At 38.1% G+C, this 72,089-nt stretch overlaps 2 protein-coding genes across 2 annotated transcripts; both read left to right on the top strand.

Annotated features, from left to right (window-relative positions):
• The first annotated feature begins 23,091 nt into the window (after positions 1–23,091).
• Positions 23,092–40,000, top strand: LOC132296860 (ubiquitin-like). The gene is made up of 3 exons (XM_059794874.1): positions 23,092–23,185; positions 35,600–35,761; positions 38,845–40,000. The coding sequence occupies exons 2-3, from the start codon at positions 35,609–35,611 to the stop codon at positions 39,085–39,087; spliced, it is 396 nt and encodes a 131-aa protein (XP_059650857.1). The 5' UTR covers positions 23,092–23,185; positions 35,600–35,608; the 3' UTR covers positions 39,088–40,000.
• On the top strand, positions 39,293–40,072 carry LOC132272227 (polyubiquitin 12-like). Its single transcript, XM_059773517.1, has 4 exons — positions 39,293–39,344; positions 39,416–39,634; positions 39,736–39,834; positions 39,984–40,072. Exons 1-4 carry the CDS (start codon positions 39,293–39,295, stop codon positions 40,070–40,072), a joined length of 459 nt encoding a protein of 152 aa, XP_059629500.1.
• Positions 40,073–72,089: the final 32,017 nt, after the last annotated feature.

Below are 72,089 nucleotides of genomic sequence, written 5' to 3' on the forward strand. Positions count from 1 at the left end.
GACTATCCTTTTAAAATTAGAGGTATTACAAAAAGCACTTTGAACCCTACCCAACAAATTGTTCCCTAAAGAGGTTGTTGGATTTGATTCAAAGGAGATTGGTGGTCCTTTGTCAATGCAACTCTTGGGCTTCCATGCCCTTTCAACATTTGGTTTGGAAACATTTTTCTTCAAAGTCATTTTAGAAAGCAAACCATAGGAATGTTCAACATCAATCAAAGACTCAAATTTTTCACATTCATTTTCAATGTATTTTTCAACAACACAAACTTTTTCATGTTTGTCCAAAGAATTGGGGGTTGGATTGAATATGTTCAACTTCACCTTCATATACCAAAATGAAATTTTCATTATCCCCGTCCTACAGTTTATGTTGGCATTAGAGGTTGCTAAGAAGGGATGGCCAAGGATAACCGGAATTTGGCTCCTTGGATTTGCCACCGGTTCTGTGTCTATGACTACGAAATTGATCGGGAAGAAGAATTTATCAATTTTGATCAACACATCCTCAATTATACCCCGGGGCTTTTTGATGGATCGGTCGGCTAGTTGCAAAACCACCGACGTAGGTTTTAAATCTCCTAAGCCCAATTGAACATGCACCGAATATGAAAGAAGGTTCACACTTGTTCCTAAATCAAGAAGAGCCCGGTTAATGACATGGTCACCAATAATGCAAGAAGTAATAGGTGAGCCGGGATCCTTAGATTTTAGAAGAGTGTTGTATTGCAAAATGGAGCTTACTTGCTCGATCAAGATAACTTTCTTTGGTGCTTGACTTTTGTTCTTCCTCTTTTGGGTGCAAAGATCTTTCAAAAATTTGGCGTACGCCGGAATTTATCTAATTGCATCCAAGAGAGGAAGATTAATCTTCACTTGCCTAAACATTTCAATGATTTCATTCACTTTGCCTTATTGTTTTTCAAGAAAATTGGATCCTTTTAAGGCATCCAGAAATAGAGCCTTTGGCTCATAAACCTTTTTAAAATCCTTTTTGGAATTACTTTCAACACAAGAATTTTTCAAATCAGTTTTCAAAACTTTGTCTACAAAAGGATTATGCACATGCAATGAAGGAGGAATAGAATGTGAGACGGGACGGGTGTCAACTTTCAGTTGCACCGGTTTACTCTCTTCATTTTGAATACCAACTTGATTGTTAACAATTTTTCCACTTCTCAAGGTCGTTACTGCGTTGACATGCTCAATTGTGTGACCTTCCGATGAGGAATTGGTCTCCATAACAAATTGTTGCTTGGAAGGTGGATTCAAAGACATCTTCCCTTTTTCCCCAGCATTTAAAGTACCAGCTATCTGCCCAACTTAGGTTTCTAGCTTCGCAATGAATTGAGAGTGGGAATGAAGTAATTAGGTGTTTGCCTCCAACGTACCCAAAGCAGTCAACACTTTTCCTCAAAAGCGGGACTCCTAGAATTTCCTTGAGAATAAGATGGTTGATTATGAAAATGAGAGTTAGAAAATTGGTTTCCATGTGATGATCGAAAAGATGATCTATAACCTTGGGAACTTTGGCTTTGTTTTGGGAGTGGAACATACTTGCCTTGAAAACCACCTTGGGGAGGGTTTGCGCTTTCCCCTTGGCTTTTCCAAGAGAAGTTTGGATTGTTCCTTCACCCGGGATTGTAATGTGTGCCATAGGGATTATTCCCTTGGTTGACAAATGTGGTGTTCACTTGTTCATGGTTTTCACTTTGTACATGTCTATGGGGACAATTGGAAGTAGAATGTAAGACACTAGAACAAGTCATGCAAGATTCATTGGAATTGTGATGATGATGATTAGGGGAGGAAGACACTTGATTCACCGAATTTTGGTTGATCAAAAATTGATCAAACTTTTGAGATAAAGACTTGATTTCGGCGGCTATGTCATTGGAATTGTCAACTTGATGTAAGCCGACGTTCTTCCTTCCACCTAGATTTCTACCATTTTTGGAAGATAAGGATCGATGCATTGAATGCTCACTCATGCTTTCAAAGAGACGCCATACATCATCCTCATACCTATCAAGATATGAACCACCCATGGAAGCATCACCATTCCTTTAAAATTATCTGACAAACTTTCAAAGAAAAATTGCACTAATTGCCATTTAGGAATGTCATGATGTGGACATTTCCTAAGCAAGTCATTGAGGAGCTCCCATGTATCGTAAAACAATTCCCTGTCCCTTTGAGAAAATTCTTGAATTGAGGTTCTCATTGCATTTGTCTTTGAAACCGGATAGTATTTTTTCAAGAACTCTTATTGCATTTTTGCCCAAGAAGCTACCGAAAAAGGTTTAAGATTATTGAACCAATTCCTTATCTTTCAGGTTGAAAGGGAAGAGTTTGAGTCTTAAAACCTCTTCCGGCATGTCCGTGTATTTCACGGTGGAACACACTTCAAGAAACTCATCCAAATGCTTGTAAGGTTTTTCACTTGGAAGTCCATGATAGTTGCGAAGCATTTGAATAGTTTGCGGTTTAATTTCATAATGATGTGCTCTAAATGAGGGCAATTGAATGCATTTAAGTGCATTATATTTATTTGGCACATAATGATCAAGCAAAGCAAGAGAAGGATTCACAATCGGTGGTGCTACATAAGTACCTTGACTACCTTGAATAATGGGAGGTTATGGAGCAAAAATTGGCCGAGGCATTCCCAATAGAACTTAGCCTTGTTGTTGTGGTGGAATGAAAGGTCTTGGTATGCCTAATGGTACTTGAATGTTGTTATGATGCACATTAGGGTGAAGGATACCTTGTTGGTCTATGTGACCAAGGTCCTCCACATGGTCCTCATTAATAATTTCCATTAATGAAATGGAATGACTAGAATTATCCCTGCCTTTAGAACTACGAACAATGGATTCAAGATTCAAATTAAGTGGGACAAGAGTATGATTTAATGATCTACGACCATGCATGCACAAACAAAACAATTAGAAACAAGCAATTAGCAAACACTTCACCTCCGCAACAAATCAACATTCAACAATCCTCCACATACGATGATCCCATACTCCCATGCTTTGAACAATATGCAAGAAAAATTAAATGGCCTCCACGCAGGCTCACGATCTATCTAAGAAAATAAAGACTTGCCTCCACGTGAGCTCACGATTTCACTAGAAAAAGAGTTTAGAAAAGCTTACAAAGGGTCCTTAAGCAACTTCAAATTAATTTCAATTTTTGCCTTGCTTTGCTTTACAATTTTTTTTTAGATTTTAGCTTTTTATGCTTAGCTTAGCTTGGTTCTTTGTTTTTGCAATTCCCCTTTGCTTCATTTCCCTTGGCTCAATTCACCTCGCCAATCAAGAACAAACACAATAAGTAACCAAAGTAGAATAAAAATAAAGACACGATCAAAAGAGTACTAATTCCTAATTGATTTCCAAAATACGTCGGTGCCAAGTCCCTGGCAACGGCACCAAAACTTGGTGTGTGCCGTACCAATGCACCAAATTGCATGCAAAAGTGGAGTGTAGTGTGGCCAAGTTTAAATTCAGAGGTTGCCACTACCACTTCTAACTATAAATATAGCTAGGGTGAGTAGGGATCATCCCAAGGGAAATAGAGTATTATGTTTGAAAATCAAGGTCAGATTAGTAGGTCGAGTGATCAAAGATGTTTTGATTGGTTAAGTAAACTACAATGTCAACTAAATGGATGCGAGGTAAAGCAATTGAAATAGAGTAAAATGTAGAGAATATGAGAAAGGGATCTTGGGACTTAGAGGTCACCACTAAACATCACCTTCCTAGACACTCAATGTGTAATGAATAAGGGGGATTATATATTGCAATATTAGTGAGTGTCATTGATTGAATCAACAAGCATGGGTGACTAATTAAGTATACATTATTTAGACAAACTAGTGAATAACACAACATATTAAATTAAGCTATTATTCCTTCCTTTAAGTCCATAATCAATACACATCATCAAATTAGAGAAATATACTACTTACATTCATAAGCATGAAATATCAAACAACAAGCATGGATTGTCCTCCTATTTAAGAAAGTAAGGGAACTACACTACAACTAAGCTAGGGACATGAAAATTAAACTAAGGAAGAGGTATAATCCATCAAGAAATTAGTATGAACCATCAAACCAACCACAAGAGTATTCCATTAAAGCACCATGCCTTGACCATCACTAGATTCATAACATTAGCACACATAGATATGCATCAATATCACAAAACCTAGAGATAAACACATGAACATCAATTCTAGCATACATAGACATATGAATAGAATGAAATGATCAATTGGAAGTATTAAACCACAAAAATCATTATAGAAATAATATTCATATATAAATCAAATGTCAAGACAAGAATTACAACACAAATCCCCTCAAAATACAAAACATCAAAGTCTAGGAGGCATGCTTAGGGCTATCTCTAGTCCCAAGAGAATGGTTTAGGCACTAATTGATGTAGTCTTCCAACCCTTAAGGCCATCTCCATGGTAGGAATGATCTTCTTCTCCTTGATGGAAACCCTAGATAAGTGGAAGAACTCCCAAATAGTGTGTGTCTCTCTAATATCTAGACTCCTCCAACCTCTCTTGTGTGTATGGTTCCTTTCTCTAAAATTATATATGTGTAAAATGGCTCAAAATCCTTATATAGGTAGCTCAAGTGTCACACCCAATGGTCAGACCTCGTGCACTATGACCTCCAAATGATTACACCACGAGCACATCTTTTAATTGACTAGAACTCTATTTTTCTCGCACTTGAGGAGGTTCGATCGATCACAAGGGTGGTCAGATCGATTAAACCATGGTGGACCCTTTTTGAAATAAAGACAAATCTAAGATATTTTTGGGATATTTTGGGAAAAGGACAAAAGTGGTAGGTGGAGATAAGATTAAAGAAGTCCGATCGATCGAAGTAATGTTGGATCAATCGAAGATGGGAATTTCCTGAGGATAACGACAAGAGGCTCAATCCATCTTAGCATGGTTGGAACGATCACTGTGAGATCGATCTGAGCTTAGTTTGATCGATCGAAGATTCCTGTTTTCCACCGCTTTGCTTCCACTTTGCTCCTTTCTTCTATTAAGCTTGAGATTACATCTTTTATGCTCTAATTCAGCTGGATTGACTTATTTTTGGGATAAGCGCTTGAAAAGGGAAATAATATGAAATTAGACTTAAACAGGAAAATAAGATAGGGTAAGGTCCTAGAATACCCAAGCTTAAAGGATTTAAATGCGTACTTTTCAGTGTTTATCACATATAGATGAATTTGTGGCCGTTATTCCAGTCGAGCACTCTCTGTTTGTTCTTTGTCCAATTCCGTCTTACCAACCCGAAAGTGGTTGTGAGGCTGGCCCCGGTACGAAGAATGAATCTATATCTGTGCACAGAAGTAGCTGTATCTATGCACCGAAGTAGCTGGCCAGCAGCCGCTTAACTGTTCGAGCGCAATGTAGTAGTGGTTGGTTCCGATTCGACAAAGGTATAATGCTTGGTAGAAGGTCCAGTACAGTAGGTAGCAGGCATGTTTTGGCTCTCGAGCGAGAACGAGAAAAAATGGGCGATGCACCATCCTTGCTGCTACGTACGTTGACCTTGACTTGATAGATTCATTCAATTAAACCCACACTTAAAGGAGGACCGTAAGCTCGGGGCTCGACGAAACAAACAGAAAGTATCAACATTAAGAAAATGGGGTTAGCAGTGAAAGAAAGAGCTTGACATTCATTTCTTAATGAATATTCATAACAGAGTACTCTACTAAAAGAAGGGCCAGCCTCATTATGGTGATTAGAGGACAACTCACCTCTGATCGTTCATCTCTAATGTGACACGTTCCCTCCCAGTTATATGATTAACGGGATCAGCTGGCTAGAGTACGGGGCGTGTCTGTTTTGTCCCTTGTACTGACCGAACCTTCAGTTCGGAGGTCTTCGGCGGGTCACCATTACTTATCTTAGAAAGGCGAAAATCTGGGCAAGGGAAAGCGCAGTGCGCCAGAAACGGCTTTCTTTTTTCATGATATACCAATCAGAATGGAGGGTCCTACTTACGTACATGATTGATAAAATCACTACGTATGGGAGGTCGGTCGGTTAACTTGATGCGGGAGAGGCATGAGTGCAGTTCGATCTTGTGGCGTATTCATTTATGGTGAATAAGGCCTCTTTCTCGTTAATTAGTTTGACCCCGCTCTGTTGAATGAAATGTCTCCATTCCTACTGCGGTTTTGTCAACAAATGCGTCTCGGGCCGGATTGACTAACCTAACCCTCAAGGAGGACTTGCCGTAGTTGGATGCTTTGCTTAGTGTGATTGACGAAGGCTAGGCTGGGTTTGGTAATGAGAACTAATCATCTATTTAATTTAATTCTTTTGTAATTGTTAAATTTGGTTAAGTAAAATGAAAATTTCAAATAATTTGGAGAATTAATTAGTTCATTTAAAAAGTAAGTAGTGAAGGTAAATACTGTTACTTCTAAATTTTATCAGTGGAGGACCAAAATTTTGTTTTGGTCACGTAATTAAACAACTGTGATGGAAAATTAAGGCACTTGTTACTTGGTCACAAGGTTAGATCTTTAGCTACTGTATATGTTAAAACTAAGTTAGTCTAACATGAATTAGGTGATTAAACTAATCACTAGACTTTAAAAAAAAAGAAAAAAAAAAAAAAAGAAAAAAAAAAGGAAGACTTTTCTCATATATATGAAGAATATCTTTGAAATTATATAATGGAGAAGACAGCCAAGTTCATTTATGTTTTGAATTGATAAAGCACTCCGATGATCCACAGTTACTCACTAGTAGGTGAAAAAAACCTAGTTAGTTTCAGTCACTTGTAGTTTGGTTCTTTTCTTCCCGAACCCAAACACACACACACACACACACACACACACACACACACACACACACACAAAAACACAAATCAATACCTTCGCTTTGAACTTGAATACGACTAAAATATTTGTCATCACCTGGAACGTTATCAACCAATCTGTAGTTGAAGATGCAAGAGATTCTTCCTTCTTTCTCTCTCTAGAATTCTTACACTTCAATAGAATCAAAAATCCTTCCTCTTATCCACCTGTAATGGTCTATTTATAGACATTACAAATATTATCGCTAACTGATTACATTGGGCCTATATTCAAGGGTTTTCTTCCTTTTGGGCCTAATTTTCCAATGGGCTTGATCTACCTCAGTGGATCCTCCAAGTTTGGCCCATTTCGTGGTGCTTTTGCATTGGCCATACTTTAATTGTTCGACCCGATCCCATTCCAGCGAGCTATATCCGGCCCATGCCACTTACTGCATCCTCAACTGCCCCCATAATTACTCCTTATTGATTAGGGGGTAATTATTAGAGGCTGCTAATCATGACCTGACGGCTCGAGAAGATCGCGTGGGAGAATGGACGGTTAGATTTGGGGGTCGGCGTTTCGAGATTCAAAAAACTCATCGTTTTCCTGACTTTTCGGCCCTTGGGCTCACCTTGTCTTCATAAGCCTCATCGATGTTCCATCGATCCTCTTTACCATCTCCATCTCACTTTCTATTGTTCGAATCTTCTCCGGCGATTTCTTGCAAAAGATCCTCTTTCTAGCGACCTTGCAGTACTTTTTGCCGCTCTCACTTTCTGAGGTTAGTTTTATTTGCATTTTTCTTTTAGAAGACCTCTCTCTCTTCCTTAAAATCTTCATTCATTCTCACCATGACTGTAGATCTAGACGTTCTTCGCATGAAACTTCACCTCCCTGACGATGTAGAAATTAGAAATTGCCCCCGAGAGGTGAATATTAGAACCGGTGCTGGCCTTCTTCCCGGCGAGTTTCTGTTTTCACTCCTTCATCTTAATCTCCTTAGGTTCCCTTTGCATCCCTTCTTTTGCTATGTTTTAAACAAGCTAAAACTTTCCCATTTGCAAGTAAACCCAAATTTCCTTAGGATTTTGTCTGTTGTGCTACTTCTGATCCGTGACAGAGGTCTGGATCTGGACCTCATAGATCTTCTCCTCTGTTAGAAGGTTAGCAAGATCATAACTAATGAACCATTTTACCACTTTTTCCCCATTGAGAAGAGGTCCATCTGCACGGATAAAATCAAATCCGAGAAGGGTTGGAGGAAAAATATAATTGGGGTTAGGGGAGCCTGGTTCCCTCCAGCTGCGGAGGATTTCCCTATCCCGAGCACTTTTGGAGAGTGTTCTGTCTCTTCTTACAAGAAATATAAAAACCATAAGAGTGACTATCCTTGTGAGATTTGCATTCCTCGTTTTTGTACATTCTTGTGCCATTCCTTGTGATGATTTGAGCTACAGTGTGTCCAGGGATAGGGATAACTACCTGAAGCAGTACGTTCTGACTAACGTTCCCTCCTGCTCGGACCTCCTCACCTCAGACAACCTCCTCGTTCTTTCAGCCCTCGGCAAGACAATAAGCCAACTCCAGATCCTTTCATTCGGCAGGAAGAAAACTGCCCCCAGGCCTGTTATCACCCCTGCATCGAATTCTTCACCAACTTCAGCATCTTCCTCTGCTACCCTTTCTGATACCACTCCTTCCACCGATCTGTCCGTGATGGCTACTGACCCGGTCGCCAACACAGTGACCGCCAGTCTGAACGTTACCCATCTGTTAGCAATCCTCCTGGCTCTACCATTGCTTCCGCCCGGGAAAAGGCAAGAGGAAAAAGGCACTAGTCTGATAGTGCCCTCAGCGTCGATGATGTTCCTTCGTCTCAGAGGGTCAGGCCCTCTGGGCCGAATGTGATATCTCTAGCAAGACCTCCTCAGATTAGGCCCCCTACCCCTTCTGGGCATGCCTCTGCTTCAGGAACGACACCATGGAACCCTCGCTTCATTCGAACAGACGGATCATTTGTTAAACTGACCGAGACCATGTTCAAGGATGGTCAGACCGCAATGACTTACTACAGGAGCTTGTGGACTCCCAAGGACATTGAGGTAGCCAAAGGTCTGTCTCAGAAGGAAGTGTTCAGCTGATTTTCCTTATCTGCCATGGAGGTGACTTCTGCCTCTTAGTCAATTAGTCTTTACACAGTCTTTACACTTATTTTCTTCTAACCATCTGCTCGGTTTAACCAGTTGTCCTGTATATCTCTACAGACCCTGTACAGGATGATGGCTATGCAGAAACAAGTTGAGCTTATGAACGCCAAGGTCCGTGCACTTTCTGACAGCCTTAATGCAGCGAACAAGGAGAACGGTGTTTTGGCTACTCAGAAGACCGGGTTGATGGTTCAGCTTGGTAAGATTAAAAATGAGAGGGATTCGCTGAGGAAGGAGACTGACTCTCTTCAGGATGAGAGGAATGCTTTGCAGCTCGAAAAGAGCGTCTGGCATACCGAGCGGGAATCCCTTAAGGCTGAAAAGGAAGAACTGCTATGCCTTCTGAATGATGAGCAATTCGTTCGGATGGCCTTTGAGAAAAGGGCCCTGGACGAGCGCAATGCTTTACTCGATACCATCAGTAGGGTAAATGGTGGTATGCTGGCTCTACATGCTCAGTTTTCTAGAGTTGGGGCCCTCAGATATGCTCAGGGGTTCCGAGAGGGTTATGCAGATCGTGTTCTGGATGAGGGTCAGACTGGTTCTATCCCTGATGATGTTGACAAGGAATTGGAGATTGACCCTCTTGGGGTTTATACCGATCCAGACTCCACCGCTGCTGAGGGCATATTTGATGAGTGCCAAGAGATTGCCTCTTCTCGGATCACTCTTACTCCTTCTGTTGCTCTGACTTTGGACATTCTTCCTCTGTCCACCATGACTCCATTTGTTACTACTGCTGAAGATAACCCTCAGCGGAATGATTCTTCCAACGCTATTGAGGGTAGGATTCAACAGAACGATTCTGTCATTCACCTCGACTCTCCTCTTCGTGAGGATGGTGATACCACAATAATGAGGAGACAGTCCAGCACCATCAAGAGGCTGACGAGGCTAACGCTTCTTAGTTAGAACTTTTTTGATGTATTGATTTTTGTATATTTGCCATCTGTATACCTCATCGTTTTTGTAACTCTTTGAACTTTATTATTAATGAGATGGCCGACTTCTGATCAAACTCTTTATGTAAACTCTTTGTTTCAATGATCTGATCTAGTTCTTCCCTATATGTCAGTGGTTGGCATTCAGCTAATTTTTTGGCGTTCGGCTCATAGTGCCAGCTGCCACTTGCTTTGCTGAGTGGTTGGCGCTCGGGTAGAACGCCACTTGCCACTTTCATTCTTTTACTTCTTTTGGCAAGTTTTTGGCGTTCGGCTAATAGTGCCAGTTGCCTCTTACTTTGTTTAGGCGCCTCGCGCTTGGCTAGAATGCCACTTGCCACTTGGCCTTTTATTTTTTAGCAAGTGTTTGGCGTTCGGCTCATAGTGCCAGCTTCCACTTACTTTGCTTAGGCGCCTGGGGCTCGGCTAGAATGCCACTTGCCACTTGGCCTTTTATTTTTTAGCAAGTGTTTGGCGTTCGGCTCATAGTGCCAGCTGCCACTTACTTTGCTTAGGTGCCTGGTGCTCGGCTAGAATGCCACTTGCCACTTGGCCTTTTATTTTTTAGCAAGTGTTTGGCATTCGGCTCATAGTGCCAGCTACCACTTACTTTGCTTAGGTGCCTGGCGCTCGGTTAGAATGCCACTTGCCACTTGGCCTTTTATTTCTTAGCAAGTGTTTGACGTTCGGCTCATAGTGCCAGCTGCCACTTACTTTGCTTAGGTGCCTGGCGCTCGGCTAGAATGCCACTTGCCACTTGGCCTTTGCCATTTTTACTTACTCAACCTCTTAAAGAGGAATATTATTTTTATAAATCTCAGAAACTTGTACATTCGCCTGTGTTCAATTGAAAATGAACAAAATTCAATATTGAAATTCAACTTTTTATTGATAATACCTCTTTAGAGAAGTAGCATTCCAAGGCTTGTTAACCAGCCTTCCGGCCATGGTTTCTAAGGTATATGCCCCATTTCCTATGGCTTCTGCAATTCTGTATGGGCCTTCCCATGGTGGCATCATCTTTTTGACTATCCCCACCTTCTTTTTCAGAACCAGATCACCCGGTCTAAAGTCTCTGTGCTTTACTTTTTTGTTATGGCTATTCGCAAGCGTCTGTTGGTAGGATGCGAGCCTTACCGCTGCTGCATCTCTTTTTTCCTCCAGCAAATCGAGGTTAAACCTCAACATATTGTCATTATGCTCTTGGTTCCATGCCAAGCTTCGAACAGTCGGAACCAAGTGCTCGACTGGTATAACTGCCTCGGTACCATACGCCATGGTGAATGGGCTTTCTCCGGTCGGTCGTCTTGGGGTCGTTCTGTAAGCCCAAAGGACGTTCGGCAGTTCATCTAACCATCTTCCTTTCTTTTCTTCTAGCTTCTTCTTAATACAAGTAAAGTTTGTTCTATTTGTGATTTTCGCCTGTCCATTGGCCTGTGGGTGACTTACTGCCGCCAGCTTTTGATTAATTCCATATTCCTCCAACAGCCCTTTTACTTGCTTACTGTCAAGGTTGGTCCCATTATCCATGACGATTGACCTCGGAACACCAAACCGGCAAATAATATTACTCCAAATGAATCGTCTCACATGAGTTTGAGTAACGCTCGGGTATGGCTCTGCTTCCACCCACTTAGTAAAGTAATCTGTAGCCAGCAGCACATACTTGTTCTGGGCTCTTGCAGTTAGTAGAGAACCAACTACATCCATCCCCCACTGTGCGAAAGGCCATGGTGTGGCCATTACGTGCAAGTCCTAAGGTGGTTGGTGAATCAGTGGTCCGAACCTTTGGCACTTATCACACCTTCTGGACAATTCTTCCGCGTCTCGCGACATGTTCGGCCAGAAGTACCCTTGCGTCACTGCTTTGTGCGCTAAAGATCTCCCCCCTGAGTGGTTTCCACATACACCTTCATGAATAGCTCGTAGTATCTGCCGAGCCTCTGCGGAGGTAACGCACTTTAAGTACGGTCCGGAAAAAGATCTTCTATACAACTGGTTATGCACTACGGCATACTTCTCAACATTCGCTTTGATTTTCCTAGCTATATCTCTTTGCTCAGGCAGAGTACCATCCTGGATGTAAGTTATGATCGGATCAATCCAGCTTGGCTCATATGGAATAACATTCACTTACCAAGGATCTGAGCCCGAAGGTTCTTCGAAAATGGATGGCTGGTTTAATATTCCCACTGGAATCACCCTTGCCAATGTTTCTCCAGAACCCGAGGCACTACATGCTAGCCGGTCGGCATCCTCGTTATGCTCCCTCAGAATTTGAATGAATTCAATTTTTTCAAAGTTTTTGGCCTCCCGTATAACAGCAGAACGATATGCTTCCATCGTTTCATCCTTGGTTTCATACTCACCCTTCACCTGCCGAACAATTAACTGCAAGTCACTAAAAACAGTCAAATTCCTGACCTTCAGGTCCTTGGCAAGCTTAATTCCTGCCAGCAATGCTTCATACTCCGCCTCATTGTTCGTGGCTCCAAATTCAAGCCGAAGCACTCGGCTTAATGCTGTACCTTCTGGCGTCTGCAGTTTGATCCTAATGCCTGCACCCATCTGATTTGAGGATCCATCGACGAAGAGTTTCCATAAGCAACCACGAAGGTCTTCCTCCACGTCCTCTGAATCACATTCTAGTAAAAAATCTGCCACTGCTTACCCTTTGACTGTTGTTCTGGGTTCGTATGTGATATCAAATGAGCTTAACTCTATGGCCTACTTCGTCATTCTTCCTGAGAGATCTGGTTTGTGCAAGATTATTCTGATAAGGAAAGTGGTTAGAACGATGATAGGATGGGATTCAAAATAATGCCTTGCCTTTGAATAACGTCTTTCGGCCTCAGTCATTGTCTTGCTAACATAGAACACTGGATATTGCTTCCCTTCTGCATAGCGGATCAAAACACCACTTGTCGCGATGCTAGATACTCCAAGATATAAAAACAGCTTTTCGCCCGATTCTGGAGCTGACAGTACCGGAAGGTTCTGCATATACTTTTTCAGAGCAGTTAACGCTAGGTGTTGTTCATCCCTCAAACTTGCTTGCCGTGGCTTCGTATTGTGTCAAAAAATGGTTTGCATCGATCTGACAATTTGGAAATGAACCGGCTCAGTGCAGCGATCCGTCCCGTAAGTGTTTGCACTTCTTTGACTGTCGTTGGCTCGGCATTCTTAGTCAGAGCATCTGCTTGGGCAGGGCTTGCCTCGATGCCTCTGAGATTAACCATGTGCCCCAGGAATTGGCCTGAACTTACACCGAATGAGCACTTGGTTGGATTGAGCTTCATTCCATATTGCCTCAACACATCAAATACGTCTCGCAGATGTTTCACATGATCAACTTTCTTCTTACTTTTTACCACCATGTCATCAATGTAAGCTTCTACTGTCTTCCCTATTTGTTCCTTAAAATTTTTGCTAATAAGTCTTTGGTAAGTTGCTCCGGCGTTCTTCAGTCCGAATGGCATGACTTTGTAGCAATACGTCCCGCGTTCGGTAACGAAAGAAGTTTTTTCTTCATCAGCAGGGTCCATGGGGATCTGATTATGACCTGAATAAGCATCTAAAAAGGTCAAACGTTCATATCCAGTAGTTGCATCCACCATCTGATCAATCTTTGGCAGTGGGAAGCTATCCTTCGAACAGGCTTTGATAACCAGTCAGGGTAGTACACTTTTCTTACAAACCCCGCATCAAGCAGCTTGTCAACCTCCTCAGCAATGATTCGGTTGCGCTCGGGAGCAAACCGTCGTTGCTTCTGCTTTACAGGTTTTGCATTGGGATTAATGTTCAAGGAGTGACAAGATACAGAATGATCGATCCCTGGCATGTCTAGGTGACTCCATGCAAACACATCTGCGTTTTAAGACAAAAAATTAACTAACTCCTGTTTTTCCTCCTCAGCGAGTCGTTTCCCCACTCTGGTTGTTCGTTCCGGTCGGAACTGATCGATCTACACATCACACAGGGGTTCTTCAGTCAAGTCCACTGGCTCCTCCTCCCCATTCTGCTTAGAGGGAGGCTTCTGTAATTGCTATCTCGGACTTGCTGAACGAATGAGAGCTTTCCCCTTTCTGGCATGTTTCAGTATTACTAAATAACATTCTTTAGCTGCAACCTGATCCCCATGAATGTCAATCACTCTCGTCCCGTCTGGCCCCAGACATCTCATTACCTGATGTAGAGTGGAAGGAGCACCTTGAACTCTGTGGATCCACCCTCTGCCCATCAGAAGATTGTAAGAGGGATGAATTTCAACAACCATAAAGGTTTCCATCAGAACCCTCTCGGCAGCATGTACCGCTACCTCCACCGTACCGACGGGCTCCACTCGTTTTCCATCAAACCCTAGTAGTGGATTCCCGGTGGATTTCAGCCGATCCTGTTTGATCTCGAGCCGATCGAATGTGTCCCTTGGCATGATGTTCGCATTACTTCCAGGATCAATTAGAACTCTGCGCACCAAGCATTTGGCCACTATCAAACTTACGACCAACGGGTCCTCATGAGGGATCTGAACACGCAATAGATCTGTTACGTCAAACTTTATCTGCGTTGATGCGCTCTGTTGGTGCAGAGTGTTTACACTGCCTATCCTTCTCTTCATCTATGCCTGGCGAAGGCGTGTTCGAAGCAGTTCATCCGACTCTTCGGCAGGTTCTGGCCGACCGTGAATTGCATTGATTATTCGAACTGGTTGCGTGTTGTGAAAATTTGACTTCTGATTCCTCTTCACGTGCTCTATTGGTCAGTTCTGTTTCACCGCTGGGCTTGAATATAACTTGCGAACTCCCCTCTAGCTATCAGCATCTCTACCTGTCTCTTTAGGTTCTTGCATTCGTTAGTCTGGTAGCCAAAGTCAGAATGAAATGTACAGTGCTTAGACTGATCCCTCTGTTCGAGGGGTTGTCTGATTGGTAAAGGAGGTTGGAACTTATCTTTATTTTCTTGGTACAGTCTTGCTAAGGTAACTTTCAATGGAGTAACCAGCTCTTCCTCTCTGGGCTTCTTCTCAGATTTCCACGAGGAGCGCTGTGGCTGAACCTGCTTTTGCCTGATCTTTGCTTTGGTCTTTTCTTTCGTGGATATGACGGATGTCTTCCGAGCGTTTGCCGCCTCTTCTTCTTCCAAGCTCACAAATCCATCGGCTCTTTCATTAAGTTTATCCATAGTTTTCGACATGTTCACCACCAAGCTTGTGTGGAATGGGGTGCCACGGGTCATGGCCAGTATAAATGCTTGAACTGCCGTTGAAGGGTGACATTCAATAACCATGCTTTTGGTAAGGTTAAACCTGGTTAGGAAAGCCTGGAGACGCTCATCAGCGTGTTGCTTTGTTGTGAATAGGCTCGAAATATCTTTCGCTGGACGCTTGTTTCCATTATATTGGCTTATGAACCGATCACACAAGCTTCGGAAACTATCCACTGAACCCCTCGGTAGGTTCTTGAACCAATTCAGAGCTGGTCCAGCTAGACTCATAGGAAAGCACTTGCACATCAAAGAGTCATTCTCAATGTTCAGAGCCATTTTCAACTGGATGTGATACACATGATTGATCAGATCGGTCGTTCCGTCGAACAGAATGAAAACGGGTATGGAAAATTTCCTCGGACTCGGAGCATTCAGAATCTCATCGGTGAACGGTGAATCAACCGTTCGAGTTGCTGAACGGGGTGCTTCATTTGCCCTCTGGAACCCCGCGGTTGCTCTCTGGTCTACAGACCTCCTCTCTGAGCCGTGATAATCGAACGTCGTCATAGAAGGCCGATAGGTCGGATCGAATGATCTGTCCTCAACAAAATCTATGCGCCATGGAGGCATAGCTTTGTGACGATCCAACTCTATTGCTTCACCTTGGTTGAGCGTTTCTTGATGTGGATCAAAAGTCATTTCTTCGTTTCGCCTGATCTGCTCACGCCGTGGATCCACATGAGTTGATCCTTCACGATCATCAATACGACGAAGATTTGGCGGCAAACCGTCTCGCCGGATTTCCTCGCGATGAGGATCTACCAGATTATTTCCGACCTCCTCACCATGATGTGCCGCATCGGTACGTGCACATTCTTCTCCTACCGGGAGTGGTCGCCGAATTACTGGAGCTTTTTGACGCTGCATTTCAGTCCTTAGATCCGCATTTTCTCTCCGGAGAGCTTCGATCATGCTCATCAACTCATCAAGTTTCACTTGCTGGACGTTCTCGACCGTATTGGAGTTCTCACCCCCTATCATGATTCCGGATCGAAGCAAAGGCATGAATTACGAACTCCGAAACAGATCTGAGCGTCACCGATGCAAATTCTGTTAGATCTGGGCTCAACTTCACCGAATCGTGATCACTGTTTGCTAGATCTGAACTTTTCTAGCTTTGAACTCACCGGATCTGACTGCAATTGAGCAAATCACAATTGTGTCATTCCGAAGCAAATGCCTCAGAATCCACAATAAGCAAGAATTCTCTCTGAACAAACTACAATCTCACTGATCTGGATTCAACTTCTAGAAATCAAACTGTGTACTCACAAACTTGATTGAACTAATATGGTACTGATCAGGCTCAAATCGATCTTCTTCTTCGTTCCCATAGACGGCGCCAATTGAAGATGCAAGAGATTCTTCCTTCTTTCTCTCTCTAGAATTCTTACACTTCAATAGAATCAAAAATCCTCCCTCTTATCCACCTGTAATGGTCTATTTATAGATCATTACAAATATTATCGCTAACTGATTACATTGGGCCTATATTCAAGGGTTTTCTTCCTTTTGAGCCTGATTTTCCAATGGGCTTGATCTACCTCAGTGGATCCTCCAAGTTCGGCCCATTCCGTGGTGCTTTTGCATGGGCCATACTTCAATTGTTCGACCCGATCCCATTCCAGCGAGTTATATCCGGCCCATGCCACTTACTGCATCCTCAGTAGTGTCTTCATCTCATACTTTTATAACGATCTCGAGTCAAGAAATAACCTCTACACGATAAGGCTAAGGCTGCTTGCATCTAAACATAATCTTGCAGTGACGAAAAGCTCGTGGATGGGAGAGGTTCCTTAAAAAATAAAAAAAAATAAAAAAATAAAGAGGGGACGAAAATACAATGACATGTACACATCTAACAGATATATGATGTACAAAAAGTCAATTCCAATATTAAAAAGTCAATTTCAATTCTATGTTATCTTAGATTGAATGACTTGGTTGACATTTTAGAAACAAATTGTTTCTAGGAACAATTTTCAAAAATTAAACACTTTCTTAGACTTTACATGAATTGCACTATGTATTGCCCAAGGAAAATGATGTTGAAAATGGGAGGTATATTGATAATTCTTTGTTTGATTTTAGAAGAAATCTATATAATCCATGTATTAGGGATGTATATAGATAATTATTTATTTGATTTTAGAAGATATTTATATAATTTAGATGGTTTATTACAGCCTCACTAATAGTCCATGTATTAGGTAGAATGAGACTCACACTTTAAAAGGATTATATGACTTGAGAAGACTATAGATTTTGTCATTATAGGAAGTAATTTTGGCGTGTTAATTAAGAAATAATCAATTTTTTTTTTTTTTTGGATGATGCTTTTTAATGATAGAAATCAATAGAGAGTTGTCCAACTAATTATCTATTGTAAGATAAATGATTCTCTTTTTGGAAGTTAGAAAACGAATGGGGACCGAACTCCGTCCTCATCCGTGGGATGCAATATACGGAGTGAATCCTGTCAATGGAAAAAAAAATTTAAACTGTGTATCACGATTACATCCATACATAGCTATATACATTTTTTGAAATAGCTGTATTCATACAAAAAAAATTCGTTTTATACTTGCAAATGTATGAAATTAAGCACACAATTAGAAATGGCATGTAATTGAATTGAAACTAAATTTGCCATTTTCTTAGCAAAACAATATTGCCTCCATTGCGTGCTCTTATTGTGAACTTCAATAAACATCATGTTTAGTTTAACATGCTACATTACTTGCCAAAATCCTGTTTTAGCACAGAGAGAACCAAAAGTAGGCATAGGTTTAATCTATTTTTATCTTTCTTCATTTAGATGTCCCAATTCTTATATTCTACAATTAGGCTTCAAAGGCAGCCACATAAATAACAATGTAGGATACTATTTCTATCACAATCAAATATATATATATATATATATATATACACTTTTTCATCTTAAAATAGTTCAGTATTTTAAAAACTTTGTGATTCATCGTTTTTAAAGTACCTAATTATTTTAGGACCAAAAAAATATATATTTTTTTGTGTATTAAGTTCGATTGACAGGAATGAATTCCTTTGCACATGTAAATGATTTTACAACACTTCTTTAACAAAAAATATACCTCAAACTTGAACATGGTAGGGCTGGTTTGGACATTTGAAAAAAAGACAAAATTGTCAATCCCCACTCACAGACAATTGTAATATTAGGCTCCATTTATTTCGACGTAAAATATTCTTTTTGAAAAATATTTTTCTTTTTCAAATAAAATATTCTTTTATTTACTTTATCGGTGCTCGGCAAAGGTTTATGTCGAGGTTGAGGTTGAGTCCATCGGACGAGACATGTAAAATAACTTGCTGAAAATTAATAGATAAGTTATTTTTGTCAAATTTTAATATTTTTTTTCTTCGTAAATATTTTACGACAACCAACACCAGAAAATATAAAAAAAAATTCTGAAAATTATTTTACGTCTAAACAAACGGAGCCTAAATATGCAATCATTTACGAACATGAAAATTCTAAAAATTTCAAATGAAGTATTGTGAGAATTCTAAAAATTCAAATGAAGTATTGTGAGAAGGGACGTGAACCAACCACTGCACATCAATTCCTTTTGAACTTTCAGTTTTTTTTTTTTTTTTTTTTATAGTTTTATTGATAGCTCTTATGCGGTCTTATGTGGTGTTTGGCGGCATAAAATTAGAGCTTTAGAATTAAAATTAAAGAAAATTTTAATTCACTTTCTTAAGTTATTATTTTTCTCCAATTCTAGTAATTTTAATTTCAAAACTTCAATGTTATACCTCCCACATTTGAAAAGTGTCCTTTTAATAGTTACTTCAAATTTATACTTTTATTGGCCTTTAATAGCATATCATCTTCAAAATGCACATGAATCTATCATTATTCTCAAGTTTATAGGTATTTCTTTTCATACATGGTCACTGATGACACAAAATCATGTGATTAGGTCTTCCATCTCCTCCTCTTGCTTTATTGTTAAATCTATAATTCAGCAATTTTGGTACCAAACTTTTATATTTTTAACTTTATAAATATACAATGCAAATACTTTCTATTATTACCAAAAGGAGGAGCCCAATAAAAATTTGCTATTATCACATGCACAATACTCTAAAAATGGAATAGAGATATAAACTCCACTGCACGATATCGTTTTGACATTTTACAATTAATTTTATATCCCCAGTTACATATCGATGTTTAAGGAGAAATTTTTTATTATTTCGATTTTATTTGTGACATATTATTACTAACGGATAACATACTAATCCGTGTAAATATGATCCACTAAATTTGTTTGATGGTAGACAAGGTGGCGCTGCCCAAGTAAAAATAAAAATATTTGCAATCTTCCGTGACCGGGGTCTACTTTTATCCAATATAGACGAAAGTCCTTTTGCCTTTTTACTAAAGAATCTAAAGTTCAACGCACTTCAGATAAATAAATTAAAGCACACACAATAATAAAAGGAGACCACAAAAATCAGCATGTGTCAAAGAAGGTGGTCCACATGATTTTGTGTGATCAGTGACCATGTATGGAAAACATCAACGGTGGATACTCATATGAGATCACAATCATGATTCAAATCACATCATCATCTCACCACCACATCATCTCCTACACATGCTTCTACATTCCCTCAAGTTCCATAGCTAGCTTCACCTTCATATTTTATTTGCTAACAAATTGGAAAACTTGTAAAAAAATTAAAGATTTCTTTTATTTCTATAATTTATTCTCATGTCCTTCTTATTTATTTTCCAAATAGAGCTACTCATTGTTTATGAGACTCGATGCAAAAATCATTTAAATCATCCTCTTTTTTTTTTTTTTTACTTAGTTTAGTTAGATGGAAATGACAGGAAAGAAAAATAAATTAAAAAATATTTTAATCTTGTAAGAATTTGGATACTAATGAAAATTATATGAGAAAATAATTTTAAGTACTATTTGAGTAGTTGTGATTTTATTGCATCTCAAATGGCTCCCTGAAAATTTGAAAAGAAGAAAGAGAAGATGATTACAAACGGAAGATATTGAATTAAAAGGATACATTTCAGTTTACAAATTTCAGTTCACAAATTTCAAAAAATTATTTCATTCCAATTGTAGAACACCTATTACTCGTATCAAGGAAAATGGTAAAATAATAATAATAATAATAAGTTTACTAAACAATTCTAATCTTAAACATAAGAAAAACAAATCTTTGAAGAGGATCACAAGCAGGGCCTTATGTATCACATTATCTCTAATATTCTAGAGAGTTAGGTACTATAAAGTGATAGAAGGATTTGAGTAAAACGTTATAGAATTTTCTAAAAAAGTAGAGAGTAAGTTAGGTACTACAGAGTGATAAAAGGATTTGAGTAAAACATTATAGAATATTCTAAAAAAAGTAGAGAGTTAGGTGCTAATAATAAATATCTCCATCAAAAATATTTCTACTATAAATAGGAGTGAAGCTCTTATTTGTAAGCAAGAAATCCTGAATTTCACCTGAGCATCAGTTAAGAGTCATTTTTTATCCCCACATTGGGAGTAGTTCAAACAAAACAATCTATGCATAATAATTTAAACTTGCTTTCTTCTTGAACTTGGATAACTTGGATAATATCTGCATTGAAGTCTTCATGATTCAGCTGCAAAACACCAAATCAATGCTGGTTCCGAATGTACTACCGATGTCATCTAACCCACCTTACCTAATAGTAAGTTTGTCAAATGTGCAACACACGCACACCCAAAAACACACAAACCTCAGTGGCATCATGACGAATAGTTAGCATGCTTGCTTCAACACAAACAATTTTTAACCGTGCCCCATTAAAATCATTGATGGAACGAGCAAACTTCTCAAAATTAACATCTGGGTGAATATTCATTTTTTTAGAGTGGATTTACAATCAAGTGAAATGATTCAATAAGAGTTCATGAGTAATGAGATATTGTGAAATTTATAAGGTTACCTGCAAAATTCGAGCTATGTGGTATGAGGAAACTCAATTTTACGATCCAATCGACCAGAACACATGAGTGCAGGATCCAAAATATCAGCTCTATTTATTGCTGCTATCACCTACAATTCCTGTACTAAATTACTAACTCTGATAATAATTTAAGTTAATTAAAATTTTATTAGTGAAGTAGCATTTTGTCGGTGGCATCTGAAGCATGATTCATGTACATGGACATAGATGAGTCTGTTATGACCAAGTGAATGTGAAAAATTATAATATGATGACACTCAAAATGCAGAAACCATGATCCAGAATTATATCAAATATATTTTGATTCACATCTAAGATGCAACGTAGTACTAAAAATATTGCAATCTTCCGTGACTGGTGTCTACTTTTATCCAATCTAGACGAAAGTCCTCTTACCTTTTACTAGAGAATCTAACGTTCAATGCACTCAGACAAACAAATTAAAGCACACACAATTATGAAAGCTATATAGCGTAGCATTGTAGAGACCCAAAAAAATCAGCATGTCCGAGAAGGTGGTTCACACGTCATAATTAACGAGAAAACGACAAAGTACCCATAATTGAGACGTGGCAAACATCCAACGGTGGATATAAATATAAGATCACAATCATGATTCAAATCACATCATCTCACCCCCACAATATCCACCCACCCATTCCTACTGCCTCAACATTTCCTCAGCACCTCCTCTTTAGTTCCATGGCTAGCTTCAGCTTCATCATTGGCATCATTGGTCAGTCTTTCTTTCTTACGTAACTTTGAATTTTTGTATATTTCTATATTATTTGTGTGTATATATATAGATTGTGAATGTATTGTTCCCAATTGTGAATTATTATGATTTGTTTGTTGCGGGCAATGTGATCTCCTTGCTAGTTTTTTCTTCTCCCATGTAAGTACAACTTTGAATATATAATATAATGGTCATATTTATTTCTTTATACTCCTCGATTTCAAATTAAACGTCGTCTTTGATAACTGTGTTTAGAATTTGAGTAAGCATGCATGAATTGATGCATTTTTAATTCAGATTTAATGTATAGTATTCATGAAGTAAGCGCAAAGTAATTAGTACCACTTTATCTTTGTGTCTCAAAGCTATTAGGTTCAGTAAAATAGTCATGAATGACCAAATCAAAGTATGGATTTCATTCAACTTGATATAACTTGGCAAATATATTTTTTTGCCAAATTAAAATTTTTTTTTTTTCTTTGACAAGAAACTTACACACTCATTTGTCCTCAGGATGACTTAAATTCACACCTCTCAAATTTGAGAGGTAAATAAGATACCACATACTATAACGCCTTCCATTTTTTTTTTTAAAAGAACCATTTACATATGTAATTTGTTGCCAATAAACTATTGACTTGTACTATAGATGATACTTGTATATTGTGCCATCTAAAAATGTTGCAAATTAACCCTTGGGAAAGTTTGTCATGTATGATTGTTGATTGACTCATTTCATAATTTTTGGATATTTATAGAAAATTGTAATGTTAATACAAATTTAATATATGTTATAGAGGGACATTTAGGAGAGTGGTGAAGAAGAAATCAACTGAGAATTATTAAGGACTTCCATGTATGACTACTTTGTTGAGCACAACTTCGTGGACTTTCTATGCACTTCTTAAACCGGGAGGTTTGCTTGTGGTAACAGTCAATGGCGCGGGTGCCTTCTTGCAGTTCCTCTATGTCACTCTGTTTTTGAGAATTATTAAGGACTTCCATGTATAACTACTTTGTTGAGCACAACTTTGTGGACTTTCTATGCACTTCTTAAACCGGGAGGTTTGCTTGTGGTAACAGTCAATGGCGCGGGTGCCTTCTTGCAGTTCCTCTATGTCACTCTGTTTTTGATCTATTTGCTCCCAAGGGGACAAAGGTGATAATAATCCATCTTCTTCTATTTGTAACCTAACACATCCATTTATTATATATGCTTTTCTTTGTAGAGTTAATCCAAACACTAGTCACCTTATTGTCACGATCCGATTCCTAAGACGCTTGGAAGATGGAAGACACGCATGCTGGTTGGCAAAGAGCAGAGTTTGACTGGGAATGGTTCCAGGGAAGGGGCGTGCAGGACCACAGGATGGTACCTTTTCAGAGTTCAGGCAGGTCGACTCGGTTCAGTTCGAGGTGCTTGTCGCTAGTCTTGGACTTGACTATGAAGAAGGGAGTTGGCCATCCCTGCACAAACTGGTCGGGAGCTGGAGCCGTTCCCCTGACGAGGCCATGGCAGGCCGAAACTAGTCAGCATGTATCCTTGGGAGGGCAGGTCGTGGTGGCTGACCAGGGCGCTTGCGCGAGCTGAAGCAACGCCTTGGTGCCGCACGGGCCGTGCCGCTGTGCCAAATCTCTAGGCCCGTGACAAATGGTATCAGAGCAGGACTTGGGGAAAAGCACGGTGGGGTGCCCCCTTGTCGGTCCGGGAGGGGTCAGAGAATGAAGACGGTGCATTGAAGTTGCGTCGATGAGGAGGAATCAATGCAGTTGGGGGGGAGAGCCTCCATCTCCCCAGGAAGAGGCGTCCGTTGAAGTTGCGCATTGAAGGGCCGGAGGGCCGCGCGCACCAAAGTTCGTGCTTAGTCCTTGGGTGATGCAAACCATGGTGAAGGGCGAGCATCAAGTCGGCAGAAGGCCATTACTTGCTCGGGATGCCGCGGAGGCGGCATGACGGAGAAGAGTCACGTCCTTGAGGAGTGGACGTCCCCTTGGTCCGAGGCCTATCATTGGGCGAGTGCAGTGCAGGGAGCTGCACAAGGAAGCGATGGTGGGAAGGCGAGCATACCGCATGGAGGCAGACTTTGGAAGGGAGTGGACGCAGTAGTGAAGCGCCGCACTGCGACGAGGACGTCGCAGGATTTGGGTGGGGGAGAATGTCACGATCCGATTCCTAAGACGCTTGGAAGATGGAAGACACGCATGCTGGTTGGCAAAGAGCAGAGTTTGACTGGGAATGGTTCCAGGGAAGGGGCGTGCAGGACCACAGGATGGTACCTTTTCAGAGTTCAGGCAGGTCGACTCGGTTCAGTTCGAGGTGCTTGTCGCTAGTCTTGGACTTGACTATGAAGAAGGGAGTTGGCCATCCCTGCACAAACTGGTCGGGAGCTGGAGCCGTTCCCCTGACGAGGCCATGGCAGGCCGAAACCAGTCAGCATGTATCCTTGGGAGGGCAGGTCGTGGTGGCTGACCAGGGCGCTTGCGCGAGCTGAAGCAACGCCTTGGTGCCGCACGGGCCGTGCCGCTGCGCCAAATCTCTAGGCCCGTGACATTATGCTATAGTTAATAGAATTCCCAATCTTCTTTCACTTCAAAACAAGAAACAAAAAAAGAAAAGAAAAGAAACTATAGTTTCATAAGACTATCTAAGTTGTGACGAAACGATAGTCATGAAAATTCACAAATAAATAATAATAAAATAACTTTGAATCCACGAATTTTAGGAAAAGAGAAAACTAATATGATTGATATATAATAAATTTAAAAATCTGCTTTGCAGTAAATCTATTTATACTAGAAAAGAAATCATAAAAGCAAAATGAATCTTCAAAGCAGTCCGATTTAGCACTGTATCTAATATTACGGAAAAAACAAAAATAATAATAGAGAAGTTAATACAACAACAACAAGCCTTTTTCACATATGCTTGGTGTCGGCTACATAATCTTATATTTTCATTCTGCTCTATCTAAGGCTATAGGCCAAACCACATGTTGTCATGTCTTTCTTTACTAATATATTGACGTGGTCAATTTTTTTTTTTTTTTTCCTAGTTGGTACTCACACACATATGTCTCTTCTGAGATTTGAACCCCTAATCTCCCTTTGGAGGTGAGGATACCAAAGGCGGCATGGGCCGGTTCTAACCCACATGATGAAGATTGGGCCAGGCAAATGGCCTGGGCTTAAATCAAGCTGTCGTGAGGCAAGCCCAATACCGAAGAGTGAAGCTGAAGGCCTGAAAGATGAATGGATCCATGGATACAAAAGCCTCAATGATGAGCCCAATGGAGGAAGTTAGTTAGGGATCTTCTAGAACATTGTAAACAATCTATAAATAGGTGAAAAATGAAAGAAAGAAGGGATCGAAATATTTGAAGTGTAATGAAACTCTGTCAATTTAGAAAGAGAAAATTTCTTGCATCTTCAATGGCGCCGTCCGTGGAAATCAATGAGAATTCATTGATTTTTCACTCAGATTGATTTGATCTAGTAGTATAGCGCGTGAAGACGAAGCCTGATCGTTGAAGGCCGAATCAAGGTCGATGAAATTGTGATCGGAGAAGGTGGCGTTCGATCTATGCAGTTTTGATTTGTGCTTGTTTTGGAGAGTTGTGTGTTTGAAAGTTGCTGAGATTGCTGAATTTTGTAGATTTGTCGCCGGAGCAACTCAGATCTGGTTAATCGCGATCGAAATTTAGCTGAGCTAGAATCCAGATCTAAAGCGTCTGCATTAGAAAAGCTCAGATCTGATCAGAAATTTGCGGTTAATGACTTTGCTACGATCCGGAATGATGATCGGAGGAGAGAGTTCGAATCTAGTGGAGAATGGCCAGCAGATGAAGCTTCATGAACTGATGAACATGATTGAGGCTCTGAGAAAAGAAAATACAGAGTTGAGAGCTGGAATGGAACGCTGAGAGGTTCCGGTTGCGCCGCGATTGCCTCCGGTGGGTGAAAGAGGCGTGCGACCTGATGAAGCACATCAAGGCGAGCAAGAGGGAGATAACCACGTCGATCTCCACCGCGAGGAGGTTAGGATGGAGAATTTACCGCCAAACGCTCGTCGAGCTGAGGATCGAGAAGGATCTGTACATCTTAATCTACATCGTGAGCACATCCGGCGGGAAGAAAATACAGCTTTCAATCCGCTTCAGGAAAGGCATAATCGCGAACAGGATATGGAGTTTGATTGTCACAAGATTAACTCGCCGTGGTAGAAAGAGTTCACTGAGGAAAGGTCGTTCGATCCACCTTATAGGCCTTCAATGGCCACATATGATTATAGGAGTTCGGAAAGAAGATCTACAGATCAGAGAGTCGTCACGAGGTTTGAAAGAGAGAATAAGGCCCTCCGTTCGGCAGCGCGGACGGTTGATTCGCCATTTACTGACGAGATCCTGAATGCTCCAAGCCCGAGGAAGTTTTCTATGCCTGTTTTCATTCTGTTCGACGGAACGACCGATCCGATTGATCATGTATACCACATTTAGTTGAAGATGGCACTGAACACAGAGAATGATCCTTTGATGTGCAAATGTTTTCCTACAAGCTTAGTCGAACCGGCGCTCAGTTGATTCAAGAACCTGCCAAGGGGCTTAGTGGACAGTTTCCGTAGTTTGTGTGATCGGTTCATAAGCCAGTACTATGGGAATAAGCACCAGACATCTCTAGTTTGTTCACCATGAAATAGCATGACGATGAACGTCTCCAAGCTTTTCTTACCAGGTTTAACCTAACTAAGAGCATGGTGATAGAGTGCCATCCTTCTACAGCAGTACAAGCATTCAAGTTAGCAATGACCCGAGGGACACCGTTCCATACCAGTCTGGTGGTGAACACGCCGAAGACAATGGACGAGCTGAATAAGAGAGCTGATGGTTACGTGTGCCTGGAAGAGGAAGAAACAGCTAATGCTAGGAAGACATCTATCATCTCCACAGCAGAGAAGTCCAAAGCGAAGATACGGCAGAAGCAAGTTCCTACACAGCGTTAGACCTCCTGGAAGGCAGAGAAGAGACCTAGGGAGGATGATTTGGTTAGTCCACTCAAAGTTACATTGGTAAGGCTGTACTAAGAGAACAAAGATAAGTTTCACCCTCCTTTGCCAATTAGACAACCTCTTGAGCAGAGGGATCAATCTAAATATTGTGCTTTTCATAGTGATTTTGGTCATCAGACTAATGAATGCAGGAACTTAAGGAGATAAATGGAGATGCTGATCGCTAGGGGAGAGTTTGCAGGATACGTGCAAGGGCTGGCACAGGAGCAGAGTCAACCGGCAGAACAAGTCAAAAGAAACCAGAAGCCGAATCATCATAATGCTCAGCCCATTCGGATTATAAATGCGATTCATGGTCGACTTGAACGAGCCGAAGAATTGACCCAAACGTATCTTCGACAAGAACAAATGAAGAGAAGAATAGGCAATGTCAACATTCTGCACTAGCAGAGCGCATCAACACAGATAAGATTCGATAAAGCGGACTTAATGCTAGTTCAGATCCCTCATAAAGACCCTCTAGTCGTTAAATTATCGTTAGTTTAACAGTGGCAGAGTGTTTGGTACAAAGGGTGCTAATTGATTCAGGAAGCAGTGCCAATATCATGCCTAGAGTCACCTTCGATCGGCTGGAAATCAAGTTAGAGGAGCTCAAGTGTACTGGGAACCCACTGTTGGGATTTGATGGAAAACGAGTTGAACCAATCGATACAGTAGAATTGCTTGTCTAGGCAGCCGAACGGGACCTTATCGAGAGCTTTGTGGTGGTGGAGATCCATCCTCTTACAATCTATTGATGGGGAGAGGGTGGATTCATAGGGTACAGGGAGTCCCATCGACCCTGCACCAAGTGATGAGATGCTTGGGTCCAGACGGGAACAAGGTGATTAACAACCATGGAGATCAGGTTGCAGTAAAGGAATGTTACTCAGTAACTTTGAAAGTTGCAGGGAAGGGGAAAGCTCCCATTCGCCCAGCTATCCCACAATAGCAATTAAAGAAACCTCCCCTCGACACGACCGGGGAGGAGCTTCTAGTGCAAACCGAGGAACCCCTAGTTGAAGTTCAAATGGATCATTTAAGGCCAGATCGAACCACAAAGGTAGGTTCAGGGCTTGCTGAGGAAGAAAAACGTCAATTGGTTGATTTCCTCTCCCAGAACGCCGATGTATTCGCTTGGAGCCATCTCGACATGCCAGGGATCGACCCCTCAGTCTCCTACCATTCTCTTAATATAGATCCGAACGTCAAGCCAGTGAGACAGAAGCAGAGAAGGTTCGCCCCGGAGCGCAACCAGATCATTGCAGATGAAGTTAATCGATTGTTGGAGGCTGGGTTCATTAGAGAAGTACAGTACCTGGATTGGTTGTCGAATGTGGTTGTAGTCCAAAAGAAGAATGGAAAATGGAGAGTTTGCATTGATTTCACTAATCTAAACAAAGCCTGCCCGATGGATAGTTTTCCACTTCCAAAGATTGATCAAATGGTGGATGCAACAATCGGATATGAGCGACTGACCTTTCTGGATGCATATTCAGGCTACAATCAAATCCTAATGGACCCAAGCGATGAGGAAAAGACCTCTTTTGTCACCGAACGAGGGATTTATTGCTACAAAGTTATGCCGTTCGGACTGAAGAATGCTGGAGCCACGTACCAGAGGTTGGTTAGCAAGATTTTTAAGGATCAAATGGGCAGGACAGTAGAGGCTTACATCGACGACATGGTGGTGAAAAGCAAATAGAAGGACCATCACTTACAACATTTACAGGAGTTGTTTGGCGTGCTAAGAAAGTATAGCATGAGGCTGAATCTAACTAAATACTCGTTCGGTGCGGGATCCGGGCAATTCCTTGGCTATGTGGTCAACAACAGAGGGATTGAGGTTAGCCTAGCCCAAGCGGAAGCTTTGCTAAAAAATGTTGAGCCAAGTATTGTCAAAGAAGTCCAAGTTCTCACCGGACGCATAGCGGCACTGAGTCGATTCATTGCTAAGTTATCCGACCGATGCAAGCCATTCTTCGATACAATCAGGGGTCACGGAAAACAATCCTAGGGGGATTAGCAGAGGCAAGTGCTGGTCAAATTGAAAGAATATATGCGGAACCCACCTGTTTAGAATGCCCCAAAGCCAGGCGAAAAGCTTTTCTTATACCTTGGAGTTTCTGACATTGCGATCAGTGGCGTGCTCATACGATGTGCCGAGGGTAGGCAATTCCCGGTTTTCTATGTAAGCAAAACATTGACCGAGCCAGAGAGAAGGTATTCGAAGGCCGAACGAGTAATCTTATCCTTGGTAAACGCAAAAAGGAAGCTCAGGCATTACTTCGAGTCCCATCCTATAGTCGCCCTAACCACATTCCCTATAAGGGTTATCCTGCATAAGCCTGATTTGTCTAGACGAATGACGAAGTGGGCAATTGAGCTTAGTTCTTTTGAAATAACGTATGAACCCTGAACGGCTATTAAAGGGCAAGCTGTGGCTGATTTCTTACTAAAGTGTGATGTGGATAAGCCAGATGAATGTCTTGAAGCATCTTCGTGGAAGCTCTTTGTGGACGGCTCCTCAAATCAGATGGGGGCAGGAATCGGGGTCAAGTTACAAACGTCGGAAGGCACTACGCTGAGCCAAGCGATTAGGCTTGAGTTTAGAGCAACCAACAACGAAGCAGAGTATAAAGCGCTGCTGGCTGGGTTAAGATTGGCTAAAGAGCTAAAGGTCAAAAGTTTGGTTGCTTTCAGTGACTCGTAGTTAATAATTTGGCAGGTGACTGGGGAGTATGGAACAAAGGACGAGACAATGGAGGCATACCGTTCCGCCGTTATGCAAGAGACTAGAAGTTTCGATCAGATCAGGTTCATTCAATTGTCGAGGGAGCATAATGAAGATGCCAATCGGTTGGCTTGTAGTGCGTCAAGTTCAGGTGAAACATTGGCAAGGGTAATTCCAATCGGGGTGCTATTCCAACCATCTATCCTTGAGGAACCGTCAAGTTCGGATCCCTGGCAGGTGAATGTTATACCATATGAACCGAGCTGGATAGATCCAATTATTACGTATATACAGGATGGTGTTTTGCCAAAAACAGAGGGATGAAGCAAGAAGGATTAGATTGAATATCGCAAAGTATGCCATAGTGCACAACCAACTTTACAGGAGGTCTTATTTAGGATCATACTTAAAATGTGTAACCCCTGCAGAAGCTCAGCAGATACTGCGGACTATCCATAACGGGGTTTGTGGCAATCATTCAGGGGGAAGGTCTCTAGCACACAAAGCGATGACACAGGGTTACTTCTGGCCGAACATGGCACGAGATGCAGAGGAATTTTCGCGAAGGTGCGATAAGTGTTAAAGGTTCGGACCACTGATCCACCAACCACCAAAAGATTTGCACGTAATGGCCAAATCATGGCCTTTCGCGCAATGGGGGATAGATGTGGTTGGCCCGTTACCAACCACCAGATCACAAAATAAGTACATTCTGCTTTCAACAGACTACTTTACCAAATAGGTGGAGGCAGAACCGTATCCCAGTGTGACTCAGACCCATTTAAGACGCTTTATCTGGAACAATATCATTTGTCAATTTGGTGTGCCGAGGTCAATCGTCATGGATAATGGGACTAACCTTGATAGCAAGTAGGTGAGGGAGTTGCTGGACGAATATGGAATTAATCAAAAGTTAGCAGCGGTCAGCCACCCACAGGCGAATGGTCAAGCTGAGATCACAAACAGAACGATCTTTGCTTGTATAAAGAAGAAGCTTGAAGAAGAGAAATGGAAGTGGTTGGATGAACTCCCGAACGTCCTGTGGGCGTATAGAACGACTCCAAGGCGACCGACCGGAGAAAGCCCATTTGCCATGGCGTATGGTACTGAGGCAGTAATACCGGTAGAACACCAAGTTCCTACCATTCGGAGTTTAGCGTGGAATCAGGAACAGAATGATCATATGCTGAAATTCAACCTCAACTTGCTTGAAGAGAAGAGGAATGCTACAGCAATAAGGCTTGCATCATATCAACAAACGCTCATGAACAGTCACAATAGAAAGGTGAGGCATAGGGGTTTTGCACCTGGTGATTTGGTTCTTAAAAGAAAAGTTGGTATTATTAAAAAAATGGTGTCACCATGGGAAGGTCCGTATAAAGTTGCAGAGGTTATCGGAAAGAGGGCATATGTCATAGAGACCATGGTTGGAAGGCTGGTAAACAAGCCTTGGAATGCCACTTCTTTAAAAAGGTATTATCAATAACAATTGAGTTTCAGTTTAACTAATGTCTACCTTCAATTGTATACTTGCAAGAGAGCAAAACTTTGAAAGATTTATAAAAAAAGTATCGTCTTCTTCTAACAAGGTGACTGAGTATGAGTAAAGCCAAGTGGCAAGTGACATTCTAGCCAAGCGCCAGGCACTTAAGCAAAGTAAGTGGCAACTGACACAATGAGCCGAACGCCAAACACTTGCTAAAAAATAATGAAAAAGCCAAGTGGCAAGTTGCGTTCAAGCCGAGCGCCAGACACTTAAGCAAAGTAAGTGGCAACTAGCACCACGAGCCGAACGCCAAACACTTGCTAAAAAATAATGAAAAAGCCAAGTGGCAAGTGGTGTTCAAGCCGAGCGCCAGGCACTTAAGCAAAGTAAGTGGCAACTGGAACCACGAGCCGAACGCCAAACACTTGCTAAAAAATAATGAAAAAGCCAAGTGGCAAGTGGCGTTCAAGCCGAGCGCCAGGCACTTAAGCAAAGTAAATGGTAACTAGCACCACGAGCCGAACGCCAAACACTTGCTAAGAAATAATGAAAAGCCAAGTGGCAAGTGGCGTTCAAGCCGAGCGCCAGGCACTTACTAAAAGTAAGAAAAAGACAAGTGGTTGGTGTTATTAGCCGAAGGCCACACACTTATGTTAAAATTTATTATTATTATTATTAAGTACTACCAAGTGATGCAGAGATTCAGATCAGATGTAGTCAAAAGTTATCCTTTCATTCATTATAAGTTGAAAGATTACAGAGACACATAAGATGGGTACAATCAAGTTCTGTCTATCTCCTCATTCACCTGCTCAGCCTCGGCAGCCTCCCCAGAACGGTTAGCATTCCCCTCCCTATCATTGGTCACGGCATCCTTGTGAGGGGGGGAGTCAAGCTGAATCACCACTTCATTCTGCTGAGTTTCATCTTCAGTGGTAGTCACAAGGGGAACCACAGTAGAGAGAGGAGGTATGTCTAAAGGCTGAGCGGGAGGAGGAACAGGGATAACTCCAGATGAGGCAATCCCATCACATTCTTCAAAAATGTGTTCGGCAAAAGTGGGGTCTAGATCAACATAGACTCCTGGAGGATCAATTCCCAGCTCCTTGTCAACATCATCCGGGCCTGTGCCTGAGATTGTCTGACCCTCAGCTGGAAGGCGATCGTTGAAACCTTCTCAGTATCCTTCTACATACCTGAGGGCCCCAGTGCAGGATAAATGACTGTACAGAGCCATCATCCCTCCATTAACCTTGCCGATGACACCAAGCAGGGCATTACGCTCATCCAGAGCCCTCTTTTCAAAAGCCATACGCTTTGCTTGTTCATCATGAAGCAGGTGCTGAAAATTGTCTCTTTCGGCCTTGAGCGTTTCGCGCTCGGTCTGCCAAACGCTCTTCTCGATCTGAAGGGCGTCTCTTTCGTCTTGAAGAGAGTTCATTTCCTTTTTCAGACCTTCCCTTTCCTTCTCAACCTTGTCCAGCTGCACCATGAGTTCAACATTTTTGGTGCTGATGATCTTGTTCTCTTTGTGACCCACTTCAACGTCTTTGGCGAACTTGTGCGCCTTGGCGTTGGCAGCCTCGACATGCTTTTGCATGGCCATCATGCCAAAGAGAGTCTATAAAACAATACATGAGTACTAATTAAGCCGAACGCATGTCTGGAGGAATTATAATGTAAAGACATTTCAAATGCAACAAAGAGAAGGGTAGGGAATTACCTCCATAGCCGTAAGGGGAAAACGGCTGAAGACCTCCTTCTGAGATAGAGATTTGGCAACCTCAATGTCTTTGGGAGACCACATGTTCTTGTAGTAAGTCATGGCTGTTGGACCTTCCCTGAACATGGTTTCGCTCGGCTTCACTACCGATCCGTCAGCTCGGACTAGTTTGGGGGTCCACCGAGCCTCTCCAGAGGAGGAACCAGTGGCATTACCGGACCCGGAAGGAGCAGTTGGCCTAACCTGAGGAGGGATAGGCAAACCTAGCCCGAAGGTACGAATCCTCCTTGTTAGAGGAACGTCATCAGGGCTGCCTTCGCTTTCAGGCTGAGGCCTTTTTCCTCGTTCTTTATCCTGAATGGATGCAATGGGGGCAGTGGTACTCTGAGCTTGAGCGACGGAGTTCTGGATGACGAGTAGAGCGGTGACGATCGGACGAATAGTCACCATGTTCGGGGTAGTGCTGGAAGTGGAGGCAGATGAAAATGCCGAAGTTGGAGAAGAAGAAGCCGCGGAAGCAGCATTGACCCTGGGAGGATCCTTCCTCCTGCTGAAGGATGGAATCCGAAGCTGGCTCATTGTGGTGCTGAGGTGAGAGATATCACTTAAATTCTCGGATGTAAGGAGTTCCGAACAGGAAGGGATGTCGTTTAGAACGTAGTCCTTCAGGTAATTGGTCCTATCCCTGCAAATGTTATAACAAGTTCGTTATCCTGCGGGATACCCAAAGATTTGCAAAGAAATAAACAGAATCGAGGAATGCAAATTTCACAAGGGCAGTTTGCCTTATGGGTTTTGAATTTCTTATACAAAGACACGGAGTATTCGCCGAAGGCGGTAGGGATAGGATAGTCCTTGGCAGCTGGAGCAAACCAAGCACCCTGAACGCCAAGAATACCCTTTTTCCACCCTTTTTCAGAATTAAGCTTGTCTGTACAGATGGATTTCTTTTCAAGAGGGTAAAGATGGTAATATGCATCCTCCAGCCTGATTTTGCTGACCTTGTAACAGAGGAGAAGATCAACTAAGTCAAGATATAGGCCTCTGTCACGATTCAGAAGTAACATAACGGACAGAACTCTAAAAAAATTGGTGTTAACTTGAAAAGGAGAAAGTTTCAACCTATTGAACACATAACAGAAGAAAGGGTGAAGAGGGAATCTAATAATGTTGAGGTGATAAAGGGAAAACAAGACTTCGTCGGGAAGAAGACCGGCACCAGTTCTGACATTAACGTGTTTGGGACATTCTCTAAAGTGAATATCGGAAGGGAAATGGAGCTTCATATGCAGAATATCCAAATCTATAGGCATGATGCTGACGATTATGATCCTTGGGGAAAATGTGCAAATACTTTAAGAAGAAGAAACAGAACTAATCTTGAAAAGATGAAGATCAGCAAGGGATGTTGCAAAAGAATTGAGAGAGAAGAACCTTTTACTGGATTCGCCGGAGAATATTTAGCTTGACTAGAAAAATCTGAGTTGCCTTGAGAGAACAAACTGAAATCGATTGACAGTGATTTGTGGGGGGTACGACAAAGGAAGATATTGATATGAAGGAGTGGTATATAAAAGGGAAGTGGTCCCGCTAACAGAGGCGTCAGGGAGTTAAGAAGATTCAAATTTCAAAGACATTAATTCCGAGGCCAATCGCTCGATGCCCCACGTGATCGTCTCGAGCCGTCGAATCATCATTAGCCGTCAAGTCATCATTAAGTCTATTGATAATCATACCCTAATTAATAAGGGAGTGATTATGGGGGCAATTGAGGATACCAAAGGCGGCATGGGCCGGATCTAACTCACATGATGAAGAATGGGCCAGGCAAATGGCCTGGGCCCAAATCAAGCTGTCGTGAGGCAAGCCCAATGCCGAAGAGTGAAGCTGAAGGCCATAAAGATGAATGGATCCATGGATACAAAAGCCTCGATGATGAGCCCAAGGGAGGAAGGAAGTTAGGGATCTTCTAGAACATTGTAAACAATTTATAAATAGGTGAAAAATGAAGGAAAGAGGGGGGATCGAAATATTTGAAATGTAATAAAACTATCAATTTAGAGAGAGAAAATTTCTTGCATTTTCAGGAAGGTAAGAAAGTGATACCGCTAGGCCACTGGCCCGTTGGTGACGTGGCCAGCTTTGGTTTTCCTCTTAGTATTACCATCAATGTGCATTATGTGACTTATGTCACTCTTCCTAGCCGATGTATTTAAAAATTGAGATAAGTTCATAATCTCGAAAATACGATAGTTGTAAATTTCCAACTCAATTCGGGTTTAATTTGGCCACTAACAAAAATCTCAAAAAATTAGTTGGCTTCCTATAACACAAAAAACAAAGTCAAAAGCATTAAAAATTTGGCTGAAAAGTGACATAGGACGCAAGCAATGCTTGTGGGTATTGTTCCTCCGGCCATTTTTTTTTTTTTATTTATTGAAATGGGCTTTCACGAGTTAAGACAGATTTGTCAAACCGCATCGAGAAAAGTTCGGTTACATCAAGTTAATCGTGTGCTTTTTATATTTGATCAATGCTGGTCAAATTTTGTAGCTTTTGATAATGAGTCTAATTTGCTCGTGTTTTCAGGTTAAAGCTATGAAGTTAGTAGCAATATTCAACGTGGGGTTTATTGGGTTGGTGATAGCAGTAGCTTTTCTTGCAATTCATGGCAATGTGAGGCATACCTTCGTGGGAATTATATGTGCAGGACTAACTATAATCATGTATGCATCTCCTTTATCAGCCATGGTGAGCCTTTCCACTTCATGAATTAGTTTGATCATTAATTTAACCTACCCCATATATCTAACTACACTAAGTAAAAGAGCCTTTCCCGTATGTCTTGGGATACCGAATGGACGATTTTGATTTGGAATTATAACAACTTTAATTCAAAGTTTTAAGTAATATACTTTACCTTGTTTGTCTACTTAATGTAAATTTATTAGGATAAATATTTGTTCATATCTTGTCATCATCAGTTTTACCTTTGTTCCATAACTCATTATAGAACTGCAACATAAATTAATTTTTGTGAGGTATTTTTAAATATTATAATTAATATATATTTTTAGGCTTGAAGTTGTTGATGTGAGTGCAAAACTCACTCATTCCAACACTAGCAATAAAAAGATTAGTCGATCCTCTATATAAAAGGTAAGAAAAAAAAGCATAATCCATTAGCTCTCTTTGTTTTCTTCTTTTATGATCTGGAAATCAAAATGCACACTTCACACGTTTGAGTTAGACTTTTATCTAAGTTGTCATCATTATTCCGCTCAATTTTATTCTTATTTTCTTATGATGGAACCATTTTAATATTGAAAAATAGATGATGCGACTCTCACCTTATATTTTCATTCTCGAAATGTGATAAATTAAGAAAACCATATAATAGCATCAACAAGAAAAACATAAGCCTTTATGGGGTTAGATGCATGGTAATTGATGAGGCTTTAATCGTGTTTGACAGAGAAATGTGGTTAAGACAATCCCATCATGAACCAGATTTCAAATCGCTCACAGAGCCAATCACAGAAGAATTCCCAAAAAAACCCAAAGGACACAACGAGATCCAAACACAACACCCCAAAATCACAAACCACACTCACAACTCGCGAGGAAAACGAGGGTAGAGACGTGCAACTCTCGATGAGGATGATATTAGAAGAGCAAAAACACTCAAACTCCCGATTAGTCGAGAACACTCTGAAGATAGAGACCCTTGATTCTCAAACTAATTCTGTCAACTTTTGATCTACCCACGAAAGCACGAAGGCCCAGGTACTTAATCAATAATAACCACGAAAGCAGTATTAATTAGTTCACTAAGTTTTGACCTTGTAAGTAAAGTAAATGATATCCCTATTTTATAAATTGAAAAGAAGCATTAATCAGTTTTAAACGAAAGGAAGGTGGGAAAAATAAATTTAAAAAAGGGGGAAATTACAACCTGGTCTAACTTTTACGCCTTAATTTTGAAAACTTTATTATATATAAATTTCAAAATTAAAAGTTAGTTAAAATTTTTATAAGACTCAATTGTCTTTAATGTATAAAAGTAGGAGTGTGAGGTAATTTTCCCTTAAATACTGTCTAAAAGGACAATGAAATTTTTTTATTGATAGTATTATTAATATCAAAATAAAAGCTCTTTTGGGAGAATGAGCCCTTCCAATACAGGGTGTCCCTACCCCCAAGCCACTTTTTATTCCCTTGGAGACATTCATCAGTCACTTCTAACTTCTCCTGTTCACTGCCCTCCCAGACTTTCTATCATCTTAATCTTGGTTAGGGTTTCGAAATTCTTCATGGAATCAAGTGAGGAGAACTCAGAGGAGGTATTAAATCGTCATACAATCATGTTATTTTTCTTCTTGTAATTATTTTCCATTTGGGGCTCGCTTATGTGTTCTCTAGGGCGTTGAAAACTGATTATATGATTCAAACGTTCTTATTCTTGCCCGTCCTTGCATTTTCTAGGTTTTTGATGTCATTTCTTTAATTAATGGGTATTTATTTCCAGTGGGTTTTTCTGATTGACAATTTACTGTTGGGGGTTTTATTTATAAGGTTACTGCATACTACGTTGGCAGTGTTTCTATGCGATTTTAATGTTCTGCTTGGTTGCTGAGAAAATATAGGAAAATGATTCCACCTATTGAAAGAAAAAAGGGAAAGATCATTCCACCTATTGAAAGAAAAAAGGGGAAAGAAGAGAATTTTTTTATTCTCAAATGATGTGAACCACAATCTCAAATGGTCAATAGTGAACTGGTTGTGTTTGTATGACCGGTTCCACATGGTCCCGGCCAATCCCTGCAATCAAATAACTGAATAAAGTTGAAGCATTTGCTTGTTTGGTGGTTTGTGATTGGTTTGGACCACATTCAAGGACTGACCACCAATTGGGAAATTGGCATCGAGTCTCTAATCTTGGGGCTTAAACAATGCCTAATAAACCATTTGGTTTAGTTCATTTATTATTATTATTATTATTTTGGTTCTTAGAAGATACTATTGAAGATAAAATTTACTCTTTTCTTTTTGTTTTCTTATTTTTTCTCCTGCTCTTTTCAATAGCCAATTTGGGTGTTGAATTGATTGTTAGAATGATGGGATGTGGTAGTTATATATTGCCTTATGAACCGGACTTATATACATACAATTTTAGAGATTCTTTTGTTATAGAAGTGACAATGGTGGTCATCTTATTAAAAGTGCTTGACCCTGTCATTTTTTCGGTAATAATATAGAATTTCTATTAGAAAAATGTCGGGTTATGCAAAAAGCCTATAAAATGGCTTGTGAAATGCCTATTGTGCCTGGCATTTTACTTATTTATTGCTTTAGGAATTGGGAAAAGATGCTACGATTTGGAGCATCTTGTCCGTAGTTTTATTGGAAAACAATTCTATTAAGCTTCATATACTGTTGCGCTAGCATCAAAATGAGTTACTTCTGCCTATGTAATTTGTTCATCGGCAGTTAAGCAGCTCACATCTGCAAGTGTGATATCGGAGTCTAGAGTCTTTGTTGGGCGCCCAGGGGCCTCACCTTGAATGCTTCTTTAAATTATCTAGGCGCCCGGGGGCCTTACCTTGAATGCTTCTTTAGATTGCAGCTTGTAAGTTTGTGGTGGGAAGTTCATTGTCTATATTTCCCATACTATGACTTTTACCAGCTTATTAAAGTAAGATCATTGTAGTGGACCATATTATTTCTATACTTTCATTTTTTTGCTTAAGAAATTGGTTGATCCCCAAGTAATTTGCTTTTGTGATAGTTATTCCGAATACTTTCATTTTTTTTCTTTTCTTGTTTTGTTACAGATAAATATATACTTGAAGGTCATAAAAACAATTGCCTTCAATGTCAAGAGATCAAAGACGATTAAAAATATAAAAGCAATGTTACATAGTAAGGAGGGCATCTCAGAAAATCTTCAGGAGCTTTTCTTGACTGGTGAGCGGCTTCAGGATGACAAAAAGCTAGTTGATTATGGTATTCAGAGGAACTCCACTCTCCATCTTGTTCTCCAAGCCCCGGGTACCATCACATCGGAAAACCATTGAGATTGAAGCAAAGCCAAACGATACCATCTAAAACATCAAGTTATTGATTCAGGCCAAAGAGGGGATTCAATCAGATAAGTACACCCTAATCTATGCTGGAAAGCTACTTGAAGATAACCGGACTTTGGCCTCGCTCAAGATACAGGGTGAATCTACTCTCCATTTGGTCTTCAATCCGAGAGATCTGTCGTCCGTTTCAGTGAAAATGCCTCCTGGAGAAATCATGAAACCGGAAGTTAAGGTCATGCACACTGTCCGTGATGTCAAAGATATAATTGGGAGCATGGTTCGTTTCCTGGTTAATGATTGGAATGTGTGATATATGCAGGAAAGCAACTTGAGGATTCAAAGACAATGGCTTTTTATAACATCACAGAAGAATGCATCTTAGAAATGTTTCCTCCTCCATTTCAGATATTTGTTAAACAGTGGAGTGGTGGTACTGTGACCCTTATTGTCCGGCTACAGAACACTGTCAAAGATGTTAAGAAAAAGATTTTCGTCAAGCTGGGCTTGCCGGTTGATGTTCAGGGTCTTGTTTTTGCTGGCAAAAGACTCGAGGATGACTGCGATTTGGCTAGTTACAACATCCAGAAGGACAACACTCTCCGCATAAGCATATATAAGCTTTTGAAAACGTTGATATAGGTATTGGTGATCTGAAAACGTTGGTCCGAGAGAAAGTGAAAAAACCAGTGAAGGAAGCATTCCTCAGAGGAAAGAAACTGAGAGAGCAGCTTTATCTGAGTAAGTATCTTCATGATTGGGAAATTACATCATCCGAGACTAAGTTGTTAAATAGGTTGCACCTTGATCAGATATTTTGGGACTATTTGTTTTGAGAATTCCTTTTGGACGTAACTTGCATTACCTAACTTTTCTTTTAATTTGGCCAGTATTGTTTTCTTCATCATTTCTAAATGCTATTAGTGAACTAAGTAGCACAGACACTGTCAATATCTACATGATGCCGGTTGCAACATGATACAGACATGTTGACATGTTAAATTCTGAAAAATATTCGAGTATATTTGAGTACGTTGCGATACATATTCGGTAGCTATCAAGAGAGCTCCCTAATCATAAGAGTAATTGAGGTTTTCTTATTTAACCACGTGATAGAAACAATTTTTAAAATATGTGAAAAGTCAAATAAATTATATAATAAAATTTTCAATCTAGGGGTCAATAAGAAGAGCTTGGAAGGCTCTCTTGATAGCCTTATGCCCAGTGGCAGCGGAATCTGCAATTTACATCATAGGGGCCAGCCATTATTTTAAACTAAAATACTAATAAATAGCAAAGCAAAGGCCTTTTCTGAATTTTGATTAGTTGAAATTTTGTTGTACCAGAGAAAATACATGGGCCTTTTTTGAATTTTAAGGAACTTGTTGGGCAAGTGAAATGAAAAAGGAGGGGACTTTTTGAATTTTATAATTTTTTCTTAAGGACTTTTGTGAATTTATAAGGAGTTTAGTGGCCGTACAACTATAATTATTAACAATTTTGTATAATAAATTATTCAAACCATCTTAGACAAAGTTGTTAAATGGTTTGCACATAATAGACCTACACTGTTTATACCTTAATGATCAGGTATTTCGGGACTAGTTGTTTTGAGAATTGTAGTGGGGGATTGAGAAATAGTAACACCAACTTAATTGTGATTTGCAATGCATTACCTACCTTTTCTTTTTATTTGGCCAGTATTGTTTTATTTATAGCGTTATTTCTAAATGCTATTAGTAGCATAGACACGGACACTGTCTACTGATCCTCAACAGGCCGTGTCATGATTCGGATATATTGACACGTTAAATTTTAAACAAGTAGGATACGAATTTAGACATAGATGCTAGAACACCCCTATATGTAAATATACATTTTATATATATATATTCATTTAATAAGTTATATTACTATATTCTGATTTATATATTAAGAGTTACTCCGAGATAATTTATAAGAAAATTATGAGATTATTTTAGTGATTGTTATATCATATATATGTCATTATTTTATTATTTTGTGGATACATTTATGGCTTTTGTTATAGATATATATATAAATTAATCAGGGAAAAGAAAAGAAAAAATGTGGCTGAATGCTAAAAATTATCACCGAATGCTTCATTTATGTATAATAATTTTAGTTATTCTAAAATTTGTACTACCTTCGTCCCATTTTTCCATTTTACATGTGAGTCACGTCTGGAAATCGATATCTAAAATGGGGGAGTATAATATTAACAAAATTAAAAGATGGGTTGACCCACTTTTGATGGGTTAATTGGGTAAAATCCAAAGGTAATCCCCTCTCTCCAGCAAATCTCGAGATTCTCCACTCCCAAAACCATCGCCCTCTCCCCACCATAACCGCCGCTCCCCACCACCTCTCTGTCTCCATGTCTCTCTCCACTGCCTCCTCACTCCACCACCGCTCCCTTCTCCCCATCACCACCGTTGCTCCCAACCCTCTTTATCTCTCTCTCCCAACCCTAATCGATGGTTGTTGGTAGTGGTGTTGCAAAGATCTGTGCATTGAAAGAGGAGAGAGAGGTAATGGGTGAATGAAACACCCACCAGATCGGAATGAATCGATCAATAGTAATATATCAACGAATCATTGGAAGTCTAAAACGGCCAATCTCTAATAAGAAGTATATGTGTATAACTGTAATATTTATTACTCAATCCATTTTTGAGTTTCTATCCTATTTTATATTTAATATAGTAAGAAAAAAAAAATGAAATTAAAAATAGAAACGAATTTAAGGAAAAAAAAAAAAAAGAAAGGAGGAGAAAGAAAAAATAATAATGATAATTTCACATTTCCTAAAGGTTTGATATTATATTAAAAATGAAAGAAGGTTCAAATTTTACCTCTTATCACTCCACTTTTTCATTTATTAATTTAAATGAAATTTTATCCTCATAAAAATCTCTATATCTCTTGTTATATCATAAATCCACTTCAATTGGAAAGGTTTTGATCCAACAAGACCTCACCAATATCGACATTCCCTTTCCTGAACTGTTGTGAGATTTATATGTATCACTTGTCAGTACACGAATCTTTACAAATAGGGTTTACTTGGATTTCTTAAATTCCAAATTAACTTGAAAGTAGGATAATCGATTCGTAATGATTAATTCTAAATTAACTAAATAGAAAATAAAATAAATTAAAGAACAATGATTAAATATGACGTAAAAAATAAAGAGAGGGACTAGAGGTATGGTTTCACCGCTAACGTCGCACCATCAGTCAATTGCATCAATTTACTGGAAATATATCATATAACATGCACAGGGAATTAATCATGACTACAACCACATATTAATTCAGCTATAAAATAATATAGTTTAAAGCTAAGTATGGAATATCATCGATTGGCATAAACCATCTACTTATCTACTTTACTCTAGGGCGTAGTATGGTCTATCTTTTCTAGGCATAATCTATCAAATTTCTAACATTATATTCAGACAAGAACCATTGTGTAATTATCTCATTGACAATTACAAGAAGTGAATGAGTTGTGTTCAATCACAAGATTAAAATATCTAAGACAAGATAGAAAAATATTTGTAATTAAATTAAAACTCTAAAACCGATTCTTATTGAAAAGTCAATTAAAAATCCTATAGATTACACAATCATACATGATAACAATTGTTCTCTAATAATTAAATACAATCAAACTAGTGTGCTAAGCTAGGGCTACATCACAACCCTAGCAAAGCGTTTAGCCAAGCATGACTGGAGTGGAATTTTTCATGGTTGAGGAAGACATATTCACCGCCATGGATCGATCTCTTCTTTCTTCTGACTGCTCCTCTTTAATCTCAGCCTCAAGCTCTTGTATCTCCCTCAATGTGATAGAGGACCCCCTTTAAATAATAAAAGATCAGCCCTAAAGTTCCCTTTTTTCATATAGGAGACAAACATTGAAATTCTGTCAAATAAGGACTCCAAAATTCATACAGACTTCCAACTCAATTTTGACAAGGTAAACAGCTGTTTTAGAGAATTCTCGTGAAACACAAAATTGTAGCTCTTTGAAGTTCCTATCTACCTGCACGAGAATTTAGCCGTTTTGACACTCGAGAAGAGAGATACAGCTAGATTACCAAAACAGGTTCAAGTTACCAACTTTGGCGAAAGTTTCCTTTTTGGAGAATGATTTTTCCTTTTTTCCTTCTTTCCATTATCATTAACTTGTAGCTTCTTTTAGACTATTTTCTAAATATAATTAGACTTGAATCTTCAACATTATTCGGTCCCATGAAAAGTCATCTTTTAAATCTCAGAATTACTGGTCTTGACTGATTTTACAATTAAAGCCCTGAAATAAATAAAAATAATAAAATAATGTAAAATCACAAATAAATTATTATTAAGATAATAAAACATGCGAATAGAGGGGCTAAAATGTATAACATTCAGAGCTTAACACACTCCAAAACTTACATATTGCTAGTCCCAAATAATAAAACTAAAGAAAACATAAATGCCGCTTTTGTGGGAATCACGATTGCATTTAACGTATGCAATAAGCCTTTTAAACCCCTAGATTACCCCTAGTGGACGAGTGAAGTCTCGTGAGGGTTTCCAGAGATGATACCCACAAACATATAACATAATTCAATCCTTTGGCAATCAACTTATTCTCATATCATCACAATAATCAAGGGGAAGACTACATAGAAGTACTTTAAAAATTATCATCTGATTATACTCTTTTGTCCCTATTGTCATACTTCATCCAAATGTTTCCCACACGCTTATATAACAAGAAATATAGCAAAATCAATCCCCAATGTTGTGAAATTTGTGAACTAGCAAATCACCTATGTAGTAATATTTTTTCAATTGAACCCAACTTCTATAACTTCAATTCCTCAGATCTTTTCTCAAGTTATTTTCTATGGCAAAATATTATTTATTTATTTATTTTTCTTCTTCTTTTTTTTTTTTTCCTTTATCTTTACCCCCATTTCTTCATGCGAACACTCTATGTATATAAGATTACTCCATGAACGGGTTACGAAATATATATATTTTTTTCTGCTTCTTTTTATTTTTATTTTTATTTTTTAATATCTCTGCCATAGTAATAACTTTCAAAGTTCACCAATTCATATCCATATATAGTTATCAGAATACAACCAAAAATATAAGTACCCATAGATAAAATTCTAGTGTGCATGTGAAATCCATTAGGGACCGACAATACTAAAATTCCTATCACACTAGACAGTGGAACCCACATAAAATAAAGCACGAAAATTAGGAATTCAAGACGATCTCAGAAAAGAATTTTAAAAAGTACTTAAGTGTCTTAATCCCTCCAATAATTCGCAAATACTTGAATTCAAGTCAACATGCCAAAGAAAATGACTTACTCTTTTTTTTTTTTTTTTTTTTTGAATTACTAGAGTATTTTAAGACAACTAGAGTAGATGCTATGCCCCCAAACTTGAATTACTAAAGTATTTTAATCTTCACTTGTTTGAACATCTCCATTATGTCCTGAAGTTTGCTTGCTTGCTTCGCTGCCTTTGATGTTTCTTGTAGTATTTGAGGGAATGGCACAACAACATGCCTTTGTTCTAGAGATGGCTCAATAGTTGGAGGTACTTTTTGTGCTTTTTCATTATGCTCCTTTTTCTCTTCAAGTCTTTTCTTCCAATTTTCATCCTTCTTTGCTTCCTCTTCTTCCACCTTGTTTTCAACTCTCTTACCACTTCTTAGAGTAGTAATTGCTTGCACTTGTTCATGGCGGACTTTTTGGCCAGTAATGTCCAATTATACGCACACCTCTTGGATTAGCTACTGGTTGACTAGTAAGCTTGCCATCCTCTCTTCTGTTCAAGGCTTGAGCTTGGCCAACTTGAGTCTCTAACTTGGCAAGGGATTGAGAATGAGACTGCACGAGTTGATTAGTTGGCTCTAACTGCTTTGCCATCATTGCCTCGAGCATTGATAAGAATTATTGAGGTTGACTGAAGGCATTCATAAGAGTGAATCTAGGAGGATTTGAAGTCTGAACTGGAGATTAAAAATTGCCTTGCACCTGAGGTACTTGAGGTGGAGGAGCTGATGTCCCTGTGGCTGGATTTCTCCATGATAAGTTAGGATGGTTTCTCCAAGCCAGATTGTAAGTGTTTGAATACATATTATTCCCTCCGGGCCTTTCATATGTAGCATTCACTTGCCCTTGTGGAGTTTCTGAATATTGAGATGCACTTGGACAAATGGACACATGGTGAGTTGGATTGGAACAGAAAGAACACACTTCAAAGCCTTGAACATTAGTCACAGGAGGAGTACAATTTGACTGTGAAGTCTTCAATTGATCAACCTTCTTGGTTAATGCCTTAATTTGGCTCACTAGCCCTTGATTTATTCTTTTTTCATTCACACTTTTTGCTCTCCTCAATATGGTATGAGGTCTTGCTACTAGAGGTAAGACATGTTGTGTAGAATTATCAGATATATTTTCAAAAAGCTGCCATGCTTCCTTTACACTTTTCAACATAAAATTTCCACCACAAGAGACATCCACCATATACCTTTGTGCCTCATTGAGCCCTTATGAATGACAAGTTGCCATTTTGGTATGTCATGATGAGGACACTTCCGAATGAGGTCTCTGAATCTTTCTCAAGCCTCATGAAAAGGCTCGTTAGGCCCTTGCGCAAAACGAGTAATAGCATCTCGATATTAAGTAGTTCTCACTATAGGGAAGTACTTATTTAAAAACTTCTGTTGCAATTCAGTCCATGTAGTGATGGTGCCGGCTGGCAATGAATTAAACCAGTCTTTCGCCTTGTCCTTCAATGAAAAGGAGAAAAGGTGTAGCTTAAGCACATCATCGTCAAAACTCTAGATTTTTATTGTTCTGCACACTTCTGCAAAGTCATCCAAGTGTCGGTATGGATCCTTTTTTGATAGGCCATAAAAAGAAGGCAGTAACTGAAGAGTACTGCCTTAATTTCGTAGTGATGGGCCCTCACTTGAGGATACCGAACTGCAGATGGAGAGTTGTATGCACCTGGTTCGTAGTGATCCTTTAAACAGCGAACTGCTTCTGCAACTGGTGGATCATCCGCCATCTTTTCTTTCTTCAACTTTCTTAGAGTCCTTTCAATTTCTAGGTCTAACGGAAGCTGAGGGAGTGACAAAGAACGTCTACCAAGCATATAATGTCACCTACAATAATTAAAAGAAAACAGTATCAAAATAAAGAAAATAGAATAAAATAAATTAAATTAAATTAAAATCCGAAACTTGAAATTAATTGTAGAATTTAATATTATTTGTCAAGAACTAAAACAAATCCCCGGCAACGGTGCCAAAAATTTACTGTGAGATTTATATGTACCACTCGCAAGTGCACGAATCTTTGCAGATAGGGTTTACTTGTAAGGGTGTCGTATCCAAGGGACTTGTGTAAAATAAGTTTGTCAACAGATCTCTTAAATTCCAAATTAACTTGAAAGTAGGATAATCGAATCGTGATGATTAATTCTAAATTAACTAAATAGAAAATAAATTAAATTAAATAACAATGATTAAATATGATGTAGAAAATAGAGAGAGAGGACAAGGGGTATGATTTCACCACTAATGTCGCACCACCAGTCAATTGCATCAATTTATTGGAGATATATCATATAACATGCACAGGGAATTAATCATGGCTACAAGCACATATTAATTCAGCTAGAAAATAATATAATTTAAAGCTAAGCATGGAATATCTTCGATTGGCATAAACCATCTACCTATCTACTTTACTCTAGGGTGTAGCATGATCTATCTTTTCTAGGCATAATCCATCAAATCTCTAACATTATATTCATATAAAAACCAATGTGTAATCATCTCATTGACAACTACAAGAAGTGAATGAGTTGTGTTCAATCACAAGATTAAAATATCTAAGACAACATAGAAAAATATTTGTAATTGAATTAAAACTCTAAAACCGATTCTTATTGAAAAGTCAATTAAAAATCATATAGATTACACAATCATGTATGATAACAATTGTTCTCCAATAATTAAATACAATCAAACGAGTGTGCTAAGCTAGGGCTACATCACAACCCTAGCAAAGCGTTTAGCCAAGCATGACTGGAGTGGAATTCTTCATGGCTGAGGAAGACATCTTCACCGCCATGGATCGATCTCTTCTTTCTTCTGACTGCTCCTCTCTGATCTCAGCCTCAAGCTCCTCTGTATCTCCCTCAATGTTGTAGAGGACCCCCTTTAAATAATAAAATATCAGCCCTAAAGTTCCCTTTTTCATATAGGAGACATACATAGAAATTCTGTCAAATAAGGACTCCAAAATTCGTACAGACTTCCAGCCCAATTTTGATAAGGTAAACAGCTGTTTTAGGGAATCCTCGTGAAACATAAAATTGTAGCTCTTCGAATTTCCTATTTACTTCAGTGAGAATTTAGCCATTTTGACACTTGAGGAGAGAGATACAGCCAGATTACTAAAATGGGTTCAAGTTACCAACTTTGGCGAAAGTTTCCTTTTGGAGAAGGATTTTTCCTTTTCTTCTTTTTTCCATTCTCATCAACTTGTAGCTTCTTTTGGACTATTTTCTAAGTATAATTAGACTTGAATCTTCAACATTGCTTGGTCCCACGAAAAGTCATCTTTTAAAGCTCAGAATTACTGGTCTTGATTGATTTTACAATTAAAGTCCTGAAATGAATAAAACAATAAAATAATGTAAAATCACAAATAAACTATTATTAAGAGAATAAAACATGCGAATAGAGGGACTAAAATGTATAACATTCAGTGCCTAACATGAACCAATCAAACCAAGATTCTCAGTCATCTTGTTCTTGAACAATGATCAAAATTTGGCAAAATTGAGGTCCCTTGAAACCCTTTATCCAAAAATGGCCTTGAATGTTGTAGTCCACCTCTAGGATCTAATATGATTAAACAACCAATTTGGGTGTGATTTGAACAAACTTTCTACTGTAAACAAATTCTCTTTCACTAAAGAAGAAATTCAAGTCATGATAAACCGAAATGTGACGACCGTATCATCTTTTTTCTTTTCAGCATTTATTTTTATTTTATTTTATTTCTTTTCATCTTTGAGTCGTGTGGGCAAAAGGCCGAGTCAAGTACTCGGAATAGTTCTCGACACTTCATTCATTTCATCCACCCAAAATGGCATAACCAAATCATTTGGTTTAGTTAATGATGGATTTCTATCCACGGAATGAATCGAGGAATTAAGGACGTTTCCAATACCAACAGCAGTTGTAGCTCTCCCGCTGAAGCAATTGTCGCAGCAGCAGCAGAGGTGCTTCAACTACGGTATAGTTATAAGGCTTATTTAAGATGTCATTACTAAACCAATCTCTCATTAATATTTGGTCTGCTGGGGGCTGATGAAGAAGGAATGATCGTCGCTCGCTGGATTGTTTAGCTCCTGATTGATGAGACTTCCAGACCTTTCCCCATATATGCTAGGGTAGGGGCAAGGCAAATAAGTCAAATGGATTCATCATAAAGGTTTCATTTTGGGTGCAAGACAACATCATGGCCGTCAATCTTGAAAAAAACGTAGAGATAATAAAAGAAAGACTATACAAGGAAAAATTCTATGTTCTGATGTGAAAGTAGTGTTTTCTGATAGTTATTAATGGAGCAAGCAAGCCCGTCATATCTTAGTCGCGTGTCATTATGAATTTATATTGCACTTGTATTCAATTTTAACTTTTATTATTTGAAAATTTTTGTGTAATTATCTTTTAGAGATATTTTTATTTGAGACAATTTTGTAATTATCTTTCAAGATATTTTTCATGGAGGGACTTTTGTGCAAATTGTGAAAGTTGGTGCCAAGTGTGTGGATTTGATTAGTGAAAAGTGTATGGGTTGGATTCGTGGCATGTGTAAGATTATTTATTAATTGTGTAGCCCATATGTTTTGGACATGTAATATATTTCATTAATTAGTGGTTAAGTAAATAGGTGTCAGATTAATATTATATTATTTGGTCAACTTATAAATTACCTTTATGGTAATTAATTATTGGAGAAGTGTTTTCCTATTTATTCCTTACTTTGATAAAAAGTGGAATTAAGGTTACTAAAAAGGAAAACTGGTCCTCTCTCTACCTATATATAAAAGTGCATATATCCCATCAATTATGTACGCTAATGAAACAACACGTAGAATATTTATGTGTGCAAAAGGTTGAGAAAGAAATTGGTTTCCACTCTTTTACTATTACAGTTTAACATGTTGTTCGTTCCGCAGAAAGGATCTTTATATTTGTCTTGATCTTTTCGAGTTTTACAATTATAGATCGAGGTATTTATATCTAACTATTAATTTATGCATTATAGATATGTGAAAATCATGAAATTCTAAGATATGGGATTCATGTAAATTTGTGATTAATGGTTTTCACGAATTATTAAAGTTTATATGTAGTATCAGAGCTCACGGTTTATGAACTAATTATTTTTCATTAAAGTTGCATAAATAATATGTATAAAGGAAAATATATACGGAGTATAATTTATTTTCTTGAATAAGCATGTATATATATATATGGACATGCACAGATATTTTTTTAAAATTGTACTTATGGTACTGTTTGGGAATTACCGTAATCATAAGTATGACTATTCGTTTCTTTCTTTGGGTGAGTTTTGTATTATACAGATGTGGACAAACTAGATGCTATCTATTTATGTGATTACAAGATGCTATCTATTTATTTGATTGCCTTTTGATTTCTGCACATTATTGAAATAGCAATTGAAAAGTGGTAGTAAATGTGGTTATTTATTACTATTTTAATAAAAAAAACCAATTTGTATATCAATTATTGTCCACTGAGATGAAATATTTTATTTTGTTAAATACATAAAGCACATGTATTTATTTATTTTATTGTCTAATTTTCTAGAATAATATGTGAGATTAGAAATTTAATATAATATTATTGGACATGCAAATAACTTATTGTTTTGTACCCAAACATACATACATGATGGATAATCAATTTTAAATTGATTCAATTATGATTTTCAAGTCTGAAAATAAAATAATATGTTTTATTATGTATATAAATAAAATGATATTTTATTGAATTTTTTGAACTATTAAATTTCTGGGATCGAAGCTACTTAAATTTAGATCGATTAGTATGAATATGTGTGTATAATGTTAAATGGGTAACTTAATAATGAATTAATCACTGTCTAATTTAATATTCATATTATGTGAAGATTGGAAGCTACCAAAGTGGTCCAATCATAATGATTGATGAATATTAATTTTTGTAGTATACATAATTAATCATAAATTTGTTATTAGCTAATTTAATATTCATATTATGTAAAGGTTGGTAGCTACCAAAGTGGCCCAACTATAATGGTTGATGGATATTAAGTTTAGTAATACACATAATTGCAATATTTCATGAAATATGATGCTTCTTATTTCTTGTGATATTCATGAATATTGAGTTTATTTAATTATGAGAAATAATTCCTCAAAGGGAATTGATTTTCAAGTGATTAAATGAACATTAAGGGATTGTATATATTTTTTAATTGGGTAGATATAGGATATCCAAATGTAACTTATCTATTTAATTAAATAATGTATCACCAATGAAGGTATACAGATAAATACATGTAAGCATCATTATTAGTATTTTACAGTTGCCACCCAAAGGAGTACTATAGTTATACATTGTATATATATTTTAAGTTATATATAAATACGTGCTGTTAACGCAAAACATTATTGTTGTGAGCATTTATCTTATTACGTTTGTTTTATTGTATCCCTTAATTCGTATGCTATATCTGTGCTGATTCTCAATAGTATTAACTTTTCATAATGGAATGAGTAAGTTAAGTTCAAAATTTAGATATGCTAAATCTTGATTTAGCATTTTAAATTGAGAAACCTACAGTTATTACTGATAAAGACAGAGAGGAAGAAAAAATACACCATAAAGCTTGGGAGAGATCGAGCAGATTAAGCATTATGGTTAAGCGAATAATTGTTACCCATAGTGATAGTGGTAAGGAATATTTGACTAAAAGAATGTTTTCGTATTGTAGATAAATATCTAAAACAAAAATTATTAATTTATATCACTACTATGCATTTTTGTTGGTACTCTTATCATGTATGGGTATGTTGTTAAGATGACTAATGTTGCTATAAAATTGAAAACCTTATAGATGATTGTGGATGAGAATTTTCTTATTCAATTTATTCTCAATTTTTTATCTATTCAGTATGGGTCATTTTGAATTAACACTATTAAGACAAGTGGAAAGTGAAATAATTGACCATTATGTTAATTTAAAAGGAGATAAGGCTTAAGCAGCAAGTAATCATTATGTTCATCTCATAACTCAAGAAGGTAGAAAGAAATTTGGGAATAAGCCTGAAATGGCATTAAGTGAGCAAACCCCAAAATTAAAAGATTTAGGTCAATCTACTAAAAAAAAAAAAAGGAATGTAATAATGTATGATTGTCATTTATATATTAAACACTTTTAGAAAGATTACATGAAACATAAAGAATGATTCGAAAAGAAAGATAAGTCTTTTAACTTTTATATATTCCCAATCACTTATTGATATTCCTTCTAATACATGATAGGTTGACTTAAGTACTAATATTTATGTTTCTAGTAGAAGCAAGGATTTCTTACGACCCAAACCACAAATTCAAATGAGAATTTCTTATTTATGAGGATTGGAAAAAAGTTTTGTTAAAACCATTTTGAAACAATTGAGACATTTTGTTTAATCTTAGACAATAGATTTTATTTAAATTGTTTTAAACTCTTTATATTTCTTCAATTTCTCTCAATTTGATTTTATTTCAAAACTTTATGTTAATGTTTTTTTCCTTTAAGTTTGATAATGATGTTTATTCAAGAAATTCTAATTTGTGAGTTTTGATATTATTGTTGATGATTTCTGTAAATTTAAACTTGATAGTTTATTTATTAAAAACCCTTTTAACCTTGTATCATAATGTTAGAATTAAGTGCAACTTAATTAATGAAAAATTCATTTATCTTGTGGCATAAAAGACTGGATAATATTCAATTAAAGGTTAGAAAAATTAGTAAAGGATGTAATTATTCTGTATCTAAACTTTACTGATTTTGGTGTGTGTATGTAGATTGTATTAAGGGTAAACAAACCAAACACACAAAGAAATGAGTTACAAGAAGTACAGAGTTTCTTAAAATTATTCATACAGATATTTGTAGACCTTTTGATATTTCATCTTTTGGTGGAGAAAAGTATTTTATCATCTTTATAGTTGATTTTTCACATTATGAATATATTTATTTGTTGTATGAAAAATCTCAAGCAGTGGGTACTCTTGAAGTATACATAAATGAGGTTGAAAAACAACTAGATAGAAAAGTGAAAGTCATAAGGTCATATAGAGGTGGTAAATATTATGGAAAGTATGATGAAAAGGGGTTAATACTTCAACCGTTCGCTAAACTACTTGAAATATATGGCATTTGGGCTCAATACACTTTACTATACATGCCACAGTAGAAGCGTGTAGCTGTAAGGCGTAATCGTACTCTTATGAAATTGATTAGGAGTATGTTAAGTAATTCCTCGTTACTCGTAATGTTGTGGATGTTAAATAATGAGACGGCCCAAGTTTTTCAACCCGGTGCGTCAGTGATGTACCGAAAGATGACCCGATAACAGATTTGAAATACGGAAGCAAAAGACAAAACAACGGTTTCTAGAGATACCACGCATCTCTAAGACACCAATGTGACACTCAATGAGGTCACGGAACCCAAAGGAAACAAATGTGGAAACAACATTTCAAAAACAGACAAGAATGCACCTAAGGGAAAAATTATCATTTCCAGCTTAAAAGTGGGTGTCACCGATCATACCATTGGAAAGACAACGAAAAATTAATGAATTTAGACTCAAGAATCACTTGATTCGGAGTCCGGATGAAGAAGATATGGCTAACGGAAGAAGAAGGGGCAAAACGGTCAAAAAGGTGACAACCAAGAACATCTAACCGGTTACCAAGCCTTCCTAACCGGTTAGGAGACCAAAAATTTTGACCAAAACACTGCCCATGCACATGTAACCGGTTACGAAGCCCCTTCTAACCGTTTACATGTGAAGGAGGCAGAATGGGCAGCCTAAAAACCTGGCAGCAGGGGTTTTTCCAGAAAGAATAGAAATTTGAGGGTCTAGATGATATTTTCTGAAAAAACACAAAGAATAAACCCCCCTCAAAATCGACTTTTCTACGTGACAAGCGAGAAAAATCGAAAAATACGCACTTTGAAATGCCTAAAATTCCCTCCCAAGAAAACTGGTCCAGAGGGTCCAAAAAGCTGCTAAATGGAAAAATAAGCTGAACTTCGGGATCGATTTCTGATGCTAAGACGACATTTTCTGAAAAAACACGAAACCCCCCTAAAATCACATTTTCTAAGTGATCATGTGAAGAACGAAATTTATTTCCCAAAGAAAATTCCCAAAATACCCTTAGGTCAGATTATGCAACAAAAGTGTAAAATGAGTCTGTAGGAGGCTCATTTCACCAAAGAAGAAACTTTGCCCGGAAACGACCATGCACACAAACGTAACTTACCTAGTACGATGTGCTACAATGTTCCATGGCCCAAAAATATGGCCAATGCAAAATATGACCCCCGAACGGCCAAAATGCCAAAAATGTAATTTGGAATGAAAACTTTGAATTCAAAACTATAAAATGACTTCAAAATACCATTTAGCCTTTGGCCACATCTCATACATATTAAATGAATTCTAGATAATGAATTTCATACGCAATACACGCTCCGGTGCAAAATAGCATACTAAAACGCATGAATTTCATATAATCTCATTGAGGGTAAAAATCAACATCCATGACATAAATATGATTCTAAAGGAAGTTTGGCCCTTGGCCTTATGTCATATACTTAAAATGAAAATCAAAAGTGTGCTTAGGCACACATTACAAGTTTTGAATTAAATATACACATTTGACAATTAAGACTACAATTGGCATTCCGAGCCAACCTTCACAAAAATGGAAGTCTTCAAGCCCACAAGTCATCCAAGCATAATGGAAGTCTCAACTTTAATTCTTGTACCTGAAATATGCCCCAGTATCGTAGGGGTGAGTAATTGATAAGCGCCGAATACTGTATATTCAAGCGCCTTAAATTACATTAACAAAGTCCATTAATTGATTATTTTATGTAGATTATCTCCATTTGCATGTTTTTGTATATTTTCAGGTTAAATTGCAAAAAGGAAGCAAAAAAATGATGCCTTGTGGAATTTTGAACAAAAAGGGTGCCAATTCTGAATTTCTGGCAGCAGTAGAACCTGACTTTTGTCACCATTTTTGACCTAGAAAACTCAAGAACTGGACTTCCATCATAACATGAAAGATTTAGAACTCTGAATTAGATTTCCAAATCTTTAAGCGGTTCATCATTCGGAGTTCGGAGCAGAGAGTTATGATCTTCTTAACAGAGGTGCGCAGAACTGCCTGGCAGCACTGAAGTACTTCCTTTCTCCCCATTTTCGACCAAGCAGACTTGAGAATTGGGTCTTCAGCAAAACATGAAGTTTTTAAAGCACTGAATCAGCTCTCCAAATCTTCAAACAGATCGTCATTCAGAGTTCGGGGTACAAAGTTATAGCAGTTTTACCAAAGTAGGTTAGTGCTGAGCAAGAAGAGCATGTTGCACATTACACTAATTTAGAGTGCTCGAGACCACCCTTCGAGTGCTCAAAATTCTGGCAGATTGCACTCGAAAATGGCTCAATTTCAGCCACTTGCACATTGGTTTCCTCAATGCCATCTTCCTTCTTTATGAAGTGGTTGGAGGTGTTCCTTGGAGGAGAGAAAGCCTTGACTTGAGCTTGATAAGAGAGAGGGAGGACCACACAATATCATTATCCTATATTCTAGCAAGATAGAGGAGAGAGAAGAGAGCAAGGAAGAGGGTGTTCTTGAGTGCTACAGTAGGAGCACGAAAATGGAGTCTTGGATGGAGCTTCTTCCTTCTTCTAGCTTAGCAATGGGTAACTAACTCTTTCTCTAGGGAGGTGATGAAGTCCCTCCTTTGTAAGCATGTCCTGGGATAGTCTATTTTGGGGATTTGCCATGTATATTTTATGGTCTTTTCATAACTAAGAGCACCTCATTTGTTGTAATGAATGTTGATACATGTATGGATGATTTCTTTAAGTTGATTATCTTGTTTTAGATGATGTCTTAGAGTAATCATATTGCTTGAGTTTTCATGGTGAGAGTGGAAGCAAGGTTATGAAATGGTTTCATGGCATGTTGATAGGTGACTTTGATAGACCATTGCTTAGAAAATCCTTTGATGGTGTATGCTTAATCTCTAACTCCATGTGCTTTATCATTTTGTCAAGAACTTGATAGTCTCTCATTTAAGTAAATGTGTATAAGCTACACCTTAGTTAGGTAGTCTAAGCATGTTTATCTTTTGATGGATTATACTTGTTTGAGACCTAATGTACCTCTTGATTACTTACATGGCAACCATGTGTTGCTATGTAGGTCTTGACCATCATATGTTGCTTTTCGCCCAATTTAGGTCTAATCTAGCATAAGTATAGGGATGGAGGCGGATTCACTTCCCTAGTCTCCTCTTCTTAATCTTTTCATCCTAAATTCCTTGCAAATTAGTGTTTTATGCACTTTGAATTCCTAAATTAAGTGACAGTAAACAAAACCTCTATGAACACCCCTTCATCATCCGAAGAATGACTCTAGACACTTAGGTTGCCTCAGACTAGCGCAGTCCCAGTGGTTCGACTTACCCGACCAATAGCCCTATTTTACAATGATTCATGCTATTGCGAAGGTTGATGTTAATTGACCAACCGTTCAGTAATATAAAGCTACTCGTAGGAAATGAGCATGCATCGACCTACGTTTTACAAGTTTGCATGATTTAATTATTGTGGTTCATTCCACCTAACGTCTATGTCAAAGGTGAGACTCAAGGAGTATCCTAACTACCTAAGATCATTTCTAGCATCAATCACCTCATTCATGCAATTTTAGCAACATAGGGTCATGCTTACACAAAACAACAACATAGGAGCATACTTACACAAAGCAACAACATATGAGCATGCTTACACAAAGCAACAACATATAGATTCTCAAGGTTATGAACTTGAAGTCTAAAATACAACATCAACTAAATATAACAATTTAGTATAATTACAATATCTAATACCACACATCAAGACATAGATTCTCTAAGTTATCAACTAGAAATCTAAAAGTGTGAAATCAACTAAATATATCAATTTAGTATGGATGTACTTAACAACATCAAAATCGCCAATAGCCAAAACCACAAGTCAACAAGGTAAACATGATTGTCAACTTGGAATTGAATGCGAAAACAAATAGTGGAAGACTTGGACATCACGTTCGGAATTCTGCTGAGACCTCAATGGTTATTCCGGGCACTAACCCGCAGGAAAGACCACCCTAAGTGTGCATTATCTCAATGACTTAGAGGACTCACGTTCCCGTACTAGAGCCAAACCCTAGCCATCTCAACTCAACAATGTTCCAAGATTCCAAAATAAGTCAAATAAGTTCATAACTTATACATATTACTAATACATAGTAACAAGTTAGCAATATAACTCTCAATTGTGCATAATTAGCATTTCATATCCATAATGCTACGAAATCACAAGCCAACAATATATTCATATAGAAACATACTCTCATGAATATAAATTTAACAGCAATGCCCTTCAATGCATATAACACAATTAAATAAATACTTCACAAGTCTAAATCCATGATCTTAAAATAGAAGCACCTTCTAAAACAGGATTAAATCCATGGATAAACAAGATAGAATCTAATTACATCAAAATAATTAAACTCTCTAAATTTCAAATCATTTCCAATTGGCCCCAATTTAATATATGCTAATAGACATATCATGGTCATTACATATATTCCCACAAAAGTTTAATTAGGCTCATGAAATCACAAAAAATAGATTTTAATTAATTCTCTTAATTAAAGTCTCTAAATTTTCAAACTCAACCAAATGGTCTCAAATTAAAGTATGTTAACAAACATGCCAAAACTTAATTTAGAAGCATAATACAACTCAATTTCATGCAAGGTACGGCCATGAACTTTAATCTTTCACAAAAGATAAATATTAATTAAAAAGAGCAATTCTTATCTAATTAATTCAAATTTAATATATGTTAACCAACATGTTAAAACAAGATTTTCTACCATGCCACAATTCAAATCAAAGTTATATATCATCATGAATTTTAAATCTTATACAAAGAATTAAAAATTACTAACTTTCTAGATTTGATACAAGTTACATATATAAGTTGTATAATCATGCTAAACACTCAATACAACACATACAAAAGCCTAAAACATTCCCTACCTCCATTTGAGATAAAATATCAAATTCCCACCAAAATAAATCGACTCCGAATCCGACGAAACTCCTACGTTTTGTCGAGGACAACACCACAAACATGAATCCCAAGGAAGCCCCATCAAAAACACAACTTGACTTCAAACCCGAACTCAAGAAATGGCCAAAACGAGATTCTAATCGATTGGAATCGAAGGCCTCGCCGAGGGAAACAATAAACACTAAGGCATTAAGGTATTTCATTGAAGGGAAGAAGCTCAAAAGAAGAGAGAGAAGACGGCAACCATGGCTGCCTCTAGATCCGGCCAAGAGAGAGGAGAGAGAGAGCAAAAATCTGATTTTTCACTTAAAGGCCCTCCTATTTATAGAAAAAACTCAAAAAGTGTCCCGAACGGGCCCCGCCGGGTCTGGAAAAATGAAATCTGAGCAGACGCTCTCAAATAGAAAAACTCTATAAACAAAAAAGATTCCAAATGAGAAAATATGAGTAACGAAAGAAACGGCGTCGAAAACTGAGTCCCGAGCAGAGAGTTATGTCCAAAACAAGTTTGGTGCAAACTAGGGTCAGAAACCCTGAAACTGGAAAACATCGTCTAGGAGGAAATTCTAAGAGTCTATGACTTGACGAAATGTGAAAATGAATCCTATACGAGGATCCAGGCTCAAAATAAGGCATTGAGCAATAACTTTCATTAATTGCACAATGACCCCTCCAAAAAGTGAAAAATGCGAAACTGCCCCAGAATGAAAATATCTTCCAAAAGATATTTTCTTAGATACCCCTGAAATAAAATATCTTCAAAAGATATTTATGAAAAACACCTCAAGAAAAGAAAAAAATTTCAAAGAACTTTGTATTTATGCCCCTATGGACACCGGGAACAACCAGAGTATTTTCTCACGAAAGTAAAGATACGTATCTCATAGAAATCATTGGGAATGAAGATACGTAAAGTCAGAAACCAACTCCGAACACAAGAAGTGTGGTTACGCAAACAGAGTAACAAATGAGGAAAAGACGGAATAGGGAAAAAGACAAAAGTGAATAGTGTCGAAAAATGAAAAATGTGGGAATGACTCGGTCCTCAAAGGAAGTTGTCAATCCACAGAAAAGAGTCTCGAAAATCACTCCAGAGCACTCGAGACAACACTAATCGACAAAAAACCAAACTCAGAAGGGAAAAAATAACGGAAAAAATTTATCCGAAAAATCCGAGTCATTACAAATAATTTAAAGGGTACAAGTTTTATTATCCTAAATATAATACGATAATTATTGAAACCAGTAATATCAGATTCATTGAGAATGGTGAAGTCAATGGGAGTGATAAAAATAAGAATGTGATTATTCAAGAAATTATGGTATAAATTTATTTATCCATAACTTTTAAGGAAATAATTGTTCTTTCAGTTGTTGAACTGTATAACAACGAAAAAATAATTGAATGATCAACAACTCCATAATGAGATTGTTACCAATGAATAGATTGTAGATGAATCATAAGGAATAACATTAAGACGATCTCAAAGAGAAAGGAGATCTGCTATTCCGGATGACTATGTGATATATCTGCAAGAATCTGATTTTGATATGTAGTGAGATATATACAGATTTGGTTACATATTCACAAGCCATTAACAGTAATGATTTTATTAAATAGATTAGTGTCATGAATGAAGAGATTATAAAGGAACCTTCTCTCCAGTATCTAAGAAGGAATCTTTTAAAATATCATGGCATTAGTAGCTTATTATGATTTAGAGATACATTAAATGGATGTGAATACAACTTTTATGAATAGGAGTTTATAAGAGGAAGTCCATATGGAACAACCTGAAGGCTTCACATTAAAGGGTAAAGAATTCATGGTCAGTAAACTTAAGATGCCAATATACGGATTTAAACAAGTTTCCTAACAATGGTATAATAAGTTTAATGATACCATTATTTCTTTTGGTTTTAAAGAAAACACTGTTGATCAGTGTATATACTAAAAGGTCAGTGAGAGTAAGTTTATAATTCTGATTCTATTTATTGATGATATTTTATTTACTAGTAGTGATCTTAGTTTATTATATGAAACTAAAAGTTATCTTTAAGAACTTTGAAATGAAATATATGGATGAGGCATCCTACGTGATAGAAATAGAAATATTTCATGATAGATCACGTGGATTTTTAGAATTATCTCATAAAGCATATATTAAAAGAGTTCTAGAAGATTTGGCTGGAGGAACAATATTATGAAAAAGTATAAAGTAATTTATTATTACTTTGTCTATTATGAATTTTTAATTTGTAGCATGCTTTGAGGTTACAATTTATGGTTGCAGAATTTATTTAAGAACTTGGAGTTATTGGTACCATTTTCAGATTGTTGAAAATTTATGCTGCAATTGTTAATCTTCTTGTATGAAAAATGAAAGGTAATCTAAAGTTAAAATACTTTGTCATTAAAGAAGATATTTAGAAACAACAAATGTATTGAACATATAAGCACACAACTTATGGGTGCAATCCATTAACGAATGAACTACCACTTAAGACATTTATAGAACATGATGAGCGCTAAAAAGTGGGTATTTAAACCCCCTAAGCTTAGGCATCCTAGTACCTTTATCTATCTTACTTTACCGTTTTAGATTGATTTCGTATTATTTTAATTTTCAGGCACTTATCCCGAAAATAAGCTAACTCAGTCAAATAAGAGCAGAAATAAAGCAATTCTGGGATGAATCAAAGAAAGGAGCCAAGTGGAAGCAAAAGGAAGAAAAAGGTGGAAATCAACATCTTCGATCAATCACAGATCAAAATTTGATCGATCCAACATGATCGATCTCAGCACTTGAAGATGGATTAGAGCCATGATGACATTTTCAGAGATCTCAAAAATTCGATCGATCCAACTGCCTTGTCCTTATCCAAATGATTGATCTTATCTAGTTGTACCACCCTACCAACCACTTTTGTCCTTTTCCCAAAAATATCTTCAAAATATCTCAGATTTGTCTTTATCCAAAAAGTGCCACCATTGAGGATCGATCCAGCCTAAGTTCGATAGATCTCAGCCATATTCGATTGATCCAAGTCCAAGGTTCGATCGATCGAACTTCCTCCAGTGCGAAAAAGTTAAATCTCCAGCTCACAAAAAGTTATCCTTTATCCAATCATTGGGGAATATTTTGTGCACGACCTCAGCTTATTTTGGGTGTCATTTGACCTACCTATATAAGGATAAGGATTACTTTTTGCACCTCATATCACATCATATCATCTCATACCTTGAAGAACTCTTGGAGAGCAAGCTTAGAGGAGGAGGAGGCTAGAGACACCAGTGGAGACTCTTCATTAACCAATGGGCAAATCTCTACTATGAAGTTAGCCCTTGAGGGTTAGAGAAGCACGACCGTAAGTGGCTAGACATCCTCTTGGGGCTAGAGTTAGCCCCAAACATGCTTTCTACATCTTAATTTTGTGTATTATTGAGGGATTAGTGTTGTAATACATGTTTTGGCACTTATATATATATATATCTTGTTTATTCAATGATTTATGTGGTTTAATGCTTCCAATTGATCATTTTATTCTATCCATATGTCTATGTATGCTAGAATAGATGTTCGTGTGTTTGTCTCTATTTTTTGTGTTATTGATGCATGTTTATGTGTATTAATGCTATAGATTTAGAGATTGTCAAAACATGGTGCTTAATGGAATGCTCTTGTAATTTTCTAGATGGTTCATGCTCATTTCTTAATGGATTGTGCCTCTCCCTTAGCTTAATTAGTTTAATTTCATGTCATTAACTTAATTGTAGTGTAGTGGTAGCATAGTTGTTAGATGGGAGGACAATCCATGCTTGTTGTTTGATGTTTCATACTTTTGAATGCAAGTAGCATATGTCTCTAACCTTGTCGTGTATTTGGCTTGTGAGCTTAATGAAAGGATTAATGACTTGCTAGATATATTGTGCTTTTCACATGCTATTTAGACAATATATACTTAATTGCTAGATATATTGTGCTTTTTACATGTTGATTAGACAATGTATGCTTAATTGGTCACCCTTGCTAATTGAATCAACCAAACACACACACATATCAATATTGCAACACACATTTCCCTCATTAGTCACTAGTTAAGGGTGTAGAAAAGCATTGTTTGGTGGTGACCTCTGAACCCCAAGAACTCTCTCTCTCTCTCTTCTCGGATTTTCATCTCCATCTTCATCTCATCTTCTCTCGCGACTTAAGGTAAGATCCGAGCCACACCTTGTCATTTTAAGCTTCAACTTGACATTACATGTTGCCTACATACTAGATCTAGGATGTATTGATGATGATATCCACCATTGATGAGCTTGAAGCATATTTGTGTGTATATATATATATATATATATGTGTGTGTGTGTGTGTGTGTGTGTGTGTATATGGTTATATATTTTTGAATTTTGAATTGATTATGGGAGTATAGGCTTTGTAAAGTGGCTAGAATTGATTGAATTGTTGTGTTGATGGGCCCATGACACTGTTCGTATGGCCCCCGTACTTCCAAAGTCACAGATCTGTGACCTTTGAGTTTTCACCTTCGCATAGTTCGATCGATCGAACTTATATCTCAAATCGATCTTGAGGGATCGATCGAACTCATATCTCAGATTAATCGAAGTTTTGAGATCGATCTCAAACCTTTTTGTGATTGATCGAACTTCACAGATCTCATACACATACTTCATTCATCATGCATTATGTTCATGCTATCTCATATATGCCCAATGCCTGTGATATTCCACATTGGATGCATTTCATACTTACACTGTTTAGCATGTTTCATACCCTGTCACTTGCATAGATTCATGTCATCTATATATTTTGTCTATCTTATTTGACATGCATGTTTCTATTTTGTGCTTTCAATTCTTAATTTTGGTACTGACTCCCCTTGTAAGTGGTTAAATTATTTTTCAGGCTATGACTAAGCGCAAGACTGTTGCCAAGAGGCAACACGGGCCTCAGAGACATATCCGACCGAGGATAGAGGAGCCACCAGAGCCCTCTCATGCATAGGAGGAGCCCTTATAGCCTACTCCACCTCAGTCACCTGCTCATGAGGCTGAGGATGATCATATTCCATCCACTTCTGTGGCTCAGTCTGCATTTACACCATCACCATCTCCATCACATGCTGGAGCTGAGCATTTACCATTACCATCTCCACTACGCCAGCTAGCTCAGCCAGCTCGAGAGCGTGATAGGCCCGCACTTAGATATGCGCATATGGCAGTGGACCATGAGTCGGTGTTCGACACAGATTTCTTCTCTAGATCAGTGCTGACCCGATTAGCTTACCATGACATTATCCAGAGTGTAGCTATTCTTGCCCCACTTACAGAGCCAGTCTACCTGCGGCTGGTACGGATGTTCTTCCAGAGCCTCTAACCGTCCCCACGTACCACGGTAGAGCTGGTCACTACTATAGATAGCCATCAGATTACTATTACTGTGGACTTGCTAGCCCGCTCATGCCATTGTCCACACAGATGCCCTCCGGAGCTACAGGAGCTATATCCGAGGCTATACAGGCCTTCTTATGCCGACATGGCAGTATTTCTTACAGGTCACCATGCCGATGGCGAGACTTTCGCCACCCGCACCTTTCTTCCAGACTACCTATGGTTCTTTGATTTCGTTCTTTTTCGAAACATATACATGGCCGGGCACAAGATTCAGCGGCGAGGAGACTATTTGACAGCCCTCTACGCATTTTATACAGGCCACTAGGTATCTATCCCCGCGCTCATTTGGAGCGTGATGAGAAAGCTCTTCGATGAATATATCAGCAAGGAGAAGCCCGAAAGGGCTAAGTCTCTTCCATTCGGCCACCTCATCACCCAGATACTTAATGACCAACGCTACCCTTTTTACCCTCGGGAGCACCCTGAGAGAGGTTCCTGTCACTTCTTGAAGAAGGACCGGGACAAGAGCTACAATGCTATCATCACTAGACTGCAGGACCACGCAGTAGTGGCTGCAGAGGAGCTCGAGGCTGAAGAGGCAGAGGCAGCAGCTCAGGCAACAGCAGCAGATCCCGCAGCGGACGATGTACCAGTAGGTCCAGCTGCCGAGCACATAGACATCGATTTAGAGCGACCTGCAGACGACGCATAGCAGCACTCTCCAGCCGGGTCGCCAGTACACGAGGAGGAGCAGACTCAGGATCTTTCTTCTGATTCATCCATACCTGAGGCTCCTAGTTAGACCCCCGGCTTTGGAGAGCATCTTTAGGCTCTTGAGGATGCAGTGGTTGCTATCAGAGCTGATACTGCTGCCATTCGAGCCGATGCTGTAGCCCACCGAGCTAATTTTGCATCCCGTACGGATATCATGACTGCACTTCGAGACTTATCTCGCGATATCCGCGGAGCTCGCCCTACCCGACCTGCCTCCTCCACCTGAGATTTCTAATTCTTTTATCTTTTTATACTCCACCTCTGTACTCTATACTTCATTTTTTATTATTTGCAGCCGGTCTGTCGGCTTTGATCTTTTGATGTACTCTATACTTTATTTTCTTTATATATATTTTTGTTATGGATGTCATCTGTTATATTCTTATCTTTGTATGATTGATTCCATTAGGTACATCACAGTGACTTCAGTGAGAGAGTGCTACCCGATTTTTAGGACCACCCTTATACCCCTCTCATTGCTTTATTTCATTTACACTTGCATGTCCACTGTGCACTGATTATCTCTTTTTGTTATCTGATGCGTTTATCCGAGTGCCAAATTTCAGGACCACAGTTAATCCCAAGTTTGGGGGGGCTATGCCACCTACTTCGGATACTTCAGTCCCGATCATTCTTTGTCTTAATTGCACCGGTATACTCTTTCCTTTTGTTCTGTTTGCACATTGAGGACATTGTCCCATTTAAGTTTGGAGGTAATGGTGTATGTTACAGTGTTTGCTTTTAAATTCAAAATTTTGAGCATGACTGGTGTATTTGAGAGATTTTCTATGATTGGTCCATATCTAGCTATGATTTTGATCTTTTGAGGACTATATTGCTTAAAATTTAAAAATTGCTTGACTTGAGAGTCTAATACTCTTTGTAGGCCTTATGGATGCCATTTTGGAGTAAATTTTTCGAAAGATTGATATCTTGCTTGCACTTGTGGTCCACATCATTTTGATTTTGTGATTGTTTTGAGATTCACTTAAGAATTCTACACTAGCATCGGCGCACACTAGCATTCACTTGTGGGGTACATGCTTTGTTGATTATTGAATTGGTTATATCCCAATTGGACTAGTAGTGCATTGAAAGCTTTCATTATTGATAAAGGTGGATAACAACCCCTTTTCACTAAGTAGTCGGGATTTTAGCCTCATTAAGCACTGAATTTCTCGCGCCGAAAGGTGGAGGGCCCGAACTCTAGGTTATAAATTGGATTAAAAAAAAAAAAAGAAAAAAAAAAAGAAAAAAGAGCAAAAGCAAAAGTAATAAAAAAGTGAGGACTTCTCCCAAAAGGTCAGAAGTGGGAAATGATTAGATGGAGGTTGTTTTGATTTGTAGCCTAGTTAATTTGAGCTTGTAAGTCCGTAGGGGTGTTTGAACGCCTAATGCCCTAAAGCCGTCTAGTTTGGGAGTCATTGACCTAACGCTCGACCTCATGAATCACTAGAAAGCTTAAGAGATCAACACATTGCACTATGCTTCCATCTTTGATCCTAAAAAAAAAAAAAAAAAAATCGAGTGAAATGAATAAGCGCACCTAGAACAATAAAGCTTTAATAAAAGGTCCACTTTTTGTCTTGATGATCGATACTAGATTTGTGTGCTAGTTTGAGGGTAAGGATGTAATTAATTCTGTAGTTGGCTTAGATAGCAACATATTTGATGCCGGTCCACTCAAAAAGGATTCTAGAGTTGTTTTGATTTGCATGATCATTTTCTTGATGAGTGGAGGACCATACTTGCTTGGTTGATGTTGAAATTTTGGGAGATTGTTTAGAAATGTTCAAAAAATTGCATACTTGAGGTAGTTTTCTCCCAATGCTTGTTTGCAATATTGCTGTCTCATTTGTAAGAATGAGCTTAATGTTTGTGGGTATCATTTCTGGAAACCCTCACGAGACTTCACTCGTCCACTAGGGGTAACCTAGGGGTTTAGAAGGCTTGTTGTATATGCTAAGTGCAATCGTGTTCCTTACGAAAGTGGCGTTATCCATTTATTGTTTTCTAGTTCATACTTGTATAGTTGTTCATTTCATTCCTTTACTTTCTAGTTTATTACTAGGGACTAGCAATATTTAAATTTGGGGGTGTGACGAGCGCTGAAAAGTGCGTATTTAAACCCCTTAAGCTTAGGCATCCAAGTACCTTTATCTATCTTACTGTACGGTTTTAGATTGATTTCGTATTATTTCTATTTTCAGGCACTTATCCCGAAAATAATCTAACTCAGCCAAATAAAAGCAGAAATGAAGCAATTCTGGGATGAATCAAAGAAGGGAGCTAAGTGGAAGCAGAAGGAAGAAAAAGGTGGAAATCAACATCTTCGATCGATCTCAGATCAAAGTTCGATCGATCCAACATGATCGATCTCAGCACTTCAAGATGGATTAGAGCCATGATGACATTTTCAAAGATCTCAAAAGTTCGATCGATCCAACATCATTCTTCGATCGATCGAACTGCCTTGTCCTTAACCAAATGATTGATCTTATCTAGTTGTACCACCCTACCAACCAATTTTGTCCTTTTCCCAAAAATATTTTCAAAAGATCTGAGATTTGTCTTTATCCAAAAAGCGCCACCATTGAGGATCGATCTAGCCTAAGTTCAATAGATCTTAGCCATGTTCGATCGATCCAAGTCCAAGGTTCGTTCGATCGATCGAACTTCCTATAGTGCGAAAAAGTTAAATCTCCAGCTCACAAAAAGTTATCTTTTATCCAATCATTGGGGAATATTTTGTGCACGAACATAGCTCATTTTCGGTGTCATTTGACCTACCTATATAAGGATAAAGATTACTTTTTGCACCTCATATCACATCATATCATCTCATACCTTGAAGAACTCTTGGAGAGCAAGCTTAGAGGAGGAGGAGGCTAGAGACACCATTGAAGACTCTTCATCAACCAAGGAGCAAATCTCTACCATGGAGTTAGCCCTTGAGGGTTAGAGAAGCACTACCATGAGTGGCTAGACATCCTCTTGGGGCTAGAGTTAGCCCCAAACATGCTTTCTACATCTTGATTTTGTGTATTATTGAGGGATTAGTGTTATAATACATGTTTTGGCACTTTTATATATATAGATCTTGTTTGTTCAATGATTTATGTGGTTTAATACTTCCAATTGATTATTTCATTATATCCATATGTTTATTTATGCTAGAATAGATGTTCATGTGTTTGTCTCTATTTTTTGTGTTATATATGCATGTTTATGTGTATTAATGCTATAGATCTAGAGATTGTCAAAACATGGTGCTTAATGGAATACTCTTGTAGTTTTCTAGATGGTTCATGCTCATTTCTTGATGGATTGTGCATTTCCCTTAGCTTAATTAGTTTAATTTCATGTCATTAGCTTAATTGTAGTGTAGTGGTAGCATAGTTGTTAGATGGGAGGACAATCCATGCTTGTTGTTTGATGTTCCATACTTTTAAATGCAAGTAGCATATGTCTCTAACCTTGTGGTGTATTTGGCTTGTGAGCTTAATGAAAAGATTAATGACTTGCTAGATATATTGTGCTTTTCACATGCTATTTAGACAATATATACTTAATTGCTAGATATATTGTGCTTTTCACATGTTGATTAGACAATGTATACTTAATTAGTCACCCGTGCTAATTGAATCAATCAAACACACACACATATCAATATTGCAACACACATTTCCCTCATTAGTCACTAGTTAAGGGTGTAGAAAAGTATTGTTTGGTGGTGACCTCTAAACCCCAAGAACTCTCTCTCTCTCTTACTGTGATACCCTCAGATCCGATATACGGGTTGATCAGGCCCAGGCCCAAACCCGATGGATATCAAACAATTAATATGTAACCGAACACCGAATACAAGATAAAATAAGAAATGAAAATAATAAGCTGAAAGAATGTTAATTGAAAATCCTTAAAATAATATAATTATTGAAATCTGTTAAATCCAATTAAGTAAACAAAATAAAACAATTAACAATTATTCAAATAAAAAGACAATTAAAGAAAACAAGTTAATAAATGAAATTTAAAATTTAATAAATACTAGGACTATCCTTTTGAAATTTGGGTCAGCTCTACCTCTCCTAGAGCCGGCTCTTTAATGGGGGAGCCGGCTCTTTGCATTCCAGAGCCGGCTCTCTTCTCCTCCTTCAACCTCAGTTGCTCCTACGACTTTCTGCAGTGTTTCTGGCCATTCACAACCTGTATAGTTGGTTTTAAACTGACCTTAAGAGTCCTATCTGTGTCCAATATAATTTCCAAGATGTGTTTCTAGCAGTTGAAAACAAATACAGAGACTACAAGTTCTACAAATTTTTCATGCTTTAAGAGACATACTGCTAACAGATACGCACAAACTGTAATGGAACAATTTTTCACACACACAGAACATTGATATAACATCAATTATACATAAGAAACTTAGTTAATTCTTAATTAAATTCTAGAGGCTATCTAGGTGCACAGAACACAGGCAAAGGGAAAAAGAAGGAAAAGAACTTGCCTTTGAGTTTCAAACTTGAAACTCTAAATTCCCAGTTCTGTAGTGATATGTTTGTGTCTTAAACTGCAAGTCTGCTCCTCTAGTGCCTTGGTTCAACCCAGAAACACCTCTCCTTCCTCTTTTTTGGTCCAACCTTGGTCTAGAACAAAACCTAGACCTCCTATCTTCCTATGTTCTCCCTCTGTACCTCACAGTTTCTGTGTCTTTTACAGAACTCAATTGACGTCTCCGAGTTAACTGCTATGAATCCAAAAACCCTAAGCTTACCGCATGTAATATATTTATAAGCTTAACTCTGAACCTTATTCCTTGTAACCTTAAAGCCAGAGCCCATCTCGGCCAATAAACCAACCTAGGATATATACCTACGTCGGCCACCCATGTGAATTGCAAACCTAAATTCACGTGTAAAACAGAAAAACTAAATTCCATTAAATTTAAATTTCCATTAAATAAAATTGATTAAACAATTAACTAAACACAATTAAATAAAAAAAATACTTAAATAAACAAGTACCTAAATACAATTAAATAAAAACAACTAAGCAATTAATTACATAACATGACTAATTTACCAAATAAAACTATGAAGCAAATAATTAAATAAAACAATTATGCAAATAATCAAATAAAATGCAAATAAATAATAAACTAAATTCCAAGAATAGCCTTTTAAAATTAGGGGTATTACATTCTTCCCCCCTAACAAAAGGAATTCCGTCCTCGGAATTCGCTCTTACCTTCATCCAATATTTCAGGAAATTGTGAGCGACTCACATCCTCCCATTCCCAAGTAGGCTCAGCCTCATTGTGATGACTCCACTGAACATGAACTAATGGAATAACCTTGTTACGAAGAATTTGATCCCGCCGATCGATAATACAACACTGTGGCTCCAAATAAGTTGTATCCGGCTAAAACTCAATCTCCCCAACATCGATATGCTAATATATCTCGCAGAAATTTCCGCAACATGAAAACATGAAACACGTTGTGTATGCGATCTAAATTATTCGGAAGTGCCAACCGATAAGCAACAACTCCAACGCGATCCGTAATCATGAATGGACCGACAAATCGTGGAGACAACTTCCCTTTCTTCCCAAAGCGCATAACACCCTTTATAGGAGACACTTTGAGTAGAACCTAATCCCCAACCTAAAACTCCAATGCCCGAGTGCGACGATCAGCATTGCTCTTCTGCTTACTTTGGGCAGTGTAATAACCCTAGTTTTTAAAAGGATAAAATAGGAAATTTAATTTTGTTTTTATAGCATTTTGATTTAATTATGTGACTTATGTGGTTTAATTGCTTAGTTGATTTAGTGTGAATTTATTTTAAATTAATTGGTTAATTATTATTATGTGTTTATTTTATTTAATTGGTTAATTAAAATTATTTGTTGGTTGGTTTTATTTAATTGTTTAATTGTGATTAAATTTACTTCTTTGATTTATTGGTTTTAATTGACGTGTCTTTGGTAGATTATATTTGGTAGCTTTTATAAGTTGTTTGTGTCGTAGGGTTTTATTAATTTTGTATAATTAGGTCGCCGACTTATATTAGGGTTTAATTAAAGCCCTATAGAGATACGGTTATAATCAGACTTAAGATTGGGATGCCTATATATATATATCCTGATATGTCTGCTAGGGTTGGAAAGAACTCTATTCACGTAATAAGGTTTTGAGAGGAAACTAAAGAGAGGTTTTGAGAGGAAAACTAGAGAGAAGCTTAAGGGGAAACAAAGAAGGTTTTGATGATAGCTTATGAGGCTAAAGGAGAATGAAGGGGTTGGTTCTGGATAGAATCAAGAAGTCACAGAGGAGGGGAACGGTGGCCAGAGGAGGAGAACAGTGTTGGGGTTGCCGGAATTTATAAACCCGGCGTTGAAAGGTTTCAAACCGAAACCTAACGGCAAGTTTCATTCTATCTCATTCCTGTAAACTTGTGTTCTATGCACTCTATATAGTCTCCAGGAATTTAATTTAACTATTAAAATGGATGTTTTATGCATGATAGAGTCTCTGTACAATTTTAGACCCCTGTTCGTGTTTGAAACTATGAACTGTTATGTTTTTGTTTTAAATATTTGTCATAAATTTTGCAAGAGAATTTGAGGAGTTCTAGGATTGAATAAACTTGAATTTAACCCTAGGAATGTAAGAAAAATTCAGGAACGGAGGGTTGAACTTTGCCGGTCGTGAAGAAGACAAACGAAGAAAACATAAACTGTTGCGTTCATGGTTTAACCTTTTGCTAAGTAATTCATGCTGGAATTAAAGACATTTCTAGGCTTGTTAGGATTTAATTTGAACCTTAAAAATCTTTAACAAAGTTGGGGCAGAGGATTGAGACTTGGCCGGATGCGAAAAAAACAACACAGAGGAAGCAGAGAAGGAAAAACGAAGGCTGGAGAAGTGGAGGCGGCTCCACCCTTCAATGGAGGCGGCTTCATTGAAGTGGAGCCAGCTCCACAAAGTGTTGAGGTGGCTCAACCTAAAATTGGAGCCGGCTCAACCTAAACTTGGAGGCGGCTCTAATATTTGTAAGTGCCCAGTACGTGGATTTTTGTGATTTTTGACACTTCAGGGGCTAAAAGGCAATGCTGAACTTTGATGGGGGTTCTTAAATGATGTTTATAACACATTAAAGACCTAGGATTGTTGGTGTAGGCTATGGGAATGGACATCATTAAATATAGAAAAAATAATATTCGTGTTGTCAATGAAGGAGGAAGATTTAATTGCTAGTTGTTTTAGCAAATTAAATAGACTGAATTGAAAGGTAATTTTGGAATTTTATATCAATGATTTATATAACATTATTAAGTCCCAGGAAGTTGGTTTCTACTATAGTTATAGACATCATAAAATTTAGATATTAAATTATATGCTGTTAGGAGTAGTGGAAGTTGTAATTGCTAGTCTCGCTTTAGAAAACTAAATGGACTAGCATGGAGGTGGTTTTGGCATTCAAATAAAATGTGTTCAATTTATACTTCTGTGTCTCAATATATTATGCTCTGGATTTATATTTGAGGATTAATAGACTTCGTGAAATTTTAAATGCTAATTTGCATGTCGTCACGGAATATGGAAGGGTTAATGCTAGCGGCTATTTTAGCAAAGTAAACGGACTAATAGGAGTGTGGTTATAAAATCTGAGTGGGTGTGCTCAGTTTTTATATCTGAGTATCATTAGATCATACTCCGGACTTATAGTTGGGGATTAAATAGTCGACATGAGAATTAAATATTAATTTACATACCGACAAGGATTGAAGAGGATTTAAATAATAATCTTCGTTTTAATAATGTAAATGAATTAGTATGGATGTATTAGTTGGGAATTCTAGTCTAATGTGCAGTTTATAATTCTGATATTCATTATATTATGTTATGGATGATAATTGCTGAACTGTCATAATTTCTGTTCTGTCAATTATATGGAAATGGATGGCTTAAATTGTTTATCAGTACTTTAACAATTTAAAAGGAGGATCTATGATTATAATCATATACTGGATGCATGATAGGATCTTGCCTATATTTGATTGTTATTATGTTTGTTTCTGGATATATTTGATGTTCATTTGAATGTGCATCATCTGTGGATCATATGCATGTATGTACCGGTATGGGACGGTGACATACGGAGGGACGGATTAGATCAAAACGCTAATTCCAACCCAATCATATATACGGAATGGATTAACTAAAACAGTT

The sequence above is a fragment of the Cornus florida genome, unplaced genomic scaffold (genome assembly GCF_030987335.1).
Source record: "Cornus florida cultivar Cherokee Brave unplaced genomic scaffold, ASM3098733v1 CherokeeBrave_3.0.0_Hap2_Chr01, whole genome shotgun sequence".
In the NCBI taxonomy this organism is placed as follows: domain Eukaryota; kingdom Viridiplantae; phylum Streptophyta; class Magnoliopsida; order Cornales; family Cornaceae; genus Cornus; species Cornus florida.

Bases quoted from the DNA above. Each gene is read 5' to 3' on its own strand.
- LOC132296860 (XM_059794874.1), top strand. From the start codon at position 35,609: ATGAAGTTAGTAGCAATATTCAACGTGGGGTTTATTGGGTTGGTGATA. The intron at 35,762-38,844 runs GTGAGCCTTTCC...GTTTTGTTACAG, and splicing joins CATCTCCTTTATCAGCCATG to ATAAATATATACTTGAAGGT.
- LOC132272227 (XM_059773517.1), top strand. From the start codon at position 39,293: ATGCCTCCTGGAGAAATCATGAAACCGGAAGTTAAGGTCATGCACACT. The intron at 39,345-39,415 runs GTGATGTCAAAG...TGATATATGCAG, and splicing joins TAAGGTCATGCACACTGTCC to GAAAGCAACTTGAGGATTCA. The intron at 39,835-39,983 runs GTAAGTATCTTC...TAATTTGGCCAG, and splicing joins GAGAGAGCAGCTTTATCTGA to TATTGTTTTCTTCATCATTT.